The sequence below is a fragment of the Oncorhynchus masou genome, unplaced genomic scaffold, assembly GCF_036934945.1.
Source record: "Oncorhynchus masou masou isolate Uvic2021 unplaced genomic scaffold, UVic_Omas_1.1 unplaced_scaffold_750, whole genome shotgun sequence".
NCBI lineage: Eukaryota > Metazoa > Chordata > Actinopteri > Salmoniformes > Salmonidae > Oncorhynchus > Oncorhynchus masou.
In genome coordinates this window covers 99,107-163,515 of record NW_027013960.1, presented here as the reverse complement: position 1 = coordinate 163,515, position 64,409 = coordinate 99,107, and the positions used below count along the sequence as shown (strand labels likewise).

At 42.4% G+C, this 64,409-nt stretch overlaps 4 protein-coding genes across 4 annotated transcripts in view; all 4 read left to right on the top strand.

Moving 5' to 3' along the window:
• Positions 1-3,829: 3,829 nt before the first annotated feature.
• On the top strand, positions 3,830-20,287 carry LOC135537315 (oocyte zinc finger protein XlCOF6-like). Its single transcript, XM_064963523.1, has 2 exons — positions 3,830-4,828; positions 18,935-20,287. The coding sequence occupies exons 1-2, from the start codon at positions 4,084-4,086 to the stop codon at positions 20,236-20,238; spliced, it is 2,049 nt and encodes a 682-aa protein (XP_064819595.1). The 5' UTR covers positions 3,830-4,083; the 3' UTR covers positions 20,239-20,287.
• A 16,709-nt stretch (positions 20,288-36,996) lies between these two features.
• On the top strand, positions 36,997-37,785 carry LOC135537312 (oocyte zinc finger protein XlCOF6-like). The gene has a single exon (XM_064963520.1). The coding sequence runs from the start codon at positions 36,997-36,999 to the stop codon at positions 37,783-37,785; it is 789 nt and encodes a 262-aa protein (XP_064819592.1).
• A 7,342-nt stretch (positions 37,786-45,127) lies between these two features.
• On the top strand, positions 45,128-48,443 carry LOC135537317 (zinc finger and SCAN domain-containing protein 2-like). Its single transcript, XM_064963525.1, has 2 exons — positions 45,128-45,696; positions 47,422-48,443. The coding sequence occupies exons 1-2, from the start codon at positions 45,336-45,338 to the stop codon at positions 48,429-48,431; spliced, it is 1,371 nt and encodes a 456-aa protein (XP_064819597.1). The 5' UTR covers positions 45,128-45,335; the 3' UTR covers positions 48,432-48,443.
• Positions 48,444-58,020: 9,577 nt separating this feature from the next.
• Positions 58,021-64,409, top strand: part of LOC135537316 (zinc finger protein 436-like) — a 15,303-nt gene continuing 8,914 nt past the window's right edge. The window contains exon 1 of the mRNA XM_064963524.1: positions 58,021-58,942. Within this exon, the coding sequence (XP_064819596.1) occupies positions 58,222-58,942 (721 nt within the window). The 5' untranslated portion in view covers positions 58,021-58,221. The remainder of the gene's footprint in view (positions 58,943-64,409) is intronic.

Below are 64,409 nucleotides of genomic sequence, written 5' to 3'. Positions count from 1 at the left end.
TGCTCTTATCATTTTTAGATTAGACTACTGCAATGCTCTACTTTCCGGCTACCCGGATAAAGCACTAAATAAACTTCAGTTAGTGCTAAATACGGCTGCTAGAATCCTGACAAGAACCCAAAAATTGGATCATATTACTCCAGTACTAGCCTCCCTACACTGGCTTCCTGTCAAGGCAAGGGCTGATTTCAAGGTTTTACTGCTAACCTACAAAGCATTACATGGGCTTGCTCCTACCTATCTCTCTGATTTGGTCCTGCCGTACATACCTACACATACGCTACGGTCACAAGACGCAGGCCTCCTAATAGTCCCTAGAATTTCTAAGCAAACAGCTGGAGGCAGGGCTTTCTCTTACAGAGCTCCATTTTTATGGAATGGTCTGCCTACCCATGTGAGAGACGCAAACTCGGTCTCAACCTTTAAGTCTTTATTGAAGACTCATCTCTTTAGTGGGTCATATGATTGAGTGTCGTCTGGCCCAGGAGTGTGAAGGTGAATGGAAAGGCTCTGGAGCAACGAACAGCCCTTGCTGTCTCTGCCCGGCCTTATCGCCTCTTTCCACTGGGATTCTCTGCCTCTAACCCTATTACAGGGGCTGAGTCACTGGCTTACTAGGGCTTTTTCATACCGTCCCTAGGAGGGGTGCGTCACTTGAGTGGGTTGAGTCACTGATGTGATCTTCCTGTCTGGGTTGGCGCCCCCCCCCCCTTGGGTTGTGCCGTGGCGGAGATCTTTGTGGGCTATACTCGGCCTTGTCTCAGGATGGTAAGTTGGTGGTTGAAGATATCCCTCTAGTGGTGTGGGGGCTGTGCTTTGGCAAAGTGGGTGGGGTTATATCCTTCCTGTTTGGCCCTGTCATCAGACGGGGCCACAGTGTCTCCTGACCCCTCCTGTCTCAGCCTCCAGTATTTATGCTGCAGTAGTTTATGTGTCGGTTGGCTAGGGTCAGTTTGTTATATCTGGAGTACTTCTCCTGTCCTATCCGGTGTCCCGTGTGAATTTAAGTATGCTCTCTCTAATTCTCTCTTTCTTTCTCTCTCTCGGAGGACCTGAGCCCTAGGACCATGCCTCAGGACTACCTGGCATGATGACTCCTTGCTGTCCCCAGTCCACCTGGCCGTGCTGCTGCTCCAGTTTCAACTGTTCTGCCTGTGATTATTATTATTTGACCATGCTGATCATTTATGAACATTTGAACATCTTGGCCATGTTCTGTTATAATCTCCACCTGGCACAGCCAGAAGAGGACTGGCCACCCCACATAGCCTGGTTCCTCTCTAGGTTTCTTCCTAGGTTTTGGCCTTTCTCTGGAGTTTTTCCTAGCCACCGTGTTTCTACACCTGCATTGCTTGCTGTTTGGGGTTTTAGGCTGGTTTTCTGTACAGCACTTTGAGATATCAGCTGATGTACTAAGGGCTATATAAATACATTTGATTTTACTTTGGTGGTCTAGATATGTTGGTATCTGTACTGATGGCGCAAAAGCCACGACAGGGAGAGATAATGGAGTTGTAACGTGCAAGAGGTTGCTCCCGACGCCACTTGGGTCCACTGCAGCATCCACCGAGAGGCTCTTGCTGTCAAGGGAATGCCTGACAGCTTGAAAGACGTTTTGGACACTACAGTGAAAATGGTTAACTTTGTTAAAGCAATGTCCCTGAACTCTCATGTATTTTCTGCACTATGTAATGCTTTTACAACAACAGAAGTGCACTGGTTATCAAGATGGAAAGTAAATGACACGTTTTTGTTTTTTTAATTGAGAGACGAGCTTAAAGTTTTCTTTACTGACCATAATTTTCACTTGTCTGACCCATTGCATGATGACGAGTTTCTCACACGACTGGCCTATCTGGGTGATGTTTTTTCTCGCCCGAATGATCTGAATCTAGGATTACAGGGACTCTCCACAACTATATTTAATGTGCGGGACAAAATTTAGGCTATGATTAAAATGTTAGAGCTCTTCTCTGTCTGCATTAACACACAGATCGTTCCATTGTTGTATGATTTTTTGTGTGCGAATGAACTCAAACTTACAGACAAATGTCAAATGTGATATACCGAAGCACCTGAGTGAGTTGGGTGCGCAATTACAGAGGTACTTTCCCGAAACGGATGACACAAACAACTGGATTCGTTATCCCTTTCATGCCGTGCCTCCAGTCCACTTACCGATATCTGAACAAAGAGAGCCTCATCGAAATTGCAACAAGCTGTTCTGTGAAAATTGAATTTAAATCAGAAGCCACTGCCAGATTTCTGGATTGGGCTGCGCTCAGAGTATCCTGCCTTGGAAAATCGCGCTGTTAAGACACTGATACCCTTTGCAACAAGATACCTATGTGAGAGTGGATTCTCGGCCCTCACTAGCATGAAAACTAAATACAGGCACATACTGTATGGAGATTTTTTTTTAGGACTCTCTCCATTACAACCCAACATTGCAGAGTTATGTGCATCCTTTCAAGCACACCCTTCTCATTAACCTGTGGTGAGTTACTCACAATTTTCAATGAACAAATAAGGTTTTATAAAGAGCAAAATTATTGATTATTATTATATTATTATTTGTGCCTTGGTCCTATAAGAGCGCTTTGTCACTTCCCACGAGCCGGGTTGTGACGAAAACTAGTGTGTGTGTGGCAGGTTTACAATGATGTCAAAAACAAGATTTGAGAGTGCGCTGACCCTGGTGCTAATGTAACCGATGTGAAATGGCTAGCTAGTTAGCGGTGGTGCGCGCTAATAGCGTTTCAATCGGTGACGTCACTTGCTTTGAGACCCTGAAGTAGTGGTTCCCCTTGCTCGGCAAGGGCCGTGGCTTTTGTGGAGCGATGGGTAACGATGCTTCGTGGGTGACTGTTGATGTGTGCAGAGGGTCCCTGGTTCGAGCCCAGGTTGGGGCGAGGAGAGCGACGGACTGAAGTTATACTGTTACACTAGAGCTGGAGGTTTAATGTTTGAAGGTGTACGGGACTATAAAAAATTTGGGAACCACAGCTGTAGACCATGTTATTCTGTTGAATACGCTGTCCTGATAGGGTAATATAGACCATGTTATTCTGTTGAATACGCTGTCCTGACAGGGTAATATAGACCATGTTATTCTGTTGAATACGCTGTCCTGATAGGGTAATATAGACCATGTTATTCTGTTGAATAAGGCCTAGCCAATGGCTGACTTAGCTTGCTAGATTTATCTCCCCAGAGACCACCAAAGAAAATCCTGATTGGTTATTTTTTCTCTTCAGTGTTAACGCTTTCCTTTTTAACAAAAAAAAACTGAAGAATCAGAACATCATTGAAAATAATGTAATAATTATTTTTAATTGTATTTTATAAATCCTTAGCCTTTCTCTGAAAGCGGGAAAGGCCCTCATTGTTCGCCACTGTGTTTCAGTTAGTAATAATTTGTAGAGCGGCTCTATTTGCATTTTTTTTTCAACATTCTTAACGTCTAAATAATTCATGTTGTTCTGAAATATGAACACAGAAACACTGAACATTTTGAACTCTTTATTATGGTATCGATTTGACAAAATTACAGTCATGGTCCTGAATTGGACTCACATTTTTCTGGGCTCGACTCGGTCTCGGACCACTCGCCCCCTCCCAGTCTTGGTCTTGAGTCGGTCTCGAACTCAACACTGATTAGTCTTTTAATGACAGATAGTACAAAATACATCCATAATGGTGCACATTTTCCATAGATTTCACCATAATTATTCAGTTTCAAAGTAAACAGGATGGGACTCTTATCCTAAAGGATTCCAAAACCTGTGACCCGGACGTACTTAGGTCTTCTTGCCTGCTTCGCAGCGGTCAACAAAGCTATTCTTTCAACCACCTCAGTTGCTTGATAGCCAACAATAAACCGAAACATTGACGGTCATAAGCCATTTTTGTGAACATTAACTAATCTTAGTGTTTTAAACACACGTCTGTTGACTTATCTACTGGTTAAGTTTGACCTAATTTGCTCAATACATTTGCAAACCTGTTAAGATTGATACTGAGCCTAGCACTAGGATAGTCGCTAATGCTAAATAGCTAAATAGCTAGCTAATATCTCCGACTATGAGCTCATTAAATTATTCCCCCTCTGCTGAAGAAGAGGAGGTTTGTTGCACGGAGACCGAAGCTCTGGGGCTGAACATTGTCGTGAAAGAAGAAGATGAGGGTGTTACAGTGAAAGGAGATGAAGACGTTTTCAGAATTAAAAAGGAGGAAGAGGAGAATGTTGCAGTGAAAGAAGAGAAAGAACATTTTGGGCCAGAAGAGGGGATAGAGGCTGTCATAGTGGAAGAAGAGGAAGTAGAAGCTTTCAGAATGAAAAAGGAGGAAGAGGAGGCTGTCACAGTGGAAGAGGAGGAGGTGGAAGCTTCGATAATGAAAAGGGAGGAAGAGGAAGATATCACATTGAAAAAAGAGGAGGAGGTTGTTACAGTGAAAGAAGAGAAAGAACAATTTGGAGTGAAAGAGGAAGAGGGGATAGAGGCTGTCACAGTAGAAGAGGAGGAGGTAGAAGCTTTAAAAATAAAAAAGGAGGAAGAGGAGGCTGTCACAGTGGAAGAGGAGGAGGTGGAAGCTTCGATAATGAAAAGGGAGGAAGAGGAAGATATCACATTGAAAAAAGAGGAGGAGGATGTTATACTGAAAGAAGAGAGAGAACATTTTGGAGTGAAAGAGGAAGAGGATGCTATATCAATAAAAGAGGAGAAGGAAGACGTTTTGGGAGTGAAAGAGGATGATGATGATGAGGAGGAAGAAGAAGAAGAAGGAGGAGGGGAGGAGGAGGAGACAGAAGATCTGATTAACACCAGTGAGTATTGTCTTATAAACAGGGGTCACAAACTCTGCAGTTGTTGAACTGTGTTGTTTTTAAGGGGCATTCTATTGACGTTCTACACAGGAATGTTGTTCTTTACTGAAGGATTCTGCGATTGGTCCTTGCGGTTTTTACAACGGTTAAACTAGTGATATATCGGCCTAGCCATTCTTTATTGGAGACTATAAACTGGGAGGTTGGAGCCCTGAATGCTGATTGGCTGAAAGCCGTGGTATACCATGGGTATGACAAAACATACATTTTACTGCTCTAATTACGTTGGTAACCAGTTTATAATAAAAATAAGGGAACTCAGGTGTTTGTGGTATATGGCCAATATTCCACGGCTAAGGGCTGTATCCAGGCACTCTGCGTTGCGTCGTGCTTAAGAACAGCCCATAGCCGTGGAATATTGGCCACACCCCCCAGGGCCTTATTGTTTAAATATAGCCTCATTTATAAATGCCCCACGAGCTTTAGTTCAACTGTCACAGTTCCCATCAGAACCAAAAATATAGGTTAAGTTGTACATTAAGCCCACACAAATCTAAAGGTAGACATTTCTAACGTATACAGCCCTAATGTTCCTGAAAGAAAGTGGAGCTAAAATTAAAGATGAATCGTTCATGTTTAGTTTTATAAATAAAATATGTGAAATGTCCAGACTGGGTTTAATAGCCATACCCATTAAATAATACATTTTTAAATATAATCAATAAAAAAAAATACATTTCCAATTGTTAAAAACAGACATTTTGTTATGTGATCTTGACTTCAATCAAGACTTGATTAGTTGTTACTGATTGGTTAGAACAAAAATCTACTACCGCACCGGCCCTCTGTGGATAAGAACCACCACACCGGCCCTCTGTGGATAAGAACCACCACACCGGCCCTCTGTGGATAAGAACCACCACACCGGCCCTCTGTGGATAAGAACCACCACACCGGCCCTCTGTGGATAAGAACCACCACACCGGCCCTGTGTGGATAAGAACCACCACACCGGCTCTCTGTGGATAAGAACCACCACACCGGCCCTGTGTGGATAAGAACCACCACACCGGCCCTCTGTGGATAAGAACCACCACACCGGCCCTCTGTGGATAAGAACCACCACACCGGCCCTCTGTGGATAAGAACCACCACACCGGCCCTGTGTGGATAAGAACCACCACACCGGCCCTCTGTGGATAAGAACCACCACACCGGCCCTCTGTGGATAAGAACCACCACACCGGCCCTGTGTGGATAAGAACCACCACACTGGCCCTCTGTGGATAAGAACCACCACACTGGCCCTCTGTGGATAAGAACCACCACACCGGCCCTCTGTGGATAAGAACCACCACACCGGCCCTCTGTGGATAAGAACCACCACACCGGCCCTGTGTGGATAAGAACCACCACACCGGCCCTCTGTGGATAAGAACCACCACACTGGCCCTCTGTGGATAAGAACCACCACACCGGCCCTCTGTGGATAAGAACCACCACACCGGCTCTCTGTGGATAAGAACCACCACACCGGCTCTCTGTGGAACAGAACATCTCATATCAGAGAGCTCTGTGAAGTTGTTCCATATGAAGGGTGCAAAAAACCTCCAGGGTTATCCACGCCTGAGACCAGGTTGGTCATTTTGTTGGTCTAAATTGAATTCATGATGATAGATACATAGGAAGTTTCTACATGAATGCTTTGTAGATAAACACAAGAAAATGCTATCTTTGCTTTCCAAAAGGCCCAACCCAATTTTTGATACGAAACACAATGGTGAGATCTAGAACCATCAGTAGTAATAAACCTAAGGGCCCAATGGTGAGTTCTAGAACCATCAGTAGTAATAAACCTAAGGGCCCAATGGTGAGTTCTAGAACCATCAGCAGTAATAAACCTAAGGGCCCAATGGTGAGTTCTAGAACCATCAGCAGTAATAAACCTAAGGGCCCAATGGTGAGTTCCAGAACCATCAGCAGTAATAAACCTAAGGGCCTGTCGTGCCAAATATATAATATAATAATAATATATCCCATTTAGCAGACGCTTTTGTCCAAAGCGACTTACAAGTCGGCTGGGGCCACTACTTTTACATATGGGTGGCCCCAGTGGGAAACGAACCCACGACGCTTGGCGTTGCAAGCGCCATGCTCTACCGACTGAGCCACACAGGACACCATAATGTCCCCCGGCCAAATAGCTTCCCCCTCTACATCACAATGGGATTCGATTAACTTTTAGCGTCCGTTGCTATATCAACGGTGTGATGACCTAATGATTAGAATTTTGCAGCCTAAATTACGTTCTTTTCATCATCGCTATGCAAACAAGTTTAGTTTAGCTAATAAAATGAAAATATTAATTCAAACTTTTTTTTTAGCACGTTTGTTAACATTACAACATGAAGTCCGTGTCTTAAACGTTGCTACGTTTCGTAAATGGCAAAGAGAACGTGTCGTCTGCTTGACACATCAAAGTTACTTACCTTACAGACCAGGAAGTCAGGGAGAGGAGAGAGGGGATGAGGAGAGAAAGGATGAGGAGAGAGAGGGTGAGAGAGGGGATGAGGAGTCATCTGCTTGACACATTAAAGCCACTTACCTTACAGACCAGGAAGTCAGCTAATTTCCACTCCATTTCATATGCAAATCCATTTAATTCACACACTGGCTTGTCTGTCTGTGATGTTTTTAATTTAACCTGCCCTTCCCTCATCTACACTGAAATAATATAATTTCAATAGTCTATTATGATCTCGCATAGCTCATATACATCTCTATTGTAGGTCCCTGGACAAGTCAGGATACCTTAGAGCTTACAGTAATGAACACCCTGTGGAACAGCTGTGAAAACCAACCTGGCAATATTTAAGATTTTAATACCTAAACTTTGGTAGTTTTTGGTACAGTCATTAATTTATCTTCACAGATTTATTTTTACAGATTTATTTTTTTTACAGATTTTTGTTGTGCACTCACATGGCAATCATAGACTAAACTACTGATTTCTGGAGTGTGGAATTCACTTGTTCTCAGAAAGGGGGACTTGAAGAGGGAGACAGAAAAGTCCAGACATTGCTGCTCTCTCTTTTGTTCTGAGTGTTTGCAGTGCCAGAGGTTTTTAGTTCATCAGTGTATCTCTCATAGTATGTGGCCAGTATGATACAGCAAGAACACTTTCTCAGCAGACAATGACATCAACAGTAGCTGTAGATGATGTAATGAAAAGTTGGAGTTGGTACCCCTAGGTCCTGGAGAACAGGAGCAGAGTTAAAGGGAACATGGTAGGAGACAGAGACATAAACAAGCAAACAAACATGTTACACTTTATTGGGGAGAAAATGTAATGGATTAGTGCAGTGTTATAAAAATAAATTAACAGCGGGCAGTCATTTTTACCTGCTGATAAACCTCCTCGTCCTTCTCAGTCCGTGCCTGGTGAAAAACCTCCTCGTCCTTCTCAGTCCGTGTCTGGTGAAAAACCTCCTCGCTCTTCTCAGTCCGCGTCTGGTGAAAAACCTCCTCGCTCTTCTCAGTCCGTGTCTGGTGATAAACCTCCTCGTCCTTCTCAGTCCGTGCCTGGTGATAAACCTCCTCGTCCTTCTCAGTCCGTGCCTGGTGAAAAACCTCCTCGTCCTTCTCAGTCCGTGCCTGGTGAAAAACCTCCTCGTCCTTCTCAGTTCGTGCCTGGTGAAAAACCTCCTCGTCCTTCTCAGTTCGTGCCTGGTGATAAACCTCGTCCTTCTCAGTCTGTGTCTGGTGAAAAACCTCCTCGCTCTTCTCAGTCCGTGCCTGGTGATAAACCTCCTCGTCCTTCTCAGTCCGTGCCTGGTGATAAACCTCCTCGTCCTTCCCAGTCCGTGCCTGGTGAAAAAAAACTCGTCCTTCTCAGTCCGTGCTTGGTGATAAACCTCCTCGTCCTTCTCAGTCCGTGCCTGGTGATAAACCTCCTTGTCCTTCTCAGTCCGTGTCTGGTGATAAACCTCCTCGTCCTTCTCAGTCCGTGCCTGGTGATAAACTTCCTCGTCCTTCTCAGTCCGTGCCTGGTGATAAACCTCCTTGTCCTTCTCAGTCCGTGCCTGGTGATAAACCTCCTCGTCCTTCTCAGTCCGTGTCTGGTGATAAACCTCCTCGTCCTTCTCAGTCCGTGTCTGGTGATAAACCTCCTCGTCCTTCTCAGTCCGTGTCTGGTGAAAAACCTCCTTGTCCTTCTCAGTCTGTGCCTGGTGATAAACCTCCTTGTCCTTCTCAGTCCGTGCCTGGTGATAAACCTCCTCGTCCTTCTCAGTCCGTGTCTGGTGATAAACCTCCTCGTCCTTCTCAGTCCGTGCCTGGTGATAAACCTCCTTGTCCTTCTCAGTCTGTGCCTGGTGATAAACCTCCTCGTCCTTCTCAGTCTGTGCCTGGTGAGAAACCTCCTCGTCCTTCTCTGTCCGTGGACAATGAAAAACCTCCACGTCCTTCTCAGTCCGTGCCTGAAGGACTCGATGGCGTTCTGATCTGGTTCCACAACGTCCACCGGTGGGGTTTCAGTGATCTGAAAGTACGTTATACAAAAATAACAATAGACAAACAACAACACTAAGTCAATCACACATGAGAAAGACTACAGTATATGTAATAAGTGTATGTACAATTGCATTGTTTACCTCAGTCGTACTCGGCCTGGAAACTGCTGTTGTGTTCAAAGAGAATTACCTTCAGGTTGTTCTCCCACCGTTCCTGGTACCAATCAAGGAACTTGCCCATGGCAGTCTTCAGGGTCTGGTTGGTCCATTCACCAAACCTGGACGAGGGGATAGGAAAGGGATATCTATTGACAATGTAAGATATTGAAATATGTCTGATTATATACCAGGAAAAAACGAATTGTAAAAAAAACTCTGCTGTGGTCAAATAAAAAGAAACCATCACAAAACAACTTATCAGGGCAACATTTGAATTGGGACACTTACCGATCATGTGCCGTGGTGAAAACAGGTTTGATGGGCTTCAACTCCGCCACCACAGTCTTCGCCCTCTCAAACATCTGGCAGGCTAGACAGGGTACTGACCTTCTTAAGCAAAACAAACAACAACAAAAAAGGTGTGAAATTGAAACATTGCTCTCTGATATGACATTCATTGAATTCATAATGATTCCAGATATAATAGAATGCGATTGATAAACAAAAAGGTTCATCCACTTGCCCACCTCCTTGGTAATTCCCCGTCAGAAGGAAGCGTTCATCCACTTGCCCACCTCCTTGGTAATTCCCCGTCAGAAGGAAGCGTTCATCCACTTGTCCACCTCCTTGGTAATTCCCCGTCAGAAGGAAGCGTTCATCCACTTGTCCACCTCCTTGGTAATTCCCCGTCAGAAGGAAGCGTTCATCCACTTGTCCACCTCCTTGGTAATTCCCCGTCAGAAGGAAGCTTTCATCCAATTGCCCACCTCCTCGTGATATATTTTACATCATTTCCCATCAATTCCCATTATTAAAGTGGCTGGAGTTGAGTCAGTGTGTTGGCAGCAGCCACTCAATGTTAGTGGTTGCTGTTTAACAGTCTGATGGCCTTGAGATAGAAGCTGTTTTTCAGTCTCTCGGTCCCAGCTTTGATGCACCTGTACTGACCTCGCCTTCTGGATGATAGCGGGGTGAACAGGCAGTGGCTCGGGTGGTTGTTGTCCTTGATGATCTTTATGGCCTTCCTGTAACATCGGGTGGTGTAGGTGTCCTGGAGGGCAGGTAGTTTGCCCCCGGTGATGCATTGTGCAGACCTCACTACCCTCTGGAGAGCCTTACGGTTGTGGGCGGAGCAGTTTCCGTACCAGGCGGTGATACAGCCCGCCAGGATGCTCTCGATTGTGCATCTGTAGAAGTTTGTGAGTGCTTTTGGTGACAAGCCGAATTTCTTCAGCCTCCTGAGGTTGAAGAGGCGCTGCTGCGCCTTCTTCACGATGCTGTCTGTGTGAGTGGACCAATTCAGTTTGTCTGTGATGTGTATGCCGAGGAACTTAAAACCTACTACCCTCTCCACTACTCTTCCATCGATGTGGATAGGGGGGTGCTCCCTCTGCTGTTTCCTAAAGTCCACAATCATCTCCTTAGTTTTGTTGACGTTGAGTGTGAGGTTATTGTCCTGACACCACACTCCGAGGGCCCTCACCTCCTCCCTGTAGGCCGTCTCGTCGTTGTTGGTAATCAAGCCTACCACTGTTGTGTCGTCCGCAAACTTGATGATTGAGTTGGAGGCGTGCGTTGCCGCGCAGTCGTGGGTGAACAGGGAGTACAGGAGAGGGCTCAGAACGCACCCTTGTGGGGCCCCAGTGTTGAGGATCAGCGGGGTGGAGATGTTGTTGCCTACCCTCACCACCTGGGGGCGGCCCGTCAGGAAGTCCAGTACCCAGTTGCACAGGGCGGGGTCGAGACCCAGGGTCTCGAGCTTGATGACGATCTTGGAGGGTACTATGGTGTTAAATGCCGAGCTGTAGTCAATGAACAGCATTCTCAAATAGGTATTCCTTTTGTCCAGATGGGTTAGGGTAGTGTGCAGTGTGGTTGAGATTGCATCGTCTGTGGACCTATTTGGGCGGTAAGCAAATTGGAGTGGGTCTAGGGTGTCAGGTAGGGTGGAGGTGATATGGTCCTGGACTAGTCTCTCAAAGCACTTCATGATGACGGAAGTGAGTGCTACGGGGCGGTAGTCATTTAGCTCAGTTACCTTAGCTTTCTTGGGAACAGGAACAATGGTGGCTCTCTTGAAGCATGTGGGAACAGCAGACTGGTATAGAGATTGATTGAATATGTCCGTAAACACACCAGCCAGCTGGTCTGCGCATGCTCTGAGGGCGCGGCTGGGGATGCCGTCTGGGCCTGCAGCCTTGCGAGGGTTAACACGTTTAAATGTTTTACTCACCTCGGCTGCAGTGAAGGAGAGTCCGCATGTTTTCGTTGCAGGCCGTGTCAGTGGCACTGTTTTGTCCTCAAAGCGGGAAAAAAGTTATTTAGTCTGCCTGGGAGCAAGACATCCTGGTCCGTGACTGGGCTGGTTTTCTTCTTGTAGTCCGTGATTGACTGTAGACCCTGCCACATACCTCTTGTGTCTGAGCCGTTGAATTGAGATTCTACTTTGTCTCTATACTGATGCTTAGCTTGTTTGATAGCCTTGCGGAAGGAGTAGCTGCACTGTTTGTATTCGGTCATGTTACCAGTCACCTTGCCCTGATTAAAAGCAGTGGTTCGCGCTTTCAGTTTCACGCGAATGCTGCCATCAATCCACTGTTTCTGGTTAGGGAATGTTTTAATCGTTGCTATGGGAACGACATCTTCAACGCACGTTCTAATGAACTCGCACACCGAATCAGCGTATTCGTCAATGTTGTTGTCTGATGCAATACGAAACATATCCCAGTCCACGTGATGGAAGCAGTCTTGGAGTGTGGAATCAGCTTGGTTGGACCAGCGTTGGACAGACCTCAGCGTGGGAGCTTCTTGTTTTAGTTTCTGTCTGTCGGGAGGGATCAGCAAAATGGAGTCGTGGTCAGCTTTTCCGAAAGGAGGGCGGGGCAGGGCCTTATATGCGTCGCGGAAGTTAGAATAACAATGATCCAAGGTTTTGCCAGCCCTGGTTGCACAATCGATATGCTGATACAATTTAGGGAGTGTTGTTTTCAGATTAGCCTTGTTAAAATCCCCAGCAACAATAAATGCAGCCTCAGAATGTATGGATTCCAGTTTCCAGTTTATAGCGAAACACCTCAATATGACATACAGTTGATTGATCAGGTTTAACTTATAGCTAAACACCTCAATATGACATACAGTTGATTGATCAGGTTTAACTTATAGCTAAACACCTCAATATGACATACAGTTGATTGATCAGGTTTAACTTATAGCTAAACACCTCAATATGACATACAGTTGATTGATCAGGTTTAACTTATAGCTAGACACCTCAATATGACATACAGTTGATTGATCAGGTTTAACTTATAGCTAAACACCTCAATATGACATACAGTTGATTGATCAGGTTTAACTTATAGCTAGACACCTCAATATGACATACAGTTGATTGATCAGGTTTAACATATAGCTAGACACCTCAATATGACATACAGTTGATTGATCAGGTTTAACTTATAGCTCGACACCTCAATATGACGTACAGTTGATTGATCAGGTTTAACATATAGCTAGACACCTCAATATGACATACAGTTGATTGATCAGGTTTAACTTATAGCTAGACACCTCAATATGACATACAGTTGATTGATCAGGTTTAACTTATAGCTAGACACCTCAATATGACATACAGTTGATTGATCAGGTTTAACATATAGCTAAACACCTCAATATGACGTACAGTGGAAGTCAGAACTTTACATACACCTTAGCCAAATACATTTAAACTCTTGACATTTGGTCCTAGTAGAACATTCCCTGTCTTAGGTCAGTTAGGATCACCACTTTATTTTAAGAATGTGAAATGTCAGAATAATAGCAGAGAGAATGACTTATTTCAGCTTTTATTTATTTCATCACATTCCCAGTGGGTCAGATGTTTACATACACTCAATAAGTATTTGGTAGCATTGCCTTTAAATTGTTTAACTTGGGTCAAATGTTTTGGGTAGCCTTCCACAAGCTTCAGACTTCAACCTGATAACATTTTGCATGACCTTTTTTTTATACCCGTGCAGAGCATAATCAACATGACACTGAGTCAAGGTTGAGACAAGCAGTTTCTTAACTTTAATGTTAAAATGTCTAACATTACGATATAAAAAAATATATATATTTGTTCGCCATTTTAGAAAGAATTTTAGTAGCAATCAGGTCTCCAGAATGGGATAATCTCGGGACACACCAAGATACACTTGTTTTAGATTCAATCTCCTTGCCTGCACAGTTTACTGTTATCTTGTCAGCCCTAAGCAATCTAAGTTTTGTTTCAAACAAAATCGATTCGGGTTTTCCAAAATGTAGTGACAATTTGCTGTCACACAACCAATCAAAACAAAATGCAATTCCTTACTGAGGGTCTGAGGGTCTCCTCTATGTATCCTTCCCTGATACCAGTATGGCTGAATCATCAGCATAAAAAAATAGTTTATACAGGTTTACTGTATCTGGCATATCATTAACATATATTAGAAATAAGAGAGGCCCTAAAATTGATCCCTGCGGTGTTCCATAAAATATTTATTTGGCCTCTGACATCACCAACATTACATACTTGTGTTCTGTTGGTCATATAAGACCTAAACCAATTCACTGCTACATAGTTTAGACCCATGCATGTCAGTTTCATCAGGGGAATGTCATTGGTCCACAGTGTCAAAAGCTTTCTGCAAGTCTAACCTGTATAGTTCCCCCTTCTCACTTTCCTACTTAATGTGAAAGATAAATAAGTAAGTAATCCGTGGAATGAAGCCAGACTGGAGTTCATAAAGAAGTTTTATCCCTCAAGTTGATTAAAAAAACAAATCTCTTGACAACTTTGGATGAGGTGCTTGAGGATTGACACAGGCCTGTAGTTTCCTACATGCTCTTCTTGTGGAGTGGAACCGCCCCGGGGCTGTTTTGAGATCCTTGGGAAATGTACCACTACTAATAGAAAGGTTTACAAATATGTGTTATCCTTTTAGCGGTGACACAAGCACTACCCTTTATGAACCTTGCAGGAAGGTTATCCAGTCCAGTTGCTTTTGTTGGTGCTCTTTAAGCATCGTAGATTGTTAACTTGGTCCTGTTATCATGCACAACTCAAACATACCTTTGCTATGGTAGAAGTTGGTAAAAAGTTGGCAATGAAAGACGGTCATAGTGTCCAGAGAAGGCCGGTAACTTCTTAACAAGAGATGAGACTATAGTGGTTAAATTTAAAAAAAATAATTTGCAACCTTTGCCTGGTCATAACATAAAACATCATCAATATCCAGACCTAAAGGGTTTTTACCTTGTGCAGAGTTTCTGAGCCAATGTCCTTTAAAATCTTCCACAGTTTGAGGCTGATGTAAGTTGTCATTAACGGCGTCTATGTAGTGTTTGGATTTGGCCTTATCCATTTTGTATCTTCCCCCTGGTTTCTACAGTTAATATAACCGTCATCATCTTGTTGTAGATTTTGTCCTTCTGGATCTGGCCAGGTAGCGGTCCCTTTTTTCTTATGAGGTCTAAGATCTCGGGAAGTGATCCATTTCTCCGCTGTTTGATTCTGAATTTGTTTTCGTCGAGTGCAGAGAGAAACAGATCTTTAGAAAAAGATACCAAGCTTAAATCGACATCTTCACAGTTTAGTACATGGAATCCAAAATTACAAAACGTTCTTTTGAGTATTGTGTCATAGACAGTACCTTCATGTATTTATTACTTTGCCTTTAGTAGTAGTTTGGATGTCTTCCGGGTACAGCAGGTTACCGTATGAATTCCCTTAATCTATTTTATGAGAATTTGTAAGATTCTTGTTTGCATAAAATAGACGGAGACCAGTCTTATCGATAAAAGTATTTATTCTCGGAGCGCGCTGCCACGTTACCATGAGCAACAGTTTATATCCAATAACATGACGTCATTTCATTGCTTCTAAAAATGAATCCCCTCCTCCCAGACCGGTTCAAAGGGAACTTTAAAAGTTCATTCTTAGTTCATTCTGACCCTCCTAGCACACGACACACAACACAACTGAATTAACTTTTGACTCCTCACCATTATCGATCACCACTGAGCTGACAGTTCTAATTAACAGAGAACCTAGGAATGCACTCACTGCCTTATCTAAAACACCCCAGAGCTCAGTTTCTTCGGTTCAACCATAGGTTAACAACCTTATCTGCTTACTTAAGCCACAACCCATTCTTTTCTTCCAAGTTGGAATGGTGTTCATTAACTTTAATTACTCCTTGTCCGTGTCACACACTCCCTTCTTATGAACTCATATTGTTAATCAGATATAATAAAAACAGAGTATAAGTTTACTTTAGTTACAGTTCTATTTAAAATTAGAATATTGTTTATTCATTTATTCATAATATTCCTAACAATAACTGATTTAAAATTATACAGGGCATTTACTAGTGTACTTTTCCTGGGTGGTAACTGCACATTTTGTATTGAAATCGCCAAGCAGAATAGCTTTCGATCACAGCAATTTGATTCCAGTAAATGATTCTGCTGCGAAGGCCGATAGCACAGACCAACATGGACGACATTTAGGAGGAAGTGTATCTACTGGAGCCTCAACCTCAAGACCATCCATTGTCAGATCTGAACGACAGTTAAAATACATATCATTCCTAGTTTTTAAAAAACAAAACATGCCGCCACTGTTTTTGGTTTCGGGTCAATTCTATAAACGCTACAAACCCGGTAGCTCAACCTCATTGTCCCATCGAGTCATGTCACAGTAACTACTGTAGCTCAACCTCATTGTCCCCAATTGTCCCATCGAGTCATGTCACAGTAACTACTGTAGCTCAACCTCATTGTCCCCAATTGTCCCATCGAGTCATGTCACAGTAACTACTGTAGCTCAACCTCATTGTCCCCAATTGTCCCATCGAGTCATGTCACAGTAACTACTGTAGCTCAACCTCATTGTCCCCAATTGTCCCATCGAGTCATGTCACAGTAACTACTGTAGCTCAACCTCATTGTCCCCAATTGTCCCATCGAGTCATGTCACAGTAACTACTGTAGCTCAACCTCATTGTCCCCAATTGTCCCATCGAGTCATGTCACAGTAACTACTGTAGCTCAACCTCATTGTCCTCAATTGTCCCATCGAGTCATGTCACAGTAACTACTGTATCTCAACCTCATTGTCCCCAATTGTCCCATCGAGTCATGTCACAGTAACTACTGTAGCTCAACCTCATTGTCCTCAATTGTCCCATCGAGTCATGTCACAGTAACTACTGTAGCTCAACCTCATTGTCCCCAATTGTCCCATCGAGTCATGTCACAGTAACTACTGTAGCTCAACCTCATTGTCCTCAATTGTCCCATCGAGTGATGTTACAGTAACTACTGTAGCTCAACCTCATTGTCCTCAATTGTCCCATCGAGTGATGTTACAGTAACTACTGTAGCTCAACCTCATTGTCCCCAATTGTCTCATCGAGTGATGTCACAGTAACTACTGTAGCTCAACCTCATTGTCCTCAATTGTCCCATCGAGTCATGTCACAGTAACTACTGCAGCCCGGGTGTTAGAAGCGAGGGGTTTTAATTCCTCTAATGTCGGCAGCAGGCTCCGTGCGTTCACATGGATAGAATGAAGGCCTTTCCGATTGAAACAGTAAAACATGTCATTTTCTGTGCCCGCTACTGATACATCGACTCTCTCATCTTGATTACACTCATCATCATCATCATCATCCCCGCTTGTGTCCGGCACCGCGTTTACCCAGCATACATTGCAAACAAGCGAAATGTTACTTTTGAGACTTTACAGCTTCGACACGTGACAAGGGGTTGATATCGCCACACTTTATGTAAATAAACAAATCACAAATGTCACAAGCCACCGCTTTTGAATTCTTCCTTACGTTCTTTCCACAGTTTGGGCTTCAGTTGTTTAGCTTTGTGGTGTTTGGGCCAGGACGGGACGGGACGGGGGGGGTGGGGTGTACATTATTTTCAATGACGGCCTAGGAACAGGGGCAGAACGACAGATTTTTACCTTGTCACCTCTGGGATTTGATCTTGCAACCTTTCGGTTACAAGTCCAACACTCTAACCACTAGGCTAGGTTAATAATTTGTCGTTACTTATTTGCATCCAAAGTTAGATGTGTGATTAATAGTTACACTTTTACCCTGAGCTTGTTTTTCCTCCATTATTTGTAAACAATGTCTATGTAACGGGTTTCTTCTAACTCCTCCTCTGACGAAGAGGTGGAACAAGGATCGGACCAAAATGCAGCGTGGTTCGTTAGATACATCTTTAATAAAGATGAAAATACGTACAATACAAAAACAACAAACGTGGAAAACCGAAACAGCCCTGACTGGTGCAACAAACACAGAGACAGGAACAATCACCCACAACCACACAGTGAAACCCAGGCTACCTAAATATGGTTCCCAATCAGAGACAACGATAATCACCTGACTCTGATTGAGAACCGCCTCAGGCAGCCATAGACTAATCTATACACCCCACACAACCCCAAGACGAAACACACTACAAATAAACCCATGTCACACCCTGGCCGACCCAATAAATGAAGATAGCATAATAAATATAGACCAGGGCGTGACAGCCTAATTGTAAACAAAGACTTATTCGCTCAACATGGTTACAACTATAATTTTGCATCCATAGCGCTATCAATGAATTTGATTGGTTACGTTCCTCTGTCCCCCATCCATCAGCTGTATACCAAAACTGTGGCAGGATGTTGTTTGAACTGCAGATTTCCCCTCTAGATCTAGTAGCCATATAACAATAATGTATCCTATACTGACTAGTCTAATACATGTATCCTATACTGACTAGTCTATTACATGTATCCTATACTGACTAGTCTATTTATCTATTAGGTCTATTACATGTATCCTATACTGACTAGTCTATTACATGTATCCTATACTGACTAGTCTATTACATGTATCCTATACTGACTAGTCTATTACATGTATCCAATACTGACTAGTCTATTTATCTATTAGGTCTATTACATGTATCCTATACTGACTAGTCTAATACATGTATCCTATACTGACTAGTCTATTACATGTATCCTATACTGACTAGTCTATTACATGTATCCTATACTGACTAGTCTATTACATGTATCCTATACTGACTAGTCTATTACATGTATCCTATACTGACTAGTCTATTACATGTATCCTATACTGACTAGTCTATTACATGTATCCTATACTGACTAGTCTATTTATCTATTAGGTCTAATACATGCAAAATAACAATACATTTAATAATGTTTATATCAGCCTCAAAGCACTACAGCCACTCTGTGATGACAAGCTCTGCTCTTTTATTGAGGGATCTAGTCGAGATTAAACCTGATATATAGACAGTTTTACCATGTGGAGGTTTCATTCAGGTCTCTCTGTTTAACCAAACACTCTGTCTTTGACAGGAGAGAGAACAGACTCTCATTCTGAAAGCGGGACGAGTCCTTCAGAAGAACCTGACCCAGAGACGTCCAAACCAGCAAGAGCACACCACTGCTCCCAGTGTGGAAAGAGATTTATCCGGTTAGGGCACCTGAAAGAACATATGAAAACACACACAGGGGAGAAGCCTTATCACTGCTCCCAGTGTGGAAAGGGTTTTGGACAGTCAGGGCATCTGAAGGTGCATGAAAGAAGACACACTGGAGAGAAGCCATATCAATGCTCCCAGTGTGAAAAGAAATGTTTCTCACCAGGGGACCTGAAGTCACATGAGAGAACACACAGACAGTCTTTAGAGAGGCCTTTCCAATGCTCTCAGTGTGGAAAGAGATTTATCCAGTCATCGCATCTGAAAGAGCATGAAAGAATACACACAGGAGAGAAGCCGTTCCAATGCTCTCAGTGTGGAAAGGGGTTTAGATACTCAGGGCATTTAAAAGTGCATGAACGAACACACACTGGAGAGAAGCCGTATCAATGCTCCCAGTGTCAAAAGGGTTTTTTCTCACCAGGGGACCTGAGAAAACATGAGAGAACACATTTAGTAGATAGGCCTTTCCAGTGCTCTCAATGTGGAAAGAGATTTATGCAGTCATCACATCTGAAAAAACATAAGAGAATACACACAGGCGAACAACCATTCCAATGCTCTCATTGTGGAAAAAGTTTTACCCGTTTAGGGAACTTGAAAACACATGAGATGACACACACAGGAGAGAAGCCTTTCCACTGCACCTTCTGCGGAAAACGTTTTACCCATTTAGGGAACCTGAAAATGCATGAGATGACACACACAGGAAATAAGCCTTATCACTGCTCCCAGTGTGGAAAAGGTTTTGGACACTCAGGGCATCTAAAAGTGCATGAAAGAACACACACTGGAGAGAAGCCATATCAATGCTCCCAATGTGAAAGTAAATTTTTCTCATCAGGGGACCTGAAATCACACGAGAGAACACACACTGTAGAGAGGCCTTTCCAATGCTCTCAGTGTGGAAAGAGTTTTACCCGGTTAGGGAATCTGAATATGCATTTGAGAACACACACAGGGGAGAAGCCATACCACTGTTCAGACTGTGGAAAGAGATTTATCCAGCTTGGGGACCTAAAATCACATGAGCGGACACACACAGGAGATAAGCCTTTCCAATGCTCTCAGTGTGGAAAAAGTTTTGCCTGGTTAGGGAACTTGAAAATGCATGAGAGAATACACACAGGAGAGAAGCCTTTCCACTGCTCCTTGTGTGGAAAGAGTTTTACCTTTTAGGGACACTGAAAAAGCATGAGATGACACACACAGGAGAGAAGCCTTTCCAATGCTCCCAATGTGGAAAGAGTTTTACCCAGTTAGTGAACCTGAAAAGGCACGAAGGAACACACACAGGATAGAATCATTTCCAGTGTTCTCAGTTTGGAAAGACATTTTCCCAGTCAGAGGACATGAAATCACATGAGCGAATAGAGGCTGTGTTCTGACTTATAGTTTTGACAAACTTTTGTGCTTTGGTTTATGCCACATGAAATAAAATTGTAAGAAAAAAATAGGCTTACTTTTGTTCTTAGTAAATTTTTTTCTCCCAAAACATTTTCACATCTAAAATTAGAATAGATTTAGCATGTATTTGATTTTAATTATGAATTTTTATTGATAAATATAAACCCTTAAGTGTTCATTATATGATTTGGATATTGTTATTTAAAAAAAATGTAATTAATCATTCATGTTTTTCTTGATTCTGATCTTAACCTGTTGAATTTAGTCGTTGTGTTTTTCATTGAGTTCATTTGTGTGGTAGTTCTTATGAAGCTGTGTGATAATTAGACGACGTTGTTCTGATAACATTGATCAGTTGTTGACATGATAAAACATTTACTACCTCAATGTCCTTCAGTACTGTTCCATCAAATAAAACACAGGTGCTGATTTGTAAAAATGATTAGATTATTTCAACATTTAACTGAATAAAAGTAAATTGATATTTCTTTTAACTGTGTGGATGTTAATTTTATACACCTATATCTATGTATTGTTACACCGTGTAGGAGCAGTATAGACCTAGTCTGTTCATTATATACATGATGTATTGTTACACCATGTAGGAGCAGTATAGACCTAGTCTGGTCATTATATACATGATGTATTGTTACCATGTAGGAGCAGTATAGTCTGGTCATTATATACATCTACATGATGTATTGTTACACCATGTAGGAGCAGTATAGACCTAGTCTGGTCATTATATACATGATGTATTGTTACCATGTAGGAGCAGTATAGTCTGGTCATTATATACATCTACATGATGTGTTGTTACGTTCCTTATATACAGAGCATTTGGAAATTGTTCAGACCCCTTGACTTTTCCCCACATTTTGTTACGTTACGTTATTCGAAAATGTATGAAATTGTTCCCCCCCCCCCCCCCTCAATCTGCAAACAATACCTCAAAATGACAAACGCAAAAACTGGTTTTGTCAAATGTTTTGCAAATGTATTAAAAATAAACAACTGAAATATTCAGAATGAGTAAGTGTGTCCAAACTTTTGACTGATATTGTCATTATTCAGACCCTTTACTCAGTACTGTTTCGAAGCATCTTTGGCAGCGATTACAGCCTTGAATCTTCTTGGTTATGACGCTACAAGCTTGGCACACCTGTATTTGGGGAGTTTCTTCCATTCTTCTCTGCAGATCCTCTCAAGCTCTGTCAGTGTGGTTGGGGAGCGTTGCTGCACAGCTATTTTCAGGGCTCTCCAGAGATGTTTGATCGGGTTCAAGTCCGGGCTGTGGCTGGGCCACTCAAGGACATTCAGAGACTTGTCCCGAAGCCACTCCTGCATTCTCTTGGCTGTGTGGTTAGGGTCATTGCCCTGGAAGGTGAAACTTTGCCCCAGTCTGAGGTCCTAGTCTGAGGTCCTGGAGCAGGTTTTCATTAAGGATATCTCTGTACTTTGCTCTGCTTGTCTTTGCCTCGATCCTGACTAGTCTGACAGTCCCTGCCGCTGAAAAACATCCCCACAGCATGATGCTGCGACCACCATGCTTCACCGTCAGGTTTCCTCCAGACATGACTTTTGGTATTCAGGCCAAAAGAGTTCAAGCTTGTTTTCATCAGAGCAGAGAATTTTGTTTCTCATGCTGAGAGTCCTTTAGGTGTTATTATTTTTTTACATGTTAAATTTTAACTTAATTTAACTAGGCAAGTCAGTTAAGAACAAATGTTTATTTTCAATGACGGCCTACCGGGGAACAGTGGGTTAAATGCCTTGTTCAGGGGCAGAATGACAGATTTTTACCTTGTCAACTCGGGGATTCCTTATCTTTATTTATTTATAACCATCACTAAAGATAGATGGATGGAACACAACATGTTATCCAACCAGGAGATAAGAGTAAGGACCCTTTTGGAAAACTCCAAGTGGGCTGTCATGTACCTTTTACTGTCTGGCCACTCTACTACAAAAATGCCTGATTGGTGGTTCTTGGAAGGTTCTCCCATCTCCACAGAGAGGAACTCTGGAGCTCTGTCAGAGTGACCGTCAGTTCTTGGTCACCTCCCTGGTGATAATGAGGGATGTTGACCAAAACAAATGAACACAAAGAAGCCCCAAATTGCTACAACAACAAAAAACAACAGTGTGTCTGTGTGGAGAGAGTTTCCTCAATGTATAGGGGGGAAGGTGTATTTATCCCCGGGAAACACCCGAGCCCAGGTGTGTGCCATTTTGCTGACGACCTTCCCAGCTCCGCCCATCGACATCCTATTAAAGGATAAACAAAGAGAAAGAATTTGGCAGCCTCCTCACTGGCTACTATGTTGCAATATCAATATTCTCAGAACTACTATGACACAATGCTTCATATTCTCAGAACCACTATGACACAATGTTTCAATATTCTCAGAACCACTATGTTGACACAATGTTTCAATATTCTCAGAACCACTATGACACAATGTTTCAATATTCTCAGAACCACTATGACACAATGTTTCAATATTCTCAGAACCACTATGACACAATGTTTTAATATTCTCAGAACCACTATGATACAATGTTTCAATATTCTCAGAACCACTATGACACAATGTTTCAATATTCTCAGAACCACTATGATACAATGTTTCAATATTCTCAGAACCACTATGACACAATGTTTCAATATTCTCAGAACCACTATGATACAATGTTTCAATATTCTCAGAGCCACTATGACACAATGTTTCAATATTCTCAGAACCACTATGACACAATGTTTCAATATTCTCAGAGCCACTATGAAACAATGTTTCAATATTCTCAGAACCACTATGACACAATGTTTTAATATTCTCAGAGCCACTATGACACAATGCTTCTATATTCTCAGAGCCACTATGTTGATACTATTTTGAACTGGAATAAATGCTGCCCTTAGTAACAATGACCAACACAATTCCAGTTAAACTTGAATACTATAGCCTACCATGACTATATCCAACCCAACTCCATGTGTGGTCACTATCATGTATCCTACCATGACTATATCCAACCCACCTCCATGTGTTGTCACTATCATGTATCCTACCATGACTATATTAACCCAACTCCATGTGTGGTCACTATCATGTAGCCTACCATGACTATATCCAACCCAACTCCATGTGTTGTCACTATCATGTATCCTACCATGACTATATCCAACCGAACTCCATGTGTGGTCACTATCATGTATCCTACCATGACTATATCCAACCCTACTCCATGTGTTGTCACTATCATGTATCCTGCCCTGACTATATCAACCCAACTCCATGTGTTATCTCTATCATGTATCCTACCATGACTATATCCAACCGAACTCCATGTGTGGTCACTATCATGTATCCTACCATGACTATATCCAACCCTACTCCATGTGTTGTCACTATCATGTATCCTGCCCTGACTATATCAACCCAACTCCATGTGTTATCTCTATCATGTATCCTACCATGACTATATCCAACCCTACTCCATGTGTTGTCACTATCATGTATCCTGCCCTGACTATATCAACCCAACTCCATGTGTGGTCACTATCATATATCCTACCATGACTATATCCAACCCAACTCCATGTGTTGTCACTATCATGTATTCTACCATGTCTATATCCAACCCAACTCCATGTGTTGCCACTATCATGTATCCTTCTTGGCTGAAGCTTTGATCCAGTGGAAGAAGTATTGAGGAGCAGGGAGGTTAAAGGTCACTTCAGGATACAGCTGCTGCTCTACACTATCCCTAGATAATCCAGTAATGAGAGAAATGTAATAGAATATTTAGGGCCCTATCAAATCTGATTAGAATTGTTTTGCCTAATTGTGTATTCACATGTTGTTGTTTGGAGGTTTCTGATTTGTCCCAGTTTTTTCTGGTTTTTCGCTATCTCAAAATCACACTTATCAGAAAAACAACAACACTTAAACCACATCAGGAGAACGCTTTTGAAGTCTGAGAAAAAATCTAAGAAATTTTCATTTTTGTGTGTAGATACCCTTTAATTCAAGTGGCACCAGCAAGAGCGGCAGTGTAGCCTAGTGGGGCGGCAGTGTAGCCTAGTGGTTAGAGCATTGGACTTTCAAATCCCCGAGCTGACAAGGTACAAAATCTGTCGTTAACAGTTAACCCACTGTTCCTAGGCCGTCATTGAAAATAAGAATTTGTTCTTAACTGACTTGCCTAGTAAAATAAATAAATAAAAAAGACCCTTGGTTGGTTGGTTGGTTGGTTGGTTGGTTGGTTGGTTGGTTGGTGGTGTCTCTGTTGCACACATGTGATTTCAGAGTTTACTGAACAAATCACAACTGGATTGATGACAATGATACCATTCTGCCATTCTACACGCGCTCACACAGACAGGGGCATTTCTGCTCGGTTTCCTCTTCAGAAAGTTGAAGGAAATTTCAAATCACTCAGGCGATTTTAACTCCGACGTAGGGCAGTGGGTTCAGAACAACTCCGACAAAAAACATAAACACGTTACACAAACTCTGGCAAAGTGGGCACTGCTTCATGTGGCGGAAACAACACCTAAAAAGCCCATATGCCCCTCGGTGAGAGAAGCTTTCATTGTTTTTATGCAGGTGTTGTTGTCTTGGTCAATTTAGCTCGGAAAATGCCACCCTCGTCAATCTGTCACTTAATCCTGCCTAATGGGCAGGCCAATCCTGGATAAAAGTATTGGCTGTAAGAAGTACGAGAAAACATAACATCTGGTTGTTTTTAAATTACTCCTTAAAACATTGTTTGCCAGATTAAACAATGTAATACATATTTTTCCAATCTGCGTTACCCACTCCGTCAGCAGATGGCGATGTTCCTATTGCGTATAATCTAGTGGACGGGAGGCTTCTTCAACAGCGTCAACAGGCTTCTGATTCAACCACCTCCGTAGCTTGATAGCAAAAATAAAACCGAAACATTGAAGCTCTTTAGACCAATCTTGTGTATATTAATCTTAGTGTTTTGAACATAATTCTGTTTACGTATCTACTGGCTAATTTAAACGTAATTTACTTGTTAAATTACATTTTGCAAATGTGTTCAATTAATACTGAGTCTAGCACTAGGCTAATGCTAGCTAGTTAGCTAACATCACCATGAGCTCACGAAGCTACGCCCATCCCGCTAAAGTAGAGGGGGTCTGCTGGACGGAGAAAGAAGCACCGGGGCTGAACATTGTTCTGAAAGGAGAGCAGTGGGATATTTCAGTGAAAGGAGAAGAAGAAGTTTTCAGAGTAAAACAGGAGACGAGGAGGATGTTAAAGTGAAAGAAGAAGAAGAACCTTTTGGAGTGGAAGAGGGAATAGAGGCTGTCACAGTGGAAGAGGGAATAGAGGCTGTCACAGTGGAAGAGGGAATAGAGGCTGTCACAGTGGAAGAGGGAATAGAGGCTGTCACAGTGGAAGAGGGAATAGAGGCTGTCACAGTGGAAGAGGGAATAGAGGCTGTCACAGTGGAAGAGGGAATAGAGGCTGTCACAGTGGAAGAGGTAATAGAGGCTGTCACAGTGGAAGAGGGAATAGAGGCTGTCACAGTGGAAGAGGGAATAGAGGCTGTCACAGTGGAAGAGGGAATAGAGGCTGTCACAGTGGAAGAGGAGGTAGAAGCTTTCAGAATGAAAAAGGAGGAAGAGAAAGATGTCACATTGAAAGAAGAAGAGAATGTAGTGAAAGAAGAGGAAGAGCCTCTTTTACTCCAACATGTTATCTCAATAAAAGAGGAGAAGGACGTTTTGGGAGAGGAGGAGGAGACTGAATATCTGACGAACACCAGTGAGTACTGTCTTAAAAACAGGGGACACAAACTATGCAGTTGTTGAACTAGGCTGTGTGTTTTTTAAAGGGGCATTCTACTGAATTTCTACACTTGAATATGTTGTTCAGTACTGTAGGAATTGTTAAAGGGGCAATCTGCTATTGGTACATGCATTGTACATGCAGACACTCTTATCCAGAGAGACATACAGTAGTGAGTCATTTAGCAGACTCTCTGATCCAGAGCCCCTACAGTAGTGAGTCATTTAGCAGACTCTCTGATCCAGAGCCCCTACAGTAGTGAGTAATTTAGCAGACACTCTTATCCAGAGAGACATACAGTAGTGAGTCATTTAGCAGACTCTCTGATCCAGAGCCACTTACAGTAGTGAGTCATTTAGCAGACTCTCTGATCCAGAGCCCCTACAGTAGTGAGTCATTTAGCAGACTCTCTGATCCAGAGCCCCTACAGTACTGAGTCATTTAGCAGACTCTGATCCAGAGACACTTATGTAACGTCCTAATTATTAAACAGAACAAAAAAAATAAACGCAACAATTTCAAAGCGTTTACTGAGTTATAGTTCATATAAGGAAATAGATTTCAGATTTCACATGAATGGGAATACAGATGCCTTAAAAAAAGGCAGGGCCGTGGATCAGAAAATCAGTCAGTATCTGTTGTGACCATCATTTACCTCAAGCAGTGCGACGTCTCCTTCGCATAGAGTTGATCAGGTTGTTGATTGCTGGATATTGACGGGAACTGGAACACGTCGTACATGTCGATCCAGAGCATCCCAAACATGCTCAATGGGTGACATCTCCGGTGAGTATTTAGGCCGTGGAAGAACCGAGACATTTTCAGCTTCAAGGAATTGTGTACAGATCATTGTGTCATTATTATAATGCTAAAACATGAGGTGATAGTGGTGGATGAATGGCATGACAATGGGCCTCAGGATCTCGTCACAATATTTTTGTTAATTCAAATTGCCGTCGATAAAATGCAATTGTGTTTGTTGTCCGTAGCTCATGCCTGCTCATACGATAACCCCACCGCCACCATGGGTCACTCTGTTCACAACGTTGACATTAGTAAACCCGCTTACCCACACGAGGCCATACACAATGTCTGCCATTCTGCCCGGTACAGTTGAGACCGTGATTTCATCCGTGAAGAGCACACTTCTCCAGTGAGGCCAGTGGCTATGGAAGGTGAGTATTAGTATTAGTATTAGTAGTATTATTAGTATTATTAGTATTAGTATTATTAGTATTAGTATTATTAGTATTAGTATTATTAGTATTATTAGTATTAGCATTAGTATTATTAGTATTAGTATTATTAGCATTAGTATTATTGGTATTAGTATTATTAGTATTAGTATTAGTAGTAGTATTATTAGTATTATTAGTATTAGTATTATTAGTATTAGTATTATTAGTATTAGTAGTATTAGTATTAGTATTATTAGTATTTGTATTATTAGTATTATTAGTATTAGTAGTAGTATTATTAGTATTATTAGTATGATTAGTATTAGTATTATTAGTATTAGTATTATTAGTATTAGTATTATTAGTATTGGTATTATTAGTATTGGTATTATTAGTATTGGTATTATTAGTATTATTAGTATTTGTATTATTAGTATTAGTATTGGTATTATTAGTATTAGTATGATTAGTATTAGTATTAGTATTAGTAGTATTAGTAGTATTAGTATTAGTATGATTAGTATTAGTATTAGTATTAGTATTATTAGTATTGGTATTATTAGTATTGGTATTATTAGTATTAGTATGATTAGTATTATTAGTATTAGTATTATTAGTATTAGTAGTATTAGTATTATTAGTATTAGTATTAGTATTATTAGTATTAGTATTATTAGTATTAGTATTATTAGTATCAGTATTAGTATTATTAGTATTATTAGTATTATTAGTAGTATTAGTATTAGTATTAGTATTATTAGTATTAGTAGTATTAGTAGTATTAGTATTTGTATTATTAGTATTAGTAGTAGTATTATTAGTATTATTAGTATTATTAGTATGATTAGTATTAGTATTAGTATTATTAGTATTAGTATTATTAGTATTAGTATTATTAGTATTGGTATTATTAGTATTGGTATTATTAGTATTAGTATTATTAGTATTATTAGTATTTGTATTATTAGTATTAGTATTGGTATTATTAGTATTAGTATTGGTATTATTAGTATTAGTAGTATTAGTATTATTAGTATTATTAGTATTAGTATTATTAGTATTAGTATTATTAGTATTAGTATTAGTAGTATTATTAGTATTAGTATTAGTATTATTAGTAGTATTAGTATTAGTAGTATTAGTAGTATTAGTATTATTATTAGTATTATTAGTATTAGTAGTATTATTAGTATTAGTATTATTAGTATTAGTATTAGTAGTATTATTAGTATTAGTATTAGTATTATTAGTAGTATTAGTATTAGTAGTATTAGTAGTATTAGTATTATTATTAGTATTATTAGTATTAGTAGTATTATTAGTATTAGTATTATTAGTATTAGTATTATTATTATTAGTAGTATTAGTATTATTATTAGTATTAGTATTAGTATTATTAGTATTAGTATTAGTATTATTAGTATTATTATTAGTATTAGTATTAGTATTATTAGTATTAGTAGTATTGGTATTATTATTAGTATTAGTATTAGTATTATTAGTATTAGTAGTATTAGTATTATTATTAGTATTAGTATGATTAGTATTAGTATTAGTATTAGTAGTATTAGTAGTATTAGTAGTATTAGTATTAGTATTATTATTAGTATTAGTATTAGTATTAGCCCACTGAAGTCGGTTACGACACCTAACTGCAGTCAGGTCAACACCCCGGTGAGGACGACGAGCACACAGATCAGCTAACCCTAAGACGGTTTCTGACAGTTTGTGCAGAAATTCTTTGTTTATGCAAACCCACGATTTCATAAGCTGGTCTCAGAAGATCCCGCAGGTGAAGAAGCCGGATGTGTGGGTCCTGGGCTGGCGTGGTAGATGTGGTCTGCGGGTTGTGAGGCCGGTTGAATTTATCTAAAACTATGTTGGAGGAGGCTTATGGTATAGAAATGAACACTTTCTGTCAACCCATCTGGTGCACATTCCTGCAGTCTGCATGCCAATTGCGTGTGACAAAACTCCACATTTTAGAGTGGCCTTTTATTGTCCCCCAGCACAAGCTGCACCTGAGTAATGATCGTGCTGTTTAATCAGCTTGATATGCCACACCTGTCAGGTGGATGGATTATCTTGACCACGGAGAAATACTCACTAACAGGTGATGGAAACAAATTAGTGTACAACATTTTGAGAGAATTAAAACCTCTTAGAGCAAGATGAGACGCTAGCGTCTCACCTAGCCAACAGGAAATGCAAATGCGCAACGCCAAATGCTAATAGCACTCGTTAAAACACAAACTTTCATTAAAACACACATGCAGAGTACTCAATTAAAGCTACACTCGTTGTGAATCTAGCCAACAAGTCAGATTTTTAAAATGCTTTTCGGTGAAAGAATGAGAAGCTATTATCTGATAGCAGGCAACACCCCAAAATACCTGAAGGGACGTAAACAAAAGAATTAGCGTAGCCGGCGCTACACAAAACGCAGAAATAAAATATAAAACATTCATTACCTTTGACGAGCTTCTTTGTTGGCGCTTTCTATCCACACATACTAATCATATGCATATACTATATTCCTGGCATGAGTAGCAGGACGTTGAAATGTTGCGCGATTTTTAACAAAAAGTTGAAAAAAGTAACCCATTACATTACATTTAAGTCATTTAGCAGACGCTCTTATCCAGAGCGACTTACAAATTGGTGAATTCACCTTCTGACATCCAGTGGAACAGCCACTTACAATAGTGCATCTAAATCATTTAAGGGGGGTGAGAAGGATTACTTATCCTATCCTAGGTATTCCTTGAAGAGGTGGGGTTTCAGGTGTCTCCGGAAGGTGGTGATTGACTCTGCTGTCCTGGCGTCGTGAGGGAGTTTGTTCCACCATTGGGGGCCAGAGCAGCGAACAGTTTTGACTGGGCTGAGCGGGAACTGTACTTCCTCAGTGGTAGGGAGGCGAGCAGGCCAGAGGTGGATGAACGCAGTGCCCTTGTTTGGGTGTAGGGCCTGATCAGAGCCTGGAGGTACTGCGGTGCCGTTCCCCTCACAGCTCCGTAGGCAAGCACCATGGTCTTGTAGCGGATGCGAGCTTCAACTGGAAGCCAGTGGAGAGAGCGGAGGAGCGGGGTGACGTGAGAGAACTTGGGAAGGTTGAACACCAGACGGGCTGCGGCGTTCTGGATGAGTTGTAGGGGTTTAATGACACAGGCAGGGAGCCCAGCCAACAGCGAGTTGCAGTAATCCAGACGGGAGATGACAAGTGCCTGGATTAGGACCTGCGCCGCTTCCTGTGTGAGGCAGGGTCGTACTCTGCGGATGTTTTAGAGCATAACCCGAAATATAAATATAATCTTAACTGTGTGTGTGTGTGTTTGCATTTGCATTTCTGTGTATGTGTATGAAAGTTAAAATTGTCATTTCATCAAATGTCAAGTTATTCCTATTTAGAACCATAGAACAGAACACCCAAGGTCAAGGGTCAGTGGCCCACAAACAGGAATATTCCCAGTTCAGACAGAAGGTGGAACCAGATCACTGTGATCACCAGGAACTTTACTTCTGGTTTCTATTTGTATTTGTTGATCTTCTGGTACTGCCTGATGATGTTTAAGAGGCAGCTTCACCCATTGCTGACGGGTGTATAAAATCAAGCACACAACCATCTCCATAGACAAACATTGGCAGTAGAATGACCTTACTGATGACTTTCAACGTGGCATCGTCATAAGATGCCAGCTTTCCATCAAGTCAGTTCGGGTCAGCTGCAGCGGATCTATGCAGAACCTGATGGACATCACACGTTTAGAACTTTGGGGGGGGGGGTCAGTTGGCCAGTATGGTGGAACATAGTGCTAGAACCTTTAAAAAGATCATGAACATGTTTTAACTGTGTTAGTCACTAGTGGATGTTCATTATATAATATTGATTATATACTATAGATACAGTGGGGAGAACAAGTATTTGATACACCGCGATTTTGCAGGTTTTCCGTTTTTACAAAGCAAGCAAGGTCTGTCATTTTTATCATAGGTACACTTCAACTATGAGAGACGGAATCTAAAACAAAAATCCAGAAAATCACATGGCATAAGTATTTGATACATCAGAAAAGCAGAACTTAATATTTGGTACAGAAACCTTTCTTTGCAATTACAGAGATCATACATTTCCTGTAATTCTTGACCAGGTTTGCACTTACGGCAGCAGGGATTTTGGCCCACTCCTCCATACAGACCTTCTCCAGATCCTTCAGGTTTCGGGGCTGTCGCTGGGCAATACGGACTTTCAGCTCCCTCCAAAGATTTTCTATTGGGTTCAGGTCTGGAGACTGGCTAGGCCACTCCAGGACCTATTGCAGATTCAGTCTTCCCAGCCTGGTGCAGGTCTACAGTTTGGAGTGTGACTGTTTGAGGTTGTGGACAGGTGTCTTTTATACTGATAACAAGTTCAAACAGGTGCCATTAATACAGGTAACGAGTGGAGGACAAGGGAGCCTCTTAAAGAAGAAGTTACAGGTCTGTGAGAGCCAGAAATCTTGCTTGTTTGTAGGTGACCAAATACTTATTTTCCACCTTAATTTACAAATAAATTCATAAAAAATCCAACAATGTTATTTTCTGGATTTTTTTTTTTCTAATTTTGTCCATCATAGTTGAAGTGTACCTATGATGACAATTACAGGCCTCTCTCATCTTTTTAAGTAGGAGAACTTGCACAATTGATGGCTGACTAAATACTTTTTTGCCCCACTGTACAAGAACACACACATACATGTAATAGTGCCAGACATGCACCCAAACATATACAGTTGGCATTGCTGTTATGGTTTTTGTTGTCCTTGATATATTTTGTTGTTAATATATATTATTTTTTTGGCATTGCTGTTTGCTGTTTTCTTCTGACTTTTTCTTTTTTTCTCTTTCTCTTGGTTGTTGGTGCATTGGGGGGGTTATTGGGGAATGGAATTATTATTTTTAATTTTATTTTGGGGGTGATTGTGGGAGGGGTCTTGAATGGTTGAGGGACAGCTATTGGGGCACTGTGGGGGGATCTTGGAGGGTTCAGGTTCATGTTTTTTGGCCTGGTGGTAGATCTGTCAACGTGCCCTTGAGCAGGGCATTGACCCTGGATGCTTCTGTGTGTCGCTCTGAATGGGAGTCTGTTGGATGACTGGTATGATGTAGTTGTTGAGCCGCTTCACTGCAAGTATATTGTATGTTTCGGATATTCAATAATAATAAAAAAATCTAACAAAAATAAAAAATTATGAAATTCAACCCCTTTGTTATGGCAAGGAGCCTAAATAGGTTTGTGAGTAATCATTTACTTAACAAGTCACATAATAAATTGCATGGACTCACTGTGTGCAATAATAGTGTTTAACATGATTTTTGAATGACTACCTCATCTCCGTACCCCTGTCTGTAGTGACGCTTCTCGCACTGAGACACAGTGACTTTAGACTGTTGCGCCACTCAGGAGCCCAGAGAGGAAGTTGGCCAAAAACTCTGCTATCCTAACTCCTAACCCCTAACTCCTAACCCCTAACTCCTAACCCCGAATTTCTAACACCTAACTCCTAACCCCTAACTCCTAACCCCTAACTCCTAACCACTAACCCCTAATTTCTAACACCTAACTCCTAACCCCTAACTCCTAACCCCTAACTCCTAACCCCTAACTCCTAACCACTAACCCCTAATTTCTAACACCTAACTCCTAACCCCTAACTCCTAACCCCTAACTCCTAACCACTAACCCCTAATTTCTAACACCTAACTCCTAACCCCTAACTCCTAACCCCTAACTCCTAACCACTAACCCCTAATTTCTAACACCTAACTCCTAACCCCTAACTCCTAACTCCTAACCCCTAACTCCTAACCACTAACCCCTAATTTCTAACACCTAACTCCTAACTCCTAACCCCTAACTCCTAACCCCTAACCCCTAACTCCTAACCACTAACCCCTAATTTCTAACACCTAACTCCTAACTCCTACATACAATTATCTGTAAGGTCCCTCAGTCAAGGAGTGAATTTACAGATTCAACCAATACCTCATAAAGAAGGACCCCTATTGGTAGAGAGGCAAACAAAAAACAAAAAAACATCTGAGATTGAATATCCCTTTGAGGTGAAATAATTAATTACACTTTGGATGGTGTATCAATACACCCAGTCACTACAAAACATAGATACGTCCTTCCTCACTCTGTTGCTGCAGAGGAAGGACACCGCTCAGGGATTTCATCATGAGGCCAATGGTGACTTTTAAACTTCGTATCTGTTTTATAGCTGTGATAGGAGAACTGAGGATGGATCAACGACATTGTAGTTGCTCTACAATACTCACCTAATTGGCAGAGTGAAAAGAAGGAAGTCTGTACAGAATACAAATATTTTAAATATTTATAAATATTCCAAAACACGCATCCTATTTGCAACAAGCCACTAAAGTAATACTGCAAAACATGTGGCAAAGCAATTCATTTTTTGTCCTGAATACAAAGTGTTATGTTCGAGGTAAATCTGAGTACCACTCTCCATATTTTCAATCATAGTGGTGGCTGCATCATGTTATGGGTATGCTTGTAAGCGTTAAGGACTGGAGAGTTTTTCAGAATAAAAAAATGAACTGAATGGAGCTAAACACAGGCAAAATCCTAGAGGAAAACCTGGTTCAGTCTGCTTTCCACCAGACACTGGGAGATTAATTTACATATCAACAGGACAACAACCTAAAACACAAGGCCAAATCTACACTGGGGTTGCTTACTAAGAAGACAGTGAGTGTTCCTGATTGACCGATTACAGTTTTGACTTAAATCTACTTGTAAATCTATGGCAAGGCCTGGAAATGGTTCATTAGCAATGATTAACAACCAATTTGACAGAGCTTGAAGAATGTTTTTTTTTAAATGGACGACGAGCTCTTAGAGATTTTTCCAGAAAGACAGCCATAATCGCTGCCAAATTGCTTAATTAAACTCCAGGCAGCAGATGGCGACGTGATCTTTCAGGTGATGCTTCTTGCGTGACGTATAATCTAGTGGACAAGACGCTCAAGAACCACAACACAGCTACTGTTAAAAACACCTGGGTAGCTTGCTAGCCAACATGCAACCGAAACATTGAAGCTCTTTAGACCATTTTTGTGAATATTAATCTCGTTGTTTTAAAAACAGTTCTGTTGAGGTATCTATTCGTTAACTTTAACGTAATGTACTTGTTACATTTGCAAACTTGTTCTGAGACGAGCACTCGGCTAGTCGCTAATGCTAACTAGCTAGCTAACATCCACAACCATGAGCTCTTTAAGCTACTCGCTCCCAGCTAAAGAAGAGGCGATATGTTGGACGGAGAAAGAATATCTCGGACTGAACGTTGTCATAAAAGAAGAAGAGAAAGATATCTCATTGAAAGTAGAGGAAGAAGCTTTCAGAATTAAAAATGAGGAAGAGGAGTCTATCAGCATCACATTGAAAGAGGAAGATGTTATAGTGAAAGAAGAGAAAGCCTCCTCTTCCACTCCAAAAGGTTCTATCATATTAAAAGAGGAGGATGATGTTACAGTGAAAGAAGAGAAAGAACCCATTAGAGTGAAGGAGGAAGAAACGATAGAGGCTGTCACAGTGGAAGAGGAGGAGGTAGAAGCTTCGAAAATGAAAAAGGAGAAAGAGGCTATCACATTTAAAGAGGAAGAGGATGTTATAATGAAAGAAGAGGAAGAACATTTTAGAGTGAAAGAGGAAGAGGAGGCTATCTCAGTAAAAGAGGAGGAAGACATTTTGGGAGTGAAAGAGGAGGAGGAAGGAGAGGGAGAGGAGACTGAAGATCGGATTAGCACCAGTGGGTATTGTCTTAAAAACAGGGACACAAACTTTGCACTTGTGAAGTAATATGTTGTTTTAAATAGGCATTCTACTGAAGTGCTATACTTCAATAGGTTATTCAGTACTGTAGAAATTGTTCAAGGGCAATCTGCCATTGGTACATGCATTTTTTGACTTTTAAATTAATAATATATAGGCCTAGCTACTATATAGGCCTAGCTATTGCTTACTTAGTTCAACTAACTCTTACAGCCTTGTTATAAAATTGCTTAACTTATTTTTTTCCTTCAATCTACACACAATACCCAATAATGACAAAGCAAAAACTGTTTATTTTAATTTTAGGTCATGTATATAAATAAATAAATAAAAAACAGGAAATATCACATTACATAAGGATTCAGACCTTTTACTCAGTACTTTGTTGAAGCACTTTTTGGCAGCGATAACAGCCTTGAGTCTTCTTGGGTATGACGCTACAAGCTTGGCACACCTGTATGTTGAGAGTTTCTCCCATTGTTCTCTGCAGATCCTCTCAAGTTCTGTCAGGTTGGATGGGGCAGCGTTGCTGCAGTTATTTTCATGTATTTTCAGAGATGTGAAATAGGGCTCAAGTCTGGGCTCTGGCTGGGCCACTCAAGGACATTCAGAGACTTGTCCTGAAGTACAGTAGCACAAAAGCTATACAAAATGGAAATCAAAATAAATAAATATTGTTCAATACAATCAATACGATCTTTGCATAATGTTGTAATATATAATGTATATTTATACGCAATGGTTTCCAAATATTTGAAGTACATTTTTGCTATTCTGTATTTATTTTTTACCATAAATCCTTGCTGTTCCAATTAAGCCCAGGTTGCATTGAAACACATGGAGATTGTGTTTATCACCTAATAATCAATAAACCTGAGCATAAATGTTTTTTTTTTCTTCAGATTTAAGTTGATTAAAGTACTCAAACTAAAGTTATCCATATTATTCATAGTGGCCTTTACCAAGATGAAATCATTAAGAACAACTAGAAACCTCTGTACTCTCTGCAGCACGTTTAAAGTAGACAGGTAGTTGTTAATGCAGAGAGAGAAGAAGAAGATCAGGGTTGAAGGATATCAAGGATAGAAGATCTGGGCAAACAAATGACGGACAAGAAGATGACTACTGGCCGACTACTCGTGGCAGTTCGGGCCTGGGTGTCATATTGTTGTCCTTCCTTCATCCAGGTGATTCTGTTTTTTGGGGTTTTACCACCTGTACCTTTCTAATACAAGAGTAGATTAGAGATTAGAAAGATTAGGGATATTAGAAACGGTCTTTAGGCTTTAGAAAGACAAGTTGAACTAATTAACAACAATAGGAGTACAGCTAATGTTAACCAGCTTTCAGAAAAATTCATTAAAAGTTGTTTGTGTTATGGTCTTTGTGCATGGCAGCTGCAGGATCAATATTCACTTTTATAATATGGGATGAAGCCTGAGCTGGAATGTGAAGCTAACTGAAGCTGGCTAGCTTTAGAAAACCCTGACTAGATGTCTCTAGTGTCGTAGTATACCCCTCAGAACCCCAAAGATTGTAATTGTAATTGTAAACAAACACTGTATAGTCAAAAAAACATCCATGTTTAGTATTAAACTAAATACTTTTTTTTTTGTCTTTGGCAGGAGCGAGACCAGACTCTCACTCAGACAGAGGAAAGAGTACTTCAGGGCAACCAGACCCAAAGATGGCCAAACCAGCGAGACCACACCATTGCTCCCATTGTGGAAAGAGTTTTATTAATTTAAGGAGCCTAAAAGTTCATCAAAGAGTACATACAGGAGAAAAGCCTTACCACTGCTCACAGTGTGGAAAGAGTTTTACTCAGTTAGGGAATCTGAAAATGCATGAGCGAATACACACAGGAGAGAAGCCTTTCCACTGCTCCCTGTGTGTAAAGAGTTTTACCCAGTTAGCTGCCCTGAAAATACATGAGAGGATGCACACAGGAGAGAAGCATTTTCACTGCACCCTGTGTGGAAAGAGTTTTACCCGGATAGGGTCCCTGAAAACGCATGAGCGAATACACACAGGAGAGAAGCCTTTCCACTGCTCCCTGTGCGGAAAGCATTTTACCCAGTTAGGGGCCCTGAAAACACATGAGAGAACACACACTGGAGAGAAGAATTTTCACTGCTCCTTGTGTAGAAAGGGTTTTACCCAGTTAGGGGCCCTGAAAAAACACGAGAGGACACATACAAGAGAGAATCATTTCCACTGCTCCCAGTGTGGAAAGACTTTTACCCAGTTAGGGTCCATGAAAACGCATGAGAGGACACACACTGGAGAGAAGCCATATCGCTGCTCCCAGTGTCAAAATACCTTTTCCACATTAAGGGACCTGAAATCACATGAAAGAACCCACTTAGTAGAGAGGCAGAGGCCGTTCCAATGCTCTCAGTGTGGAAAGAGATTCATCCAGCCATCACATCTGAAAGATCACATGTTAACACACACAGGAGAAAAAATGTTCTAATGCTCTCAGTGTGGAAAGAGATTCATCCAGTCATCACATCTGAAAGATCACATGTTAACACACACAGGAGAAAAACCGTTCCAATGCTCTCAGTGTGGAAAGGGTTTTACCAGGTTAAGCACACTAAAAACACACAAGAGTACACACAGGAGATCAGCATTTCCAATGCTCCCAGTGTGAAAAGAAACGGTTAGAAAATGCATCCATTAACAACAATTGATGGATTTATTTGGGGGAAAAGATGCACTTGAGTACAACCCAGGGTGAAAATCACTTGTTTCCAACGTCGATGGAATAAACTCAATACAGACACAAGATGAATATTATCTTCCTCCCACTGTGGAAAGGTATTTATACGTAGTTAGGGAACCTGAAAGACCGGAACACACACCGGGAAGTTGCCTTACAGCTGCTCCCAGTGTGGAAAGAGATGTTTCACATCTCATAACACACAGTGCTCCCACACTGTTTTCGGGGGGACTGAGAACGTGTGTTCCTGGGTTTGGATCGGTCATGAAAATCTGGGAAAAGTCATGAATTTTTTTGTTGTTGTTGTGTTTTCCAAAAAAGTGTTTTCAAAAAAGTCAATGGAAATTAATTTAACTTCTGTTAGCCATTTATTTAGGCGTAGTTTGTAAATATTTTATTAATCACATACAAATCACCATATCAACCAGGATCAGAATGCTTTAGTGCTGTGTGACCGCATCACCTGCACGTACACTGTGGAGTGGGCCTCAAAGGGAGAGAGACAGTAGCACTGTGGAGTGGGCCTCAAGGGGAGAGAGACAGTAGCACTGTGGAGTGGGCCTCAAAGGGAGAGAGACAGTAGCACTGTGGAGTGGGCCTCAAGGGGAGAGAGACAGTAGCACTGTGGAGTGGGCCTCAAGGGGAGAGAGACAGTAGCACTGTGGAGTGGGCCTCAAGGGGAGAGAGACAGTAGCACTGTGGAGTGGGCCTCAAGGGGAGAGAGACAGTAGCACTGTGGAGTGGGCCTCAAAGGGAGAGAGACAGTAGCACTGTGGAGTGGGCCTCAAAGGGAGAGAGACAGTAGCACTGTGGAGTGGGCCTCAAGGGGAGAGAGACAGTAGCACTGTGGAGTGGGCCTCAAGGGGAGAGAGACAGTAGCACTGTGGAGTGGGCCTCAAGGGGAGAGAGACAGTAGCACTGTGGAGTGGGCCTCAAGGGGAGAGAGACAGTAGCACTGTGGAGTGGGCCTCAAGGGGAGAGAGACAGTAGCACTGTGGAGTGGGCCTCAAAGGGAGAGAGACAGTAGCACTGTGGAGTGGGCCTCAAAGGGAGAGAGACAGTAGCACTGTGGAGTGGGCCTCAAAGGGAGAGAGACAGTAGCACTGTGGAGTGGGCCTCAAGGGGAGGTGTTAGCATTTATTCATGCTTGTTAACGGTTTAGCTGTTAGCATTTATTCATGCTAGTTAACTGTTTAGCTGTTAGCATTTATTAATGCTAGTTAACTAGTTAGCTGTTTAGCTGTTAGCATTTAATCATGTTTTCGTCATGTCCCAAAAACTTTCCACCGACACTTGCAGGTTAAGGCCATGCAAAGTTTATTCACTTTTTTTTGGACAATTAATTTAAACTGTTTTTTGTTGTTGTTGTTTTTTTTGTAAACAAGTGATTCACTTCGCCATTTGTATTAGTTAGGATTCTGGTGAATCGAATCATGTGAATCAAAATAATCAGTTGTGAAACACGAGGACAAAACCTGCCGTAATGATCTATTATCTAATTCTTCAATCTCCAATTAATGTTATTCATCTTATATATTTATTAATGTCTGTGTTTCTTCCTCCAATATGTTAATGAGGTGGGGTCAAGCCAATATCTGTCTGTGTGTAGTAACTAACACACCAATATGCTAATGAGGTGGTGTCAAGCCAATGTCTGTCTGTGTGTAGTAACTAACACACCAATATGTTAATGAGGTGGGGTCAAGCCAATGTCTGTCTGTGTGAAGTAACTAACACACCAATATGATAATGAGGTGGTGTCAAGCCAATGTCTGTCTGTGTGTAGTAACTAACACACCATTGGTTGATCAATGTCACAGCGCTTTGCTCGATTGTTTGCTTTTTGCACAATAGTAGAATTTGCGGTTTGCCTTCAAAATAAAAGTCCCGCATTTGAAACGGAAGCAAACAGATTCATATAGTGGAATCACTCCATATTTGGACCAGATAATGTTTGGAATGTTGTATAAATACAACAAAAGACAATAATTTGTTAATTTCCTCCCCAAAATGTAATCAGATGACATCGCACTGTGGATGTATTAGACTTCATAGAACATTGTTCAGCCTATGGATCTGAGAGGCCCATGATAGAACATTGTTCAGCCTTGGATCTGAGAGGCCCATGATAGAACATTGTTCAGCCTTGGATCTGAGAGGCCCATGATAGAACATTGTTCAGCCTATGGATCTGAGAGGCCCATGATAGAACATTGTTCAGCCTATGGATCTGAGAAGCCCATGATAGAACATTGTTCAGCCTTGGATCTGAGAGGCCCATGATAGAACATTGTTCAGCCTTGGATCTGAGAGGCCCATGATAGAACATTGTTCAGCCTTGGATCTGAGAGGCCCATGATAGAACATTGTTCAGCCTTGGATCTGAGAGGCCCATGATAGAACATTGTTCAGCCTATGGATCTGAGAGGCCCATGATAGAACATTGTTCAGCCTATGGATCTGAGAAGCCCATGATAGAACATTGTTCAGCCTTGGATCTGAGAGGCCCATGATAGAACATTGTTCAGCCTTGGATCTGAGAGGCCCATGATAGAACATTGTTCAGCCTATGGATCTGAGAGGCCCATGATAGAACATTGTTCAGCCTTGGATCTGAGAGGCCCATGATAGAACATTGTACAGCCTTGGATCTCAGAGGCCCATGATAGAACATTGTACAGCCTTGGATCTCAGAGGCCCATGATAGAACATTGTACAGCCTTGGATCTCAGAGGCCCATGAAAGAACATTGTTCAGCCTTGGATCTCAGAGGCCCATGATAGAACATTGTTCAGCCTTGGATCTGAGAGGCCCATGATAGAACATTGTTCAGCCTATGGATCTGAGAGGCCCATGATAGAACATTGTTCAGCCTTGGATCTGAGAGGCCCATGATAGAACATTGTTCAGCCTTGGATCTGAGAGGCCCATGATAGAACATTGTTCAGCCTTGGATCTGAGAGGCCCATGATAGAACATTGTTCAGCCTATGGATCTGAGAAGCCCAGGATAGAACATTGTTCAGCCTTGGATCTGAGAGGCCCATGAAATGTTCACAACTGAGTTGACTTCCCACAGTCAAAGTCCTGCAATAAGAGCTACGACGCTAATAGTTGTGTGAACTAGAGGTCGACCGATTATGATTTTTCATAATTATTGGAGGACCAAAAAAGCCGATGCCGATTAATCGGCCGATTTAAAAATAAATAAATAATAACAACTTTTTTTAAATGTATTTGTAATAATGACAATTTCAGTCATGTAACAGAATGGACAGTACCTTGGGGGGAATAAATGCAAACCAAACAACAGTCCAAAAACCTTCTATCAATGGAAATAGATTTTCAGCTCCTATTTATTTCTTTGTGTGGGCCTGTAGAGTCACTCCTCCTCCTTCTCCACCATCCATCTCTACCTTTTCAGTCTCATTAAAAGGCAGAGGCGCTCCCTCCAATGCCCTGTGCCAGGTACAAGGAAAACACTTTGGCTCGGCAGTAGGTATTTTCCTGTCACTCCAGGAAAGCCGATATGTGTGTGAGGGCTGTTGGTGCCTTGTTTCAGCGGCTGGTGGCAGAACCTGTACAGATGGCTGTTGGTGCCTTGTTTCAGCGGCTTGTGGCAGAACGTGTACAGATGGCTGTTGGTGCCTTGTTTCAGCGGCTGGTGGCAGAACCTGTACAGATGGCTGTTGGTGCCTTGTTTCAGCGGCTTGTGGCAGAACGTGTACAGATGGCTGTTGGTGCCTTGTTTCAGCGGCTGGTGGCAGAGCGTGTACAGATGGCTGTTGGGGCCTTGTTTCAGCGGCTGGTGGCAGAACCTGTACAGATGGCTGTTGGTGCCTTGTTTCAGCGGCTTGTGGCAAAACCTGTACAGACGGCCGGAGGGATGCTGCTCTGAGGATTTTCTCCTTCCTCTGTTTGCTTCTTCCTCACTGCCTCCCTCTGCTTCAAGGCCTCCCTCTGCCTCCCACTGCCTCCCACTGCCTCCCACTGCCTCCCTCTGCCTCTCACTGCCTCCCTCTGCCTCCCTCTGCCTCCCACTGCCTCCATCTGCCTCCCACTGCCTCCCACTACCTCCCTTTGCCTTCCTCTGCCTCCCACTGCCTCCCTCTGCCTCCCACTGCCTCCCACTGCCTCCCTCTGCCTCCCACTGCCTCCCACTGCCTCCCTCTGCCTCCCTCTGCCTCCCACTGCCTCCCTCTGCCTCCCACTGCCTCCCACTGCCTCCCACTGCCTCCCTCTGCTTCCCACTGCCTCCCTCTGCCTCCCACTGCCTCCCTCTGCCTCCCACTGCCTCCCACTGCCTCCCTCTGCCTCCCACTGCCTCCCTCTGCCTCCCACTGCCTCCCTCTGCCTCCCTCTGCCTCCCACTGCCTCCCTCTGCCTCCCACTGCCTCCCTCTGCCTCCCACTGCCTCCCTCTGCCTCCCACTGCCTCCCACTGCTTCCCTCTGCCTCCCTCTGCTTCAAGGCCTCAAGCTCCCATTGATAGAAGGCAGCGGCAGTAAAATCCTCAGATGGTATTGTTGAATTAGTGATGCTGTGGCGGGGGCGGGGTGTGACTGGCGGGGGCGGGGCGTGACTGGCGGGGGCAGGGTGTGACTGGCGGGGCTGGGCGTGACTGGCGGGGCCGGGCGTGACTGGGACACTGATCGTTTCACTCTCTGCAGTAACATAATACCACAGCTGTGTGTCTCTAGGAGCTTCTCTGGGATGGTGTTAACAGCAGAGCAGATCCACCCACTTCAGGATCTCTTCCTCCCCGTGGTGTTTGACCAGTAAGACATCACTGTCAGCTCTAATGGGCTCTGTCCATTGGCCGTGGTCCAAGATGAAGACGGGAACCTCATCTCTTGATGGGCTCAGTGGAGATGCTTGACAAGGGCAGTGGTGGTGATGTGGCTGGCAGAGGTGTGCTCAGCAAATCTGAAATATTATTTTCCTGACAAAGTCTTTACTATACACCAGGGAACTTCAACTAGATTCAGCTTCGGGACAATTTGTTTCTGGAGTGGATTGGTCGCGGGGCCGGAACATAATTACAAATAATTTGTAGACGGAAAATTGACTCAAGAAGCCCAGACAGATATAATGTTTGACTAAAACATAATCATTTAAAACCTTGCTTACATTTTATATACGATCACGTGTCTCTATCATCCATTGGAATACTTGGGAACAGATGTCTTACATTAAAATCACTTGAAGCTGATTTCCTGGTGTTTTTACAGTAATGAAAAAATATACAGAGGGGCAAAAAGTATTTAGTCAGCCACCAATTGTGCAAGTTCTCCCACTTAAAAAGATGAGAGAGGCCTGTAATTTTCATCATAGGTACACTTCAACTATGACAGACAAAATGAGAAATATTTTATTTTATTTTCCACCATAATTTGCAAATACATTCATTAAAAATCCTACAATGTGATTTTCTGGATTTTTTTTCTCTCATTTTGACAGTGACTAAGTTCAGGGCAGGGTATTGGGCGTCTCGTGATGGCTATTTAACAGTCTGATGACCTTGAGATAGAAGCTGTTTTTCAGTCTCTCAGCTTTGATGCACCTGTACTGACTTTGCTTTCTGGATGAAAACGGGGTGAACAGGCAGTGGTTTGGGTGGTTGATGGCCTTAATGATCTTTTTGGCCTTCCTGTGACATCGGGTGCTGTAGGTGATGCGTTGGAGAGCCCTGCGGTTGCGGACGGTGCTGTTGCCGTACCAGGCGGTGATACCACGCAAATAAATGCTCTCAATGGTGCATCTGTAGAAGTTTGTGATGGTCTTGGGGGCCAACCCAAACTTTTTCAGCCACACTGTCTGTGTGGGTGGACCATTTCAGAATGTCAGAGATGTGTACGCCGAGGAACTTGAAGCTTTCCGCTTTCACCACTGTAGTCCCGTCGATGTGGATAGGGGCGTGCTCCCTCTGCTGTCTCCTGTCCTGTCGATGTGGATGGAGGCGTGCTCCCTCTGCTGTCTCCTGTCCTGTCGATGTGGATGGAGGCGTGCTCCCTCTGCTGTCTCCTGTCCTGTCGATGTGGATAGGGGCGTGCTCCCTCTGCTGTCTCCTGTCCCGTCAATATGGATGGAGGCGTGCTCCCTCTGCTGTCTCCTGTCCTGTCGATGTGGATGGAGGCGTGCTCCCTCTGCTGTCTCCTGTCCTGTCGATGTGGATGGGGGCGTGCTCCCTCTGCTGTCTCCTGTCCTGTCGATGTGGATGGAGGCGTGCTCCCTCTGCTGTCTCCTGTCCTGTCGATGTGGATGGGGGCGTGCTCCCTCTGCTGTCTCCTGTCCTGTCGATGTGGATGGAGGCGTGCTCCCTCTGCTGTCTCCTGTCCTGTCGATGTGGATGGAGGCGTGCTCCCTCTGCTGTCTCCTGTCCTGTCGATGTGGATGGAGGCGTGCTCCCTCTGCTGTCTCCTGTCCTGTCGATGTGGATAGGGGCGTGCTCCCTCTGCTGTCTCCTGTCCTGTCGATGTGGATGGAGGCGTGCTCCCTCTGCTGTCTCCTGTCCTGTCGATGTGGATGGAGGCGTGCTCCCTCTGCTGTCTCCTGTCCTGTCGATGTGGATGGGGGCGTGCTCCCTCTGCTGTCTCCTGTCCTGTCGATGTGGATGGAGGCGTGCTCCCTCTGCTGTCTCCTGTCCTGTCGATGTGGATGGAGGCGTGCTCCCTCTGCTGTCTCCTGTCGATGTGGATGGGGGCATGCTCCCTCTGCTGTCTCTTGAAGTCCACAATCAGCTCCTTCGTGTTGTTAACAAAGGAGAAATGTTCAGCTTTTTGTGTGTATGGAACATTTCTGATATCTTTTATTTCAGCTCATGAAACACGGAACCAACACTTTACACGTTGTGTTTATATTTATTCAGTTGATATGTATTTTATATTCAGCTTCTATATATGTGCGTAGGAAAGTATTACCTGTCGGAAGGAAGAGAAAACATATCAGTTCATTTTATATTTTAGCCAGTATAACCAATGTGGTGAATATTTTCCTTATTAACTGCGGTACCCACTCCAGTCAACAGATGGCGATGGGAGTCTTTCAGCTGATGCTCGTTGCGTGACGTATAATCTAGTGGACGGGACGGGACACTTCTTCAACAAGGACGACAGGCTACTGATTAAACCACCTCGGTTGTTCGCTAGCAAACATAAAACCGGTAATATTTAGACAGTTTGTGTGTGTATTAACCTCGGTGTTTTAAACACACTGTCTGCGAATTTACTAGTTACTTTAATATTTACGTTGTCAGCTAGCTAGCTGTTTTAGTTAGCACTAAGCTAGTCTAACGTTCCCGACCATGAGTTCACTATCCTACACCCCACCTGCTAAAGAAGAGGAGGACTGCTGGACGGAGAAAGAAGCTCCCGTGAAAGGGGAGAAGGAAGAGGAGGCTGTCACGGTTAAAAAGGAAGTAGAGGGTGAGGCTGTTACAGTGAAAGAGGAAGACGTTTCAGTGAAAGAGGTGGATGTTACTGTTGAAGAAGAGGAAGACGCGTTCGGAGTGAAAGAGGAGGACGTTACAGTGAAAGAAGAGGAGGATGCAGTTGAAAAAGTGAAAGAGGAGGAGGATGAGATTACTGTCACAGTTATAGAGGTGGAAGAAGAGAATAATGGAGATCTGATTAACACCATTGAGAATGGAGATCTGATAAACACCAGTGAGTACTATCTTAACAACAGGGGCGCAAATCAATGTGTGGTTATAAAGGGGCATTCCACTGAAGTTCGATACTTCAATACGTTCTCTACTGTGGGAATGATTAAAGATACAATGTAAGATGTGTCCCATTAAACAGTGGGCCTTTAACAAAACGTAGACAATGGATCAAATGCATCCAATGACATTAGTCATCAATATATATTATTATAGAGCTCTGTTCAGCCTATAAACATGCCATTATCTATTATTATAGAGCTCTGCTCAGCCTATAAACATCACATTATCTATTATTATAGAGCTCTGCTCAGCCTATAAACATGACATTATCTATTATTATTGAGCTCTGCTCAGCCTAAAAACATGACATTATCTATTATTATAGAGCTCTGCTCAGCCTATAAACATGGCATTATCTATTATTATAGAGCTCTGCTCAGCCTATAAACATGACATTATCTATTATTATAGAGCTCTGCTCAGCCTATAAACATGACATTATCTATTATTATAGAGCTCTGCTCAGCCTATAAACATGACATTATCTAGTATTATAGAGCTCTGATTATGACATCATTACATTCCATGAGAACAAGATTAGAGTTGAAACTCTACATTATTAATATTATTATGACTGTTTCTTTTTTGTTGTTGTTACAAACAGACAATCTGACTGAGTTTTTACAGAAAACAAAAGAACAATTAAAGAGTTGCATAAAAAGATAACCAACCCATTACCCCCCTCAGTCCCTACCCGCCCCCATCCTCCCTCCACAGTCAGAAACCATGTTTCCCTCCCTCCCCACCAACCCATTACCCCCCTCAGTCCCCACCCGCCCCCATCCTCCCTCCACAGTCAGAAACCATGTTTCCCTCCCCACCAACCCATTACCCCCCTCAGTCCCTACCCGCCCTCATCCTCCCTCCACCTGCCCTCATCCTCCCTCCACAGCCAGAAACCATGTTTCCCTCCCCACCAACCCATTACCCCCCTCGGCCCCCACCCGCCCTCATCCTCCCTCCCCAGCCAGAAACCATGTTTCCCTCCCCACCAACCCATTACCCCCCTCAGTCCCCACCCGCCCTCATCCTCCCTCCCCAGCCAGAAACCATGTTTCCCTCCCCACCAACCCATTACCCCCCTCGGTCCCCACCCGCCCTCATCCTCCCTCCACAGCCAGAAACCATGTTTCCCTCCCCACCTATCCCCCCCCCGTAACACCCCTTCCCCAGGGGCCTGAAACCAAAGAAAGTACCAAAGTCTAAATATTGATTCCAACATTTTTAAATAGACCTCAGGGTGAATACCGTCCGATCCAGCTGATTTGCCTTTGTTCATGTTATCCAAAAGTCGAGGGCAGAGGTAATTTCCTCACGCACAGTCTCTTGGATAGTAGTGGCCAACTCTTTCTGTTGTCTGGTGTTTGAGAGCAGCCATGTTCCTTCCCACAGGTGAATTGTGAACGGACAGATTACGCTAGCTACAGTGAACCTTTCACACCTTAACATTGGGCTGTGTGTTGACAATTATTTGAAAAAGAAGTCCGTTCATTTCAAATATAGCCACGCATTCCAGAACCCAACCAGGATGTTCTAGAATGTTCTTCAAACTGAACTCAGGATTTTGAGAGACCGAGTCTGAATTAAACCCCAAGTATCATTCAGGTTTGTTTTAGGTCTTCAGTTCAGTATTTAACTAAATGCTCTATTAATTTGTCTTTGGCAGGAGAGAGACAAGACTCTCACTCTGACAGCGAAAAGCGTCTTTCAGAAGAACCAGAGACGTCCAAACCAGCAAGACGACGCCACTCTTCCCAATGTGGAAAGAGTTTTACCAAGTTAGGGAGCCTTAAAAACCACGAGATTACACACACAGGAGAAAAGCCCTACCAATGTTCCCAGTGTGGAAAGAGTTTTACAAGGTTTTGGAACCTAAAAGAACATGTGAGGACACACACAGGGGAAAAACCTCATCACTGCTCCCAGTGTGGAAAGAGTTTTATCCGGCTAAGCCACCTGAAAGAACACAAGAGAACGCACACAGGGGAGAAGTCTTATTACTGCTCCCAATGTGGGAAAGGTTTTATCCAGTTAAGGAAACTGAAAATGCATGAAATGACACATACAGGGGAGAAGCCCTACCACTGCTCCCAGTGTGAAAATAGATATGTTTCATCGGGAGCCCTGAAATCACATAAGAGAACACACACAGGGGAGAAGCCATACCTCTGTTCCCAGTGTGGCAAGAGTTTTAGCTGGCCAGGGCAACTGAAAGAGCACGAGAGGACACACACAGGAGTGAAGCCTTACTATTGCTCCCTGTGTGGAAAGAGTTTTACCCATTTAGGGAACTTAAAAAGGCATAAAAGATCACACGCTGTAGAGAAGCCGTATCAATGCTCCCAGTGTGAAAACATGTTTTTATCACAATGGGACCTGAAAAAACATGAGAGAACACACTCTGTAGAGAGGCCTTTCAAATGCTCTCAGTGTGGAAAGAGATTTATCCAGCGTTGTCATTTGAAAGCGCATGAAAAAATACACACAGGTGAAAAACCATTGTGCTCTCATTGTGGAAAGAGTTTTACCCAGTTAGGGAGCCTAAAAGAGCACGAGAGGACACACACTGGAGAGAAGCCATACCACTGTTCCCGGTGTGGAAAGAGTTTTACCCGGTTATGGTGCCTGAAAGCACATGAGAGAATGAAGAAGCTGTGTTCTGCCTTAAGTTTTTGACTGAGAATTAGTGTTTTTGTTCATGTCACGTAAAATCAACTTGGTTCGATGCTAGAATCCTTAGTTGCTGCCTACTTTTTTTTAAAAACTTCTAAATTAATGATACATACTCATTGATTCTTGATGAACATAACTGATAAAATGCCTCATGAGCTTAGTTCAACTGTCATACTCAGATTCCAAAATACACGCTTGATTTGCAACAATGTTTTGTAAACAATGTAAATGTAAACAAACATTGTATAAGCCTCAAAACATAGTTTAAGCTATAATTTTCGGTCAAACTAAAGATTCTAGCTCTAAAGGTCCAATGCAGCCTGTTTTTAAAAACATCTCGATATCAAATCATTTCTGGGTAATATTAAGGTATCTTACTGTAATATTTAGGTACCTTACTGTAATGTTTATTTACCTTACTGTAATAATTAGGTCCCTTACTGTAATAATTAGGTCCCTTACTGTAATAATTAGGTACCTTACTGTAATGTTTTTCAATTTCAAATGGTCAAAACCAAAATAACTTCTCAAGCAAGAATTGTGATGGTACTGAGTGGAGAGGGAACAACTGAACTCGCTCTTATTGACAGAGAGGTTTTTCATATTGATTTGATAACTAATTACCTGCCTGATGATGATAATATCGAGAACGCCAACGTGTCATCCTTCCGACGCGTCATCCTTCCGACGCGTCATCCTTCCGACGCGTCATCCTTCCGATGTGTCACATCCTTCCGACGCGTCATCCTTCCAACATGTCACATCCTTCCGACGTGTCACATCCATCCGACGTGTCACATCCTTCCGACGTGTCTCATCCTTCCGACGCGTCATCCTTCCGACGTGTCATCCTTCCGAAACAGGCTGAAATGTCAGGCGGTCTTTTGAAACAGCTCTGACACTGAATGGACATGATTATCATTTCCACAGTATTATTCCAACCTCAGTGTGGACCTGTTCAACAACACACGTTTCTGACTCTGCACTGGGCTTTTAAAACGCCTGTTCAACAACACACGTTTCTGACTCTGCACTGGGCCTTTTAAAACGCCTATTCAACAACACACGTTTCTGACTCTGCACTGGGCTTTTAAAACGCCTGTTCAACAACACACGTTTCTGACTCTGCACTGGGCCTTTTAAAACGCCTATTCAACAACACACGTTTCTGACTCTGCACTGGGCCTTTAAAAACGCCTGTTCAACAACACACGTTTCTGACTCTGCACTGGGCTTTTAAAACGCCTGTTCAACAACACACGTTTCTGACTCTGCACTGGGCCTTTTAAAACGCCTATTCAACAACACACGTTTCTGACTCTGCACTGGCCTTTAAAACGCCTATTCAACAACACACGTTGTTCAACAACACACGTTTCTGACTCTGCACTGGGCCTTTAAAAACGCCTGTTCAACAACACACGTTTCTGACTCTGCACTGGGCCTTTTAAAACGCCTGTTCAACAACACACGTTTCTGACTCTGCACTGGGCCTTTTAAAAACGCCTGTTCAACAACACACGTTTCTGACTCTGCACTGGGCCTTTAAAAACGCCTGTTCAACAACACACGTTTCTGACTCTGCACTGGGCCTTTAAAAACGCCTGTTCAACAACACACGTTTCTGACTCTGCACTGGGCCTTTTAAAAACGCCTGTTCAACAACACACGTTTCTGACTCTGCACTGGGCCTTTTAAAACGCCTGTTCAACAACACACGTTTCTGACTCTGCACTGGGCCTTTTAAAACGCCTGTTCAACAACACACCTTTCTGACTCTGCACTGGGCCTTTTAAAACGCCTATTCAACAACACACGTTTCTGACTCTGCACTGGGCCTTTAAAAACGCCTATTCAACAACACACGTTTCTGACTCTGCACTGGGCCTTTTAAAAACGCCTGTTCAACAACACACGTTTCTGACTCTGCACTGGGCCTTTTAAAACGCCTATTCAACAACACACGTTTCTGACTCTGCACTGGGCCTTTTAAAACGCCTGTTCAACAACACACGTTTCTGACTCTGCACTGGGCCTTTTAAAAACGCCTATTCAACAACACACGTTTCTGACTCTGCACTGGGCCTTTAAAAACGCCTATTCAACAACACACGTTTCTGACTCTGCACTGGGCTTTTAAAAACGCCTATTCAACAACACACGTTTCTGACTCTGCACTGGGCCTTTTAAAAACGCCTGTTCAACAACACACGTTTCTGACTCTGCACTGGGCTTTTAAAAACGCCTGTTCAACAACACACGTTTCTGACTCTGCACTGGGCCTTTTAAAAACGCCTATTCAACAACACACGTTTCTGACTCTGCACTGGGCTTTTAAAAACGCCTATTCAACAACACACGTTTCTGACTCTGCACTGGGCCTTTTAAAAACGCCTGTTCAACAACACACGTTTCTGACTCTGCACTGGGCTTTTAAAAACGCCTGTTCAACAACACACGTTTCTGACTCTGCACTGGGCCTTTAAAAACGCCTATTCAACAACACACGTTTCTGACTCTGCACTGGGCCTTTAAAAACGCCTATTCAACAACACACGTTTCTGACTCTGCACTGGGCCTTTTAAAACGCCTATTCAACAACACACGTTTCTGCCTCTGCACTGGGCTTTTAAAAACGCCTATTCAACAACACACGTTTCTGACTCTGCACTGGCCTTTTAAAACGCCTGTTCAACAACACACGTTTCTGACTCTGCACTGGGCCTTTTAAAAACACCTGTTCAACAACACACGTTTCTGACTCTGCACTGGGCCTTTTAAAACGCCTATTCAACAACACACGTTTCTGACTCTGCACTGGGCCTTTTAAAATGCCTATTCAACAACACACGTTTCTGACTCTGCACTGGGCTTTTAAAACGCCTGTTCAACAACACACGTTTCTGACTCTGCACTGGGCCTTTTAAAACGCCTGTTCAACAACACACGTTTCTGACTCTGCACTGGGCCTTTTAAAAACGCCTATTCAACAACACACGTTTCTGACTCTGCACTGGGCTTTTAAAAACGCCTATTCAACAACACACGTTTCTGACTCTGCACTGGGCCTTTAAAAACGCCTATTCAACAACACACGTTTCTGACTCTGCACTGGGCCTTTTAAAAACGCCTGTTCAACAACACACGTTTCTGACTCTGCACTGGGCCTTTTAAAACGCCTATTCAACAACACACGTTTCTGACTCTGCACTGGGCCTTTTAAAACGCCTATTCAACAACACACGTTTCTGACTCTGCACTGGGCCTTTAAAAACGCCTATTCAACAACACACGTTTCTGACTCTGCACTGGGCCTTTTAAAACGCCTATTCAACAACACACGTTTCTGACTCTGCACTGGGCCTTTTAAAACGCCTATTCAACAACACACGTTTCTGACTCTGCACTGGGCCTTTTAAAAACACCTATTCAACAACACACGTTTCTGACTCTGCACTGGGCTTTTAAAAACGCCTATTCAACAACACACGTTTCTGACTCTGCACTGGGCCTTTTAAAACGCCTATTCAACAACACACGTTTCTGACTCTGCACTGGGCCTTTTAAAAACGCCTGTTCAACAACACACGTTTCTGACTCTGCACTGGGCCTTTTAAAAACGCCTATTCAACAACACACGTTTCTGACTCTGCACTGGGCCTTTAAAAACGCCTATTCAACAACACACGTTTCTGACTCTGCACTGGGCCTTTTTAAAAATGCCTATTCAACAACACATGTGTTAAGTCTTTTAATCTAAAGACATGAATTGAAAAAATTAAGTATAGCAGTTTTAATAGCGAGCGCGACAGTTTCAATTTGTACGCTCTCTGTGATTCAATGGTCCTTTACAAACTCTGGCTCTTCTATGGGTTTGTCTGTGTGACAGTTTCAATTTGTACGCTCTCTGTGATTCAATGGTCCTTTACAAACTCTGGCTCTGGGTTTTCTATGGGTTTGTCTGTGTGACAGTTTCAATTTGTACGCTCTCTGTGATTCAATGGTCCTTTAAAAACTCTGGCTCTGGGTTTTCTATGTGTGTGTCTGTGTGACTGAGTGGACCTCCTTCTTCAAGCACTACAAATCATCTATTGTTTACATTTGAGTTACATATGTTTCTTACAGAGTGCGGCTTTAAGGGAATATTTGGTCACATCTACGTGTAAAAAAAATATAGAAAAAAATCCCTATTCTAACAGTATTTATCCATAATGTACATAATAATATTGAGAGGAGTGTACTGCAAGGCAGGATCAACAAGGACAAGCCATCTAACTTTGATAAAGAACCAGAAATAACTATGACATTTCTGTCTCATTAGGAAATCTAAACTTGGTTATTGAGTCAATCAGACCATTTTTTTAAAGCTTCTAAAAACATCAAATAACAACCTAAGCACAAGGTGAGACTAACTCACTGATCCTGCTTTGTTGGATAAGTCTTCCTGTCCAATTCTCTCTGCATCTCTGCCTGTGCCCCTGGGCGGTCTGCGGCTCTCTTCAAAACTGAAATCCTACAGAAGAAAACAACAGTGCACATGGCTGTTACTAGGATTGTATTGTAATATTCACCACACGGTCTTGTATGGATAACCAGTAATGATTGTCATGCAGAAGAGTTGGGTATGACACTTCTACAATCCATACACAACATCTTCATAGAACCAAGGGGCCCTCCCAGTACTGTTATTAGGTAACTAGTATAGAACCTCCTAGTAATATCATTAGGTAACTAGTATAGAACCTCCTAGTAATATCATTAGGTAACTAGTATAGAACCTCCTAGTAATGTTATTAGGTAACTAGTGTAGAACCATCCCAGTAATGTTATTAGGTAACTAGTATAGAGCCATCCCAGTAATGTTATTAGGTAACTAGTATAGAACCTCCTAGTAATATCATTAGGTAACTAGTATAGAACCTCCTAGTAATGTTATTAGGTAACTAGTGTAGAACCATCCCAGTAATGTTATTAGGTAACTAGTATAGAGCCATCCCAGTAATGTTATTAGGTAACTAGTATAGAACCATCCCAGTAATGTCATTAGGTAACTAGTATAGAACCTCCTAGTAATGTTATTAGGTAACTAGTGTAGAACCATCCCAGTAATGTCATTAGGTAACTAGTATAGCTTGGAGTCAGAAGGGCAAAGGATTGAAAAGCATGCCAAGGTTATTTTCTATGAATGCAGAGCGATGATAGTCGAAATGTATTATTTCACACTGCATGATAGCTAATGTACTAAAGCTATCGTCATATTGCTACCTTGTACCAGGCAGGGAAATTCACGGTGGCTATTGTCAATCATGTAGTTAACTAGCTAGCTACCTCGACGTTGTTAACATTAACTACCCTGCTGGCCGACAACGTGAATATTGTCTTATTACAATATAACTATGAGAATTACAATGTATTTTGTTACGTTAGAGCTTGATATTCTACATTACATTTAAAAAAAATTGATATTCTAAAATTGATTAAATTGTTTTTTTCCCCCTCATCAATCCACACACAATACCCCATAATGACAAAGCAAAAACAGATGTTTAGAAAATGTTGCAAATGTATTAAAAAAATGTACTACTACATTTACATAAGTATTCAGACCCTTTACTCAGTACTTTGTTGAAGCACCTTTGTGGGCGATTACAGCCTCGAGTCTTCTTGGGTATGACACTACAAGCTTGGCACACCTGTATTTGTGGAGTTTCTCCCATTCTTCTCTGCAGAGCCGCTCAAGCTCTGTGTCAGGTATGTTGTATGGGCAGCGTCGCTGCACAGCTATTTTCAGGTCTCTGCAGAGATGTTCGATCGAGTTCACCTCCGTCTGAGGTCCTGACCACTATGGAGCAGGTTTTCATCAAGGATGTCTCTGTACTTTGCGCCGTTCATCATTCCCTCGATCTTGACTAGTCTCTCAGTTCCTGCCGCTGAACAACATCTGCATTGCATGATGCTGCCACCACCATGCTTCACCGTAGGGATGGTGCCACCACCATGCTTCAATGTAGGGATGGTGCCACCACCATGCTTCACCGTAGTGATGGTGCCACCACCATGCTTCACCGTAGTGATGGTGCCACCACCATGCTTCACCGTAGTGATGGTGCCACCACCATGCTTCACCGTAGTGATGGTGCCACCACCATGCTTCACCGTAGTGATGGTGCCACCACCATGCTTCACTAGTGATGGTGCCACCACCATGCTTCACTGTAGTGATGGTGCCACCACCATGCTTCACCGTAGTGATGGTGCCACCACCATGCTTCACTAGTGATGGTGCCACCACCATGCTTCACCGTAGTGGTGGTGCCACCACCATGCTTCACCTTAGGGATGGTGCCACCACCATGCTTCACCTTAGGGATGGTGCCACCACCATGCTTCACCTTAGGGATGGTGCCACCACCATGCTTCACCTTAGGGATGGTGCCACCACCATGCTTCACCTTAGGGATGGTGCCACCACCATGCTTCACCGTAGGGAAGGTGCCACCACCCTGGTTCACTGTAGGGATGGTGCCATAGGATTGTGTCGAAGAACCAGTCTCGGAGCTCTATTGACAATTCCTTTGACCTCATGGCTTGGTTTTTGCTCTGACATGCACTGTCAGCTGTGGGACCTTATATAGACAGGTGTGTCTTCCCAAATCATGTCCAATAAATTTAATTTACCACAGGTGGACTTCAATCAAGTTGTAGAAACATCTCAAGGATGATCAATGGAAACAGGATGCACCTGAGCTCAATTTCGAGTCTCATAGCAAAGGGTCTGAATACTTGTGTAAATAAGGTATTTAAAAATAAAAAAATTGCAAAAAATGTAGAAAAATCTTTTTTCGCTTTGTCATAGGATATTGTGTGTAGATTGGTGGGGAAAATGTATAATTAAAATAAGGCTGTAAATTAACACAACGTGGAGAAAGGGTGTGAATACTTTCAGAATGTTCTGTTGTTCTAAAATGGAATCAAGTTATATTCAATCTTGTCGACTCTGTTGGGTTGTCGCTCGTTACCACAGCCACAAAATCTCAAGAGTTTTTGTTGATGCCATGTTTTTGTTTCTGGGATATTGTGTTCAAGTCCAGGGGGGTCTCCAAAAACACATGTACACATATATATATTGAAGTTACGCAGGTAAAACATAAAACATTAAAAAGGTGGCATGGCCAGTAGTCTGTAGGCCCAGGCCTGAATTAATGAAGAGGTTTACCTTTCACAGTAACTACATGACAAGAGAGAAAAGGTTGGCCCACGTGTTTTTCAAAATGGACATATAGTTTTTTATTTTCTTTTAATACTATGTTTATTATTTTCCAATAAAAAAATAAAATAAAAAAGACAGCAATACAAACAATGACAGTCATTGCACTGTTGAATGGGATGGCCAATTTAGAGGACAAAACAAAACTTAACTCACACACATACACCAAATAAAACAACATCCTATTAGGTGGTACATGTATAAGAAGACAGCATATAGTCATTACACGCAGTGTCGTCATTACAAGCAGTGTCGTTAATCGTTGGTGATTAAACGCCATGGCAACTCCACGAGGACAGAGAAAAAGTTGTCCCACGTGTTTGTCAAAATGGACATCTCGTGCCACAGCAACGACACGACGAGAGAGAAGATAACACTGTCACCACAGTAGGTGGTCCCCTTCGTGGACATTGTTGATGTTTGATTAGATGATGATGTAAACAAACTCGCCAGTCAGGAAAGAAAGCCGACACGAAGAATTTAGGTCAAATCGTGAAATGTTATATCTTTACACTATTGTCAAATATGCATTAGTTAATTCTAGAGTGATGTGTTGATTTTCAAAATAGATGGGTGTTATTTTGGTACAAAACATTTCCGCCTTGTGTTTAATATTATAGATGACGTCAATCATGAATATTCATATCATAATATCACTCATTACATATTGGGCAAAAGCCATGGTGAAAGTTGACACAAGATTGTAAGGGGGTGGCTACAAATTCTCTTTGGGGCGGTACCTTAGAAAGAGCTGGTTGGATAAAGAATATTTATATTTGACATTCAATTGAATACCTGAAGTACCTGGGCGGGTGAGTTGGCTGTACGCAGTGATGCGGGCTGGTGTAGATAAAATGCCAGGGCGGGAATTCTTGTCTCAGTTCGCCCCGATGACTGTCAACATGAAAATGTATATTTCGGAATGAAAGTGGAGACTAAATGTGGAGGAAGGGGTCTGAATCGTTTCCGAATGCAGTGAAACATTAAACACATTAAACCACTAAATACAGGATATTAAGTCACAACGAGGCCAAAACAAAATCAAATCAAATCCTTTTAAATCTATCCTCCTTTCTAGGGAGTTTTTCCTAGCCACCGTGCTTCTACACCTACATTGCTTGCTGTTTGGGGTTTTAGGCTGGGTTTCTGTACAGCAGTTTGAGATATCAGCTGATGTACGAAGGGCTATATAAATACATTTGATTTGATTTGAGGCCGACATGAACATTACAATTACCTGCTGACAACGAACGCAAACGGTCAGTTAAATCCTAAACATAATCCACTGAAACAAATGGCAAGTAATCAAATGAATGAATTACAATCACCAAAGACGCATGCATGTTCATTTAGTTCTCTCCGGGTGACAGGTTTAGCCGAATAAAAATCTAGCTTTTGTTGTTTTTGAGCAGAAACATGGTTATTCTAAGCATTTCTCCACCAATCTTGTGGAGCTGGTTTTGGCCTGAAGGTGCTTCTTAATATTTGAAGTTGAGTTCTTAGCAGTTGACAGGCCGCATAGCCCCGAGGCACAGTTTGCATGTTATTAATATATTTTTCGCCTTTTTTTTTTACCAATTCAAAATAATGTGATAACTTCCATGAGGAAAATGCTCCCATCTGGCTTGCAAGCTTCCTGCCACAACGTTCTTCAAATCAAATCAAATTGATTTATATAGCCCAGACAGGATGATCACATCAGTGATCTAGACTACTCACCGTACTATAGGCTACAGATGTTTCTAAATGAGCTATCTAGACTACTCACTGTACTATTGGCTACAGATGTTTCTAAATGAGCTATCTAGACTACTCACTGTACTACAGGCTATAGATTTAAGTCACCACTAAAATAGTTATTAATGTTATTGAGTAGGTCTACATCTTTGTTTAATCTAACAATAAAACAACAAGGAACAACTTATTTTTTTATAAGAAATGTAAAGGCTTTTTACAATAAATTTGTTGGAAGTAGAAGCTCATCTTTTATTCTCATATTTATTGTCTGAAGTTGTCTTGATGTCCTTTGTATGTTTGATGATATGTTTGTACATACACAGAGCAGAACATTTCCCCATTGGGATGAAAAAAGTAATTATCTTATCTTGTGATGAGGAAAGTATTGGCTGTAAGGGGTTAGAGAAAATGTATTTGCTCATTTGAAATGTATTTGCTCATTTTGATATTATTATTATTTGCCAGAATAAATGTCGTGAATAACTGCTTTACCAACTCCAGTCAGCAGATGGCGATGTGAGTCTTCCAGTTTATTTTTTTGTACGTGACGCATAATCTAGTGGACGGGACTCTTCCTAAAAACAAAATGGCAACTAAGTCAGCCACCTCGGTAGCTTACAAGCCAACAATAAACCGACGCATTGAAACTCCTTTGATAATTTGTATATTAATCTGTGTTTTTAACACAATTTAAACGTAATATGCTTGTTAAATGTACTACATTGTTAAGATTGATACTGAGCTGAGACTAGGCTAGTCACTAATGCTAGCTAGCTAACATCCCTGACCATGAGCTTGCTAAACTACTCCCCCTCTGCTAAAGAAGCGGAGGTCTGCTGGACGGAGAAAGAAGCTCTGGGGCTGAACATTATCGTGGAAGAAGAGGAGGATGTTACAGTGAAAGGAGAGAAAGACGATTTCAGTATTAAAAAGGAGGATGTTACAGTGAAAGAAGAGAAAGAACCGTGTGGAATGAAAGAGGAAGAGGGAATAGAGTATGTAACAGTGGAAGAGGAGGAGGTAGAAGCTTTCAGAATTAAAGAGGAAGTTACAGTGAAGGAAGAGAAAGAAGATTTCAGTATTAAAAATGAGGATGTTACAGTGGGAGAAGAGAAAGACCCGTTTGGAGTGGAGGAGGGGGTAGAGGCTGTCACAGTGGAAGAGGAGGATGTTACAGTGGGAGAAGAGAAAGACCCGTTTGGAGTGGAGGAGGGGGTAGAGGCTGTCACAGTGGAAGAGGAGAATATCATATTGAAAGAGGAGGAGGCTGTTACAGTGGGAGAAGAGAAAGACCCGTTTGGAGTGGAGGAGGGGGTAGAGGCTGTCACAGTGGAAGAGGAGGACATCATATTGAAAGAGGAGGACATCATATTGAAAGAGGAGGAGGCTGTTACAGTGGGAGAAGAGAAAGAACCGTCTGGAGTGGAAGAGGAGGCTCCCTCAATAAAAAAGGAGGACATTTCGGGAGTGGAAGAAATTGGGGAGGAGACTGAAGACCTGATTAACACCAGTGAGTATGGTCTTTAAAACAGGGGCGCAAACTCAGGCAGTTGTTGAACCAATGTGTGATTTTTAAAGGGGCATTCAAATGAAGTACTGCACACAAATGTTGTTCAGTACTGTAGGAAACATCAAAGGATTATCTGTGATTGGTACATGCATTTTTTTACTTTTAAATTAATGATATGATACAATATTCTTTATTGTCCATTTTACATGGAAATTCATTTAGGTACACAAACACAATACACTAGAAAACATTCAGTATGGAAAACTGTAAAGTTAGTACACAAGTCACATGTCTTTGGCCTGCTGTCTGACCGTGCATTGGGCCTTCTTCTGTCCTACTGTTCAGTGGCATTGGGCCTCTCTCTGTCCCACTGTTCAGTGGCATTGGGCTTTCTTCTGTCCCACTGTTCAGCAGCCTGATGGGCCTCTCTCTGTCCCACTGTTCAGCAGCCTGATGGGCCCTCCTCTGTCCCACTGTTCAGCAGCCTGATGGGCCTCTCTCTGTCCCACTGTTCAGCAGCCTGATGGGCCTCTCTCTGTCCCACTGTTCAGCAGCCTGATGGGCCTCTCTCTGTCCCACTGTTCAGCAGCCTGATGGGCCCTCTCTCTGTCCCACTGTTCAGCAGCCTGATGGGCCTCTCTCTGTCCCACTGTTCAGCAGCCTGATGGGCCCTCTCTCTGTCCCACTGTTCAGCAGCCTGATGGGCCCTCTCTCTGTCCCACTGTTCAGCAGCCTGATGGGCCTCTCTCTGTCCCACTGTTCAGCAGCCTGATGGGCCTCTCTCTGTCCCACTGTTCAGCAGCCTGATGGGCCTCTCTCTGTCCCACTGTTCAGCAGCCTGATGGGCCTCTCTCTGTCCCACTGTTCAGCAGCCTGATGGGCCCTCTCTCTGTCCCACTGTTCAGCAGCCTGATGGGCCCTCCTCTGTCCCACTGTTCAGCAGCCTGATTGGCCCTCATCTGTCCCACTGTTCAGCAGCTTGATGGGCCTCTCTCTGTCCCACTGTTCAGCAGCCTGATGGGCCCTCTCTCTGTCCCAATGTTCAGCAGCCTGATTGGCCTCTCTGTCCCACTGTTCAGCAGCCTGATTGGCTTCTCTTTGTCCCACTGTTCAGCAGCCTGATGGCCCTCCTCTGTCCCACTGTTCAGCAGCCTGATGGGCCTCTCTCTGTCCCAATGTTCAGCAGCCTGATTGGCCTCTCTCTGTCCCACTGTTCAGCAGCCTGATGGCCCTCCTCTGTCCCACTGTTCAGCAGCCTGATGGGCCTCTCTCTGTCCCAATGTTCAGCAGCCTGATTGGCCTCTCTCTGTCCCACTGTTCAGCAGCCTGATGGGCCTCTCTCTGTCCCACTGTTCAGCAGCCTGATGGGCCTCTCTCTGTCCCACTGTTCAGCAGCCTGATGGCTGCCAGATTGAAACTTGCCCTGCTCCTATTCTTGCTGAACAGTGGGACCTTATATCTCCTTCAGTAGGTCAGCGGCTCAAAACCTAGGAAAAGGTTCTGTGTGGGGTCCTCTGATGTGCTTGGCCTTTGTCCCATGTATCATAGAGGCTCTGAAGCCCCCGACACAGAGGAAGGGACGTGTGTTGTTGAACTTGACATACAGGAAGTACAGCACCCACAAGGTACTGCTGGGATCACCTGTCGGTTGGGTGTTAGTCAAAGACAAGGTGAGGCTGAATGCAGTTAAAAGCAGAGGACAAGTCTAGGATGAGGATGTGCACATACCTGGACATAGATTATTGGAGAATATAACTTATAAAAGTTAGGAGAAGAGAAGAAAGGATCAGATTTGACTCACCAAAGTAAGTGCTGTAGTTTGAACAAATAAAATAGATCTTCCCACTGGTATCTGTTACCAGGACAACCAACAGAATTCTGTTAGTTGACAGGAAGATGGACTGGTATCTGTTACCAGGACAACCAACAGAGTTCTGTTAGTTGACAGGAAGATAGACTGGTATCTGTTACCAGGACAACCAACAGAGTTCTGTTAGTTGACAGGAAGATAGACGGGTATATTTCCACCACGGTAGAACAGAGTTCTGTTAGTTATTCTACATTGTAGAATAATAGTAAAGACATCAAAACGATGAAATAACACGTGGAATCATGTCGTAACCTAAAAACTGTTAATCAAATGAAAATATCTTTGAGATTCTTCAAAGTAGCCAGCCTTTGCCCTGATGACAGTTTTGCATTCTCTCAACCAGCTTCATGAGGTAGTCACCTGGAATGCTTTTCCAACAGCCTTGAAGGAGTTCCCACGTGCTGAGCACTTCTTGGCTGCTTTTCCATCACTCTGCGGTCCATACCATTTTATTTGGGTAAAGGTCGGGTCATTGTGGAGGCCAGGTCATCTAGTTCCGCTAAGCACAAACCAAATGGGATGGGGTGACAGTGCAGAATATTGTGGTAGCCATGCTGGTTAAGTGTGCCTTGAATTGTAAATAAATCACAGTGTCACCAGCGAAGAACCCCCACACCATCACACCACCTCCATGCTTTACAGTGAGAACTACACATGCAGATATCATCCTTTCACCGACTCTGCACCTCACAGTGGTTGGAATCAAAAAACTAAAAAATGGGACTCATCAGACCCAAGGACAGATTTCCACCGGTCTCATGTCCATTGCTCGTGTTTCTTGGCCCAAGCAAGTCTCTTCTTATTATTGGTGTCCTTTAGCAGTGGTTTCTTTGCAGTGATTCATGCATGTCTCCTCTGAACAGTTGATGTTGAGATGTGTCTGTTACTTGAACTCTGTGAAACATGTATTTGGATTTCAATCGGAGGCTGGAACTCTAATGAACTTATCCTCTGCACTAGAGGTAACTCTAATGAACTTATCCTCTGCACTAGAGGTAACTCTAATGAACTTATCCTCTGCACTAGAGGTAACTCTAATGAACTTATCCTCTGCACTAGAGGTAACTCTAATGAACTTATCCTCTGCACTAGAGGTAACTCTAATGAACTTATCCTCTGCACTAGAGGTAACACTAATGAACTTATCCTCTGCAGTAGAGGTAACTCTAATGAACTTATCCTCTGCAGTAGAGGTAACTCTAATGAACTTATCCTCTGCACTAGAGGTAACTCTAATTAACTTATCCTCTGCACTAGAGGTAACTAATGAACTTATCCTCTGCACTAGAGGTAACTCTAATGAACTTATCCTCTGCAGTAGAGGTAACTCTAATTAACTTATCCTCTGCACTAGAGGTAACTCTATTGAACTTATCCTCTGCACTTGAGGTAACTAATGAACTTATCCTCTGCACTTGAGGTAACTCTAATGAACTTATCCTCTGCAGTAGAGGTAACTCTGGGTCTTCCTTTACTGTGGCGGTCCTCGTGAGAGCCAGTTTCATCATAGCGCTTGATATGTTTTGCGACTGCACTTGGAAGAAGTTCTTGAAATTGTACACATTGACTGACCCTCATGTCGTAAAGTAATGATGCTGATTCTCTTTGCTTATTTGAGCAAATATTGCCATAATGTGGACTTGGTCTTTTACAAAATAGGGCCATCTTCTGTGTACCACCCTTACCTTGTCACAACACAACTGATTGACTCAAACATTAAGAAGGAAAGAAATTCCACAAATGAACTTTTTAACAAGGCACACCAGTTAATTTAAATGCATTCCAGGTGACTACCTCATGAAGCTGGTTGAGAGAATGCCAAGAGTGTGCAAAGCTGTCAAGGCAAACGGTGGCTACTTTGAATCTCAAATATAAAATATATTTTGATTTGTTTAACACTTTTCTTTTTTTTGTTGGTTACTGCATGATTCCATACGTGTTATTTCATAGATTTGACGTCTTCACTATTATTCTACAATGTAGAAAATTGTATAAATAAAAACCCTTGAATGATACTGTATATTTACATATATATATATATATATATATCACAACATTTTATTATTTCTATATATTATTTTTCTGTTTGTGTGCGCATTTACAGGCCGTCAAATCAAAGGCGCTCCTTCGACATAAAGTTGTTTTTGACAAAAAAGGAAAAGGTATCAGTTTGTCACTTTCGTGAGGTAATAATGAGTAATGACATGTTCAGCTTTGAATCCCATGGTAACGCTGGCGTGATGTAGTGCTTCCAAACTAGGGCTTATCGCAATAAAAAAAAATCCATGGTAAAAATTAAAACACGAAGCTGACTAAACTCTTCGGTCCTTTAAAAAACCTTCTCTTTGTAAAATATTGTGTGCTATAGCCATTATTTGGGCTCTTTTCCTAAAAAAAAAGTTACATCCGTTTGGTGTTTTGCCACGATACTATCGTCCCCTGGCCTATTCCAAACCGTTTGAAACATTCTGTGTTTGAGCAACAGATGATTTACAACTATGACCTGACCAAGATAAAGCAAAGCAGTGCAACACAAAGTTACACGTTGAATAAACAAACATGCAGTCAATAACACAATAGAAAAAGTCTAACAGGCCCTGAAGGCAATATCCTCCTTTTGTCCCCCATTGGATTTGTCCGTTTCTTCTGCGTCCGCCAATACCGAGCAACCATCTGTGTGATTAATGATACAGAATCACATCAAATGTTATTGGTCACATACACAGGGTAAGCAGATGTTAATGGTCACATACACAGGGTAAGCAGATGTTAATGGTCACATACACATGGTTAGCAGATGTTAATGGTCACATACACATGGTTAGCAGATGTTAATGGTCACATACACAGGGATAGCAGATGTTGTTGGTCACATACACATGGTTAGCAGATGTTGTTGGTCACATTACACAGGGTTAGCAGATGTTATTGGTCACATTACACAGGGTTAGCAGATGTTATTGGTCACATTACACAGGGTTAGCAGATGTTATTGGTCACATTACACATGGTTAGCAGATGTTAATGGTCACATACACAGGGTTAGCAGATGTTATTGGTCACATACACAGGGTTAGCAGATGTTATTGGTCACATGCACAGGGTTAGCAGATGTTATTGGTCACATGCACAGGGTTAGCAGATGTTATTGGTCACATTACACATGGTTAGCAGATGTTAATGGTCACATACACAGGGTTAGCAGATGTTGTTGGTCACATACACATGGTTAGCAGATGTTGTTGGTCACATTACACAGGGTTAGCAGATGTTGTTGGTCACATTACACAGGGTTAGCAGATGTTATTGGTCACATTACACAGGGTTAGCAGATGTTGTTGGTCACATTACACAAGGTTAGCAGATGTTATTGTTCACATACACAGGGTTAGCAGATGTTATTTTGATTGTAGCGAAATGTTTGTGCTTCTAGTTCCGACAGTGCTGCAATATCTAACATGTAATCTAACAATTCCACAATAACTACCTAATACACACAAATCTAAGTAAAGGAATGGAATAAGAATATATACATACAAATATATGGATGAGCAATGACAGAGCAGCATAGGCAAGATGCAGTAGATGGTATAAAAT

Excerpts from the sequence above, each read along its gene's own strand:
- LOC135537317 (XM_064963525.1), top strand. The coding sequence starts at position 45,336 with ATGAGTTCACTATCCTACACCCCACCTGCTAAAGAAGAGGAGGACTGC. Across the intron at positions 45,697-47,421 it reads TGGAGATCTGATAAACACCA|GAGAGAGACAAGACTCTCAC; the intron begins GTGAGTACTATC and ends TGTCTTTGGCAG.
- LOC135537312 (XM_064963520.1), top strand. The coding sequence starts at position 36,997 with ATGGCCAAACCAGCGAGACCACACCATTGCTCCCATTGTGGAAAGAGT.
- LOC135537315 (XM_064963523.1), top strand. The coding sequence starts at position 4,084 with ATGAGCTCATTAAATTATTCCCCCTCTGCTGAAGAAGAGGAGGTTTGT. Across the intron at positions 4,829-18,934 it reads AGAAGATCTGATTAACACCA|GAGAGAGAACAGACTCTCAT; the intron begins GTGAGTATTGTC and ends TGTCTTTGACAG.